The following is a 72,089-nucleotide window of genomic DNA, read 5'->3' as shown; positions in this document are numbered from 1 at the left end:
AATTATTCTTCACATAAATTTCTAGACAATGCCAACTAATCTATAGTGACAGAAAGATTATCATTGACTGCCTAGGGCATGTAAGGATTGGGATGATGTTAAGGGGAAAGATGGTTTTTGAACTTCTCAGAGTGATAGATAATTGCTTATCTTGATTATGATGATAGTTTCAATTTGTTTACCTATTTCAAAACTCATCAAGTCGTATTCTTTAAATGCGTGCTGTATATTGTAGGTCAATTATACCTCAGTAAAGCTGTAAAATTTTATTTCTAATTTTCTTTTATTCTGATAAAATAGTGTGTGAAACTCTAGTAGTTAAAACAAGCATTCTACTTACTTATAGAGACAAAACCCACAAATACAAGAACTTAAATAAAACCACAAGTGTTAAAGTGAAATTTGAGTTAATATTCACAAATATTAAGCCAGTGTATTTTAACTTCCCCTATAATTCATGTTCCTTTGCAGTCTTCTCTCTCATAGAGAGCCCTGAAGCTTATAACCAGAAGGTAGAAGAAAGCCAGAGTATTTGGTTTCACATTAACAGAATAATGGACTAGCAAATTAAGCCTGGTAAGGGATCAGTTTCCTACAGTCTTTAGTATATCAAGGGATAGGTTTGGAAGACTAGTTCATAGATTTTTTCTATCAGTAGTGTACAGACAGTATCTCTTCCATTTGTGACAAATACATGCTATGGTTGAAAGAATATAATAAAGTAAGGAAGACAAAAATCCACTCTTTCCAGCCCAAAGAGTGGTGGGGAAAAAAAAGAACAGAAAAATAGGGTCTGGAGGAGGAAGACAGATGCCACAGTTCTCCTTTTTTATATCCTCTCCAGTCTCGAGGGGGATTCCTATGTGACTAAGTTGTAAAGAATCTGCCTGCAATGCAGGAGATACAGTTTCAATCCCTGGGTCAGGAAGATTCCCTGGAGAAAGAAATGGAAGCCCACTCTGGTATTCTAGCCTGGGAAATCCCAAGGACAGAGGAGCATGGTGGGTTACAGTCCATGGGGTCACATAAGAGTCAGACACGACTTAACAAGTTCCCAGGAGGACTGACCCTCAAACTTAAACACAGGAGAGTCCTAGAGCCTAGAAAGATCTGTTCTGCTTCTGTTGGAAAGCACCATGACCCCCTGCCCGTAGCTGGGGCACAACCAGTGCCTGTTTGCTGCAGCCAATGGGGAGGAGCCTGAGTTTGGCTTCTCTGAGTCTTGCCAGCTTTCTGTGTGGTTAGGTGTCCAGAAACTTTTACGTTCTCAAGGGGGACATGTGGAAAGTCACTGAGGGTGCTGACTGTCAGGACTCTAGCAAGCGCTGCAGCTGTGGAAATCTTTAACACCAATGAGAGCCAGAAGTGAAGCCCATTAATAAGAAGATGTTGGAGGGGATGTCTGGAAGCAATGCTTAAGACAAGGGAGGAGACCACAAGTTTACTGAAGCAGGTGTTAACTTCAGAGCTTGGCCCAATGACTAGACGGTGTGAAGACCTCTTACATATTACCACAAGCATCTCACTGTGAAAGGAAAATCAAAATAGAGTTAGTGTTGCTAAAAGAGCTCTCTAAAATGGCACTAGGAGGTTATTAAGGAAGTGTGACTTAGGCACATCAGCCTGGATGAAATCTAACATTTTGACCTGATGAAGTAACCCAGAAAAACTGCCAGAAACTCAAGATGCTTATCACATCTTTACCCTAAGGTAACTCATGACAGTCACCATGTTTCAGACCCCTACCCTAAAACAATTTGTGATTCCCTAAGGCAAATATTTTCAGACCCAGGTACAGAGTCAGTCACAGTTCATACTAGGCAACTTTTAAAAACTTCGTGGCCTTTCATTTTTCTAAGTCCCTCTTTCTCATCCTCAGAAGACTCCTTCAGGTTCCTCAAATCTGGGTCTCCTAAATTTTAATTCTTAAGGCCCTAAATAAGCTCTTCTTATTTGCAGTCTCCTGAATTATTTTTGACACCACAAATTCCAACACTGATACCGTCTTCCAGAGGAATAATGTGTATGTGGGTCGGGGAAGGGAGACTCTGAGAGAGTAGGCAATTTGCCTAAATAAACTAAACTACCTAATGGCACAATGTTAGTTTATTTCACTGGAGTAAATAGTTTTCTGACCCTACTTCTCTAACCACCCATACCAATACCCGAAGGACCTACAGTCAAAAGGAAATCTAGGTTACAGATGAAGTGAAAAATTTATATCCAAAGCACATGAATGTAGTAAATTTGTAAACCATTACCAAGATAAGACAAGAGATGTTTCCAGGCATTCAGTGCTCAAGGGCAATAGTGGTAGCCCATAAATGAAAGATAGACTCAGAGGTGGGGCTGACTCATGCAGGATGGGCAGAATTGGGGTCAAGCAGATAGGATGGGACACATCAGATGAGAGGGATCTCATGAACAAGGGCCCGGAGGTGAGGGTGGGCAATGGAACAGAGAGCTGTCCCTGTGGGTTAGCACCACCTAAGAACTCAGCAGTGAGTAAGCTCAGGTGAGGCAGGCCCTGAACTTGCAAGTCCAAGCCTGGACTTGCCTTCTGGAGGCTTTGCAAAGAGAAAACCAGAGAAGACTTCCCTCGTGGTCCAGTGATTAATGCATGGGGCACAGCGGTTCTATCTGGTCGGGAAGCTAAGATCCCACATGCTGCTTGGTGTGACCAAAAAAAAAAAACAAAAACAAAAAACAAACCCCAAAATACAGAGAATGTTAGTTGGCTCCTCAATAGGCAAAGAAACTCAAAGTGGCTACCTGATGGCTCTTGGTGTTTGCAGAGCAGCAAAGGGCTTTAGCACATTACTTAGACCAAAATGATTCTTAGAGGCACTAAAGACAAGGAAACCAAAGCCTAGCTGGCCCTGGCTGGCTGCACACTGTAAGGAGAGCCCTTATTTTTTAGTTTCTATTCTCTCCACAAAGAAAATGTACTGGGTTGGTCTTTGGGAACCAGCCGATCTCACATGTCATGCCATCTCCTGTGGCCGAGTCCCTTAGCTTGACAGGACTCCTTGCTGAGAGGTCACAGAACAGAAAAGGGCATTGGTCCCACTCTCATCCATTGCTGGCAGGAATGCACAATGGTTCACCAGTTAGGAAGACAGTGTGGCAGTTTCTTACAAAATTAAACATAGTTTTAACATGTAATCCAGCCGTGGCACTCCTTCGTATTTAGCCAAATGAACTGAAAACTTCTGTCCACACAAAAACTTGCATACAAATATTTAATACAACTTTTTTCATAATTGCCCAAACTTGGAAACAACAAAGATGCCCTTTAGTAAGTAAATGGATAAACTATGGTCCATCCAGATAATGGAATATTATTCAGAGCTAAAAAGAAAGAAGTTAGAAAGCCATGAGCAGATATGAAAGAAACTTGAATGCATATTACTAAGTGAAAGAAACCCATCTGGAAAGGCTACATACTGTATGATTCCAACTCATGGCATTCTGGAAAAGGCAAAACTAGGGAGACAGTAAAAAGATCAGAGAGGCGTAGGGAGAGATGAATAGGGGAAGCACAGAGGATTTTAGGGTAGTGAAAACCCTCTGAATGATGCTGATAACGTAATGATGGGTACATGTCATTATGCATTTGCCAGAATTTATCAGATGTACAACACAAGGATTAAACCATAATGAAAACTATGGACTTTTGGTGATTATGATGTGCCAGTATAGGTTGGTTAGTTATAACAAATGTACACTTCTGGTGGGAGATGTTGATAACAGGAAAGGCTATGAATGTGTGGGATTCTGGAAGTATATGGGCAATTTCCGTACCTTTCCTAAAATTCTGCTGTGAACCTGAAACTGATCTAAAAAAATAAAGTCTTAATAATTTATTTTAAAGATAACAGAGATCAGTAACTGTTTTAAATGGATAATGTTAACATTTGAAGAAGAGACACAAATGTAAGAAAAACAGTACTCATTACGACTTCAGGGCCTTCCTAGGTGACAGTGGTGGTAAAAAACCTGTCTGCCTACAGGAGACAGAAGAGATTCAGGTTCAAACCCTGGGTCAGGAAGATCCCCTGGAGGAAGAAATGGCAACCCTCTCCAGTATTCTTACCTGGAGAGGAGCCTGGTGGGCTACAGTCCATAGGGTCACAAAGAGTTGGACACAACTGAAGCGACTTAGCATAAACATGAACAAGACTTTAAAAATTACGGTAATTCCAAGAGTCCTTATAATAATTTCATCCCCAAAATGATGTCCCCTAGTGCTCACAGGTGTGCAAATGCCCAGAGCAAAGACACCTGGCCTGAACTACTTGCTATGTAGCCCTGAGCAACCAGCAGGCCATTTGGGCCCACGTTATTGGTCTAAGCGTCATCTCATCTCTGAGCTGTCTTCAGGGTCTGATGTAAAATGATTGCGCTCCCCACCCCACCCCCGCCCACACAATGATGGTTAGATGGCATCACCGATTCGACGGACATGAGTTTGAGCAAGCTCTGGGAGTTGGTGATGGACAGGGAAGCCTAGCACGCTGCAGTCTATGCGGTCGCAAAGAGTCGGACACGACTGAGTGACCCAACTGAACTGAACTGAACTAAACATTGGGCCCAGAGACTTCTGACTTCTCTCTTTTTCATTCCAGCTGCTCCATAATCCAACTCAGGTTTCCTCTCTTCCAGGAAGTAGAAAAGAATCAACATTTCTTGGCTACCTACCACTCACCTGGTATTTTCCATGTATTATTTCTATAAGTAGGATCTCATAGTCAAAAGATACTCCCTCTCTCAAGAAGCCATTTGTAGACTAGTGTTTGCATGGAACCTGGAATATCTTCTGGGAACAAATCTTGACATGCTGTTGATGCCTGTGACTTGGACACGCCTAATAGACTTGAGGACTATGGGTGGGGAAGCCCTTACAGAAGTCAGAAGGGAAATTGACTCTAATAACCCAGACTGGGCAACAGGCCCTCAGGGCTGCTGGGGAAAACTAGACTGGGTTAACAGATAATCTCTGCTCAGCCCTGACATTCTAGGAATATCTCACATTTGAAAGAGCTGTCTCACCAAATTCTGACTCTCTGGGGCCCTAGCAGGCTGTGGAGTTCACTAATGGAGTGTAAGTGAGGGAGAGAGTGTTTTTGATCCTCATTCTCCCTATCAGAGCCATGACCCTAAGTCATGCATCCAGCTTAAAGTGCTGCTGATACACATCACTCTGTACTCTATAGCTGTTTGTTAAGTAAACGAACCAAGCCATCCTGCATCATGAAGCTCAGATCCTCTGCTGTTTTTTGATGAGTCTCCATGACAGTTTCACCAAATGACCAGTCTGAGCGAGTAAATAATGAGGAACGTGAGTTTTAAGTGGTACCCTTGTACAATTGTGGGGGTCAGAGGCTGTTGAGTGAAGGGTCACACCCCAATACTAAGGAACACCAGGACTACTTACAGACCTGTTTTCAGGAAGTAAATGTCCTCATGAGCGGGTCAGATATCAAAATTATCATGACCTCAGTTGTATCCTCAGGATGAGACCTTAAGTTCATATTTCACTTAATTCTCATGATACCACTGCAATTGGAGGAGGGCATGGCAACCTACTCCAGTATTCCTGCCTGGAGAATCCCATTGACAGAGGAACCTGGTGGGATATCGTACACAGGGTCACATAGAGTTGGACACAGCTAAAGCAACTTAGCACACACCACTGCAAATAACATACACATTTCCCCCATTTCACTGATTAATAAACTATTACAATCATATCGAGATTATAATATGATTGTATTACATATCTCATCTATCCATTAGATTTTCTCAGTGGCACATGGCCATAAGCATTTATTTCTCACTCAGGCACCTGTGGGTTGGCTGTAGTTCAGCTCATCTAGGCTGGGCTTCATTCTAGACTGTAGGGGATCAAAGCATGCCTTGTGTATCTTTTTGTCTTCTGGGGTCAGCAGGCAGCTGGGGCATGTTGAATGGGATTAGAATATGCAACCCCAAAATATGCTGCTTTGACATAAGGGTTATTGAGAATCTGCAGATGTAGGAAAAGTCCCCTGCCCTTCTGTTTTCTGCCAAAAGCAGGCCACAAATTTCCCTTTGTAGTGATGTCCCCTCCTCTCCCATACCAGGAAGAAGAGAGCAACTCTTATCACTAGAGATGGAGAGTCAGCACTGAGATGCTGCTGCTGCTGCTAAGTCACTTCAGTCGTGTCTGACTCTGTGCGACCCCATAGACGGCACCCACCAGGCTCCCCCGTCCCTGGGATTCTCCAGGCAAGAACACTGGAGTGGGTTGCCATTTCCTTCTCCAATGCATGAAAGTGAAAAGTGAAAGTGAAGTCTCTCAGTTGTGTCTGACTCTTAGCGACCCCATGGACTGTAGCCCACCAGGCTCCTCCATCCATGGGATTTTCCAGGCAAGAATACTAGAGTGGGGTGCCATTGCCTTCTCTGCAGCTCTGAGATGAGTCTGCATTAAAGAATCTTTCTAAAATAACCCTTGTGTTCCTTTAGTTTCCCTATATATTTCCTAGTTATTTCCCACAATATATCATCCCTCAAATCCCAAACCCCCTTTCCTTTGTTAAAATGGTATATAAACTCCTGGGTCTAGCCATTTCTTTGTGTTTCTCTTTTTCTGTAAATTCTCACGTGCATAAAATATTAATTTAATAAGTTGTCATTTATTGTTTTAATCTGCAGGTCCCCATTGAAAGAACTGAAGAGGGTATAGGTGAAGTTTATCTTCACCAAAAATTTCATGACAAAAAGTTCAAAACCCAATCAGGCAACCATCTTAATGCCTTCATTCACATTAGCTCCACTAAGGTCCTTTTGGCTAAAGCAAGTCATATGGGTAACCACGTGGATCAGAAGAGTGTGCCTCCTGTAGACGTGGGAGGGGGCTTGCTTTCAACTTTCATTTGTCTGATACAAAACTGGAGCTTCTTTTTTGCAGCCTTCATTGACTGCTCCCTTCTATAGGTTCCCCCAGGCTTGTTGTCTTTACCACTCAATGAAGCTTGTTTTCACCACTCAATGAAGCTTGTTTTTACCGCTCAATTACACACTTTTGTCACATTGCTCAGGCCTTTGTTCTTTGGTATTTGCTCTGTTTCCCCTGTGGGATCATTTAGTTATTAAAGCAGGGGCTTCAGGGTCACGCTAGGCACCTGTACAATGATGGTATAGAGAAGGAGAATGGTAAAGAATTGTTGAAGGACAAGTTGGGTTTGTTTTTCCTATTTTCCTACCAAGAAGCCTGAAATAAGTGCCACTGTGGGTATCCTGCCAGATTACATGAGAACAAGCCCTGAACTGAACATATAAACTACGGCTGCACAGTGCTGAAAGAATTCGACAGCTCTTCATTATTTCAGAGGATCTTCCACGGCAAGTACAGCTGATTTAATCAGCACCGTGTCCTCCTTGCAGACTTAATTAGCAGCTCTTGTCAAAACTTAGCTTCCTCTTAAAAACAGACTTAAAAGAACTATTCCAAGCTTATCTCCTTATTTTCAGTTACATTTCATCCAGACAAGACACCAAAATCTCACTTTCTTTTTTAAAGTTGAGCTATAATGGACATATTACATTGTGAAGTCTAAGGTGTGCAATATGTTGATTTGATACAATTATGTATTGCTATATTATTACTAGCAGAGCGTTAGCTAACACTTCCATCACACCATATAATTTTTATCTCCTTTTTTTCTGGTGAAAACATTGAAGCTCTACTTTCTTACTAACTTTCACATACAATATTGTTAAAAATTAAAAATAGAACTACCACGTGATCCAGAAATCCCACTTCTGCTTATACAGCAAAAGGAAATGAAAATAAGGGCTTGAAAAGATGTCTGCAACTCCTATGTTTATTGTTGCATTATTCACAATAGCCAAGGTATGGAAATAACCCGTGTCCATTGATGGATGAATAAAGAAGACATAGCATAAATATATAATGGAATATTATTCAGCCATGAGAAAGAAGGAAATCTGTCCATGCCAATTTGGATGGAACTTGAGGGCATTATGCTAAACAAGTCAGACAGACAGAAACCAATACTGTATGATCTCACTTCTACGTGGAATCTGAAAGAACCAAACAAATAGAAAGAAGAGTGGTGGTTACCCAGGATGCAGGTGGGGGAACTGGGAGATATGGGTCAAAGAGTGCAAACTGGCAGTTAGAAGAGGAATAAGTTCGGGAGATACAGTGCACAGAATCTCACTTTCTAGAGTTAAGAAATGGAGATTCAGAGTGATTCAAGAATGCCCTTCCCCCAGTCAATCAGAGATGATGATAATACTGGTTAACATTTACTAAGCAGGATTACGTACCAGGATAATGCGTTCATAACCTTATTCAATCTTTATCTTACCCCATCTTATAACTGTTAAAATTATTCCCATTTTGCAGCTGGGGAAAATGAGAGTTAAAGAGATTATGAGACTTTCCTGGGGTCATCGTGTTTAGGAATGATTGAGATGGGATATCAACCCTAACCAAAGAAAAATCTGTGCTCTTTAGTGCTCTAAATCTCTACTGTGTTCTTTTTTATATTTTATTTTAATGAACTATTTCAAACATTATAGAAAATAATGGTCAGGTACTCACCAACCACTTTTATAAAATGCTTGGTGAAGAATCTGTACTCCTACTGCGGAGGGCCCAGGTTCCATCCCTGGCTAGGGAGCTAAGGCCCAACTGAAGATCCTGCATGCAGGGATAAAAAGTTTTTGAATAAATAAAACAATATGCAGATGCAGAAACCTTCCCACAGGTATCCCTCCTTCCACCTGTGCCCTCCCTGTATGCCTAGTATTAAATTGCTTCAGTCATGTCTGACTCTTTGCTACGCCATAGACTGTAGCCCGCCAGGCTCCTCTGTCCATGGGATTCTCCAGGCAAAAATACTGGAGTGGGTTGTCATGCCCTCCTCCAGGGGATCTTCCTGACCCAGGGATGGAATCTGCATCTTCTGTATTGGCAGGCGAATTCTTTACCACTAGTGCCTCCTGGGAAGCCCTCTATGCCCAGTGAATTCTAAATTCACTATTTGAATTTAGAATTTCTAATTTCAGTGTACTTTTAAGACTTCTGCTGTGTACGTAAATAAGGACAAACATTATATAGAATCATTTTGAACGTTTTAAAATTGTATTTGAATAGTATCCTTCCAAAATTTGCTTTTCATTCCACCCTGTGTGTTTGATATATATGTTGATTTATACAGGAACATTAAAACAGGACTACTGGTATGTAATATTTCATTTTACAACTATACTATTAGTTACCCATTTTCCTGTTTTTTTTTTTTTTTTGTACTAACAATATGTCAATGGCTGTTTTCTGAACATATTTCTTCATGCACATGTGCTAGAAGTTTTTGATAATACATAACAAAAAGTTCAATTACTATGTCAAAAGATATGCATATTTTCTACTTTATAGCTATGTAGCTGGCTAATGTGTTAATACCCATTTACACTTCCCACCAGCAGACCTGAGAGTTCTGCATATCTTGTATCCTTACCAACATTTGGAATGGTCAAAATTTTTAATATTTTCCAATCACATGATAGTCAATGGTAGTTTATTTTAGATACTCTGAAACCTCTAAGAAAGGCCAGGAGGGAAGGAGCCATCTACAGAACACATGCTTTGTGACACAGATTGCGTCACATATTTTCGATCTTACTCAGGGCTCACAGCAATCCTGCACAGCGGGAATTATTATTTTTGTTTTCAAAATGCAGAATCCGAGACTCAGATAGATGAGTAGTTTGCCCACGATGACCTTGCAGGCTGGATGCGGCCTGTGATGTCAGTGTGCGCCTGCCCACCTCTAGACCCCGTGTTGTGTGGTTGCTGTGCTCTTGTATTCCAGAGCCAGTAGAGTCACTCTCTTGCATGACTTTTCAGGAGTGCCAGGCTTAGTAACCCCCTATCAACACCAGTCCTATACTGCCAAGTATGAGTACTAATAGCATAAATGAGAAAATGTCTCATCTTTATTTTTTATTGCTGTTGTACTTGTCTTCCAATTTTTTTTCATGATTTGGTATTAGTGTGTATGGCAAAATGATCACCATAATGAGTATAATTAACAATCATCTCCATACATAATTACAAAAACGTTTTTCCTTGTGACAAGGACTTTTAAGATTTACTCAGCAGTTTTCAAAAATACAATACGATATTACTGTCGTCACCGCTACAGTATATTCCTTTAACTTATTTATCACTGTAATTTTGTACCTTTCAACCTCCTTAATGCATTTCACGGTACTCCCATTTCCTGATTCTGAAACCGTCTGTTCTCTTTATCTACGAACTTGGTTTTTGTTTGTTTCTGAAGTTCCACAGATTAAGTGAGATCACATGGTATTTTGTCTTTCTCTGTCTGGCTAATTTCACTTATTTCAGCATAGTGCCCTCAAGGTCAATCCATGTTGTTATAAATGACCAGATTTCAGTCTTTTTTCTGGGTGAATAACATTCCATATATATACCACAATTTCTTCTCTTCATCCATTAAAATCAAGGTTTGTGGTGTCTCCAGCTTTGTTCTTTATTCTCAAGATGGCTTTGACTATTCAGGGTCTATTATAGTTCTGTACACATTTTAGGACTATTTGCTCTAGCCCTGTGAAAAATGCCATGGGAATCTTGATAGTAATTGCATCGACTCTGCAGATTGCTTTGAATAGTATGGACATTTTAACAGTATTAATTCTTCCAATTGCAGAGCATGGAATATCTTTCCATTTACTTGTGTCTTCTTCAATTTCTTTCATCAATGAGTTATAGTTTTCACGAGAAGAAACATTTGCCTGAGGAGACAGATCCAACAAACATTGCTAACACTAATGTCAAAGATCTCACTGCTTGTGTTTCCTACTGCCGCTAAGTCGCTTCTGTCGTGTCCAACTCTGTGCGACCCCATAGACGGCAGCCCACCAGGCTCCCCCGTCCCTGGGATTCTCCAGGCAAGAACACTGGAGTGGGTTGCCATTTCCTTCTCCAATGCAGGAAAGTGAAAAGTGAAAGTGAAGTCGCTCAGTCGTGTCAGACTCCCAGCGACCCCATGGACTTCACAACCTACCAGGCTCCTCTGTCTGTGGGATTCTCCAGGCAAGAGTACTGGAGTGGGGTGCCATTGCCTTGTTTCCTACTAAGCGTTTTATGGTTTCAGGCCTTAATTTAAGTCTTTAGTCCATTTTAAGCTTGTTTTTGTATAATAGATAGTATAAGAAATTGGTCTAGTTTCATTCTTTTACATATGGTTGTCTAGTTTTCATAGTACCATTTATTGAAGAGACTGTTTATTTCTGTGTAAATGTCCTAGATATTTTGATAGGGATTATACTCAATCTGTAGATTGCTTTGGGTAATATAAACATTTTAATATCAGTGTGGAATATCTTTCCATTTATTTGGGCTGTCTTCAATTCCTTTCACCGACGTCTTATAGTTTTTGAGGAGTACAGATCTTTCACCTCCTTGGATAAATGTATTCTTTGGTATTTTATTCTTTTTGAAACAACTGTAAAACATATTTCCTTAATTTTTCTTTCTAATTATTAGTGTATAGAAACAAAATGGATTTTTTTTCTACAATGTTATTGAACATTTGCTAGTTCTAAGTGTTTTTTGATGAAGTTATTAGAGTTTTCTATATGTAATACCATGCCACCTGCAAATAGTGACAGTTTTACATCTTCCTTTCCAATGTGCATGCTTTCCCCACCCCCACTTATTCTTGTCTGACTGTTGTGGCTACGTCTTTCAACACTATGTTGAATAAAATTGGTGACAGTGGGCATCCTTGTCTTGTTTCTGACCTTAGAGGAAAAGGTTTCAGCTTTTCACCATTCGGTATGAATGCTAGCTCTGGGCTTGTCATATATCACCTTTATTACATTGAGCTATATTCCCACTATACCAACTTTGTCAATTGTTTTTTCATAAATAGATGTTGAATTTTGTCAAATGCTTATCCTGCATCTATTACAATGCATTGTTTGAATAAATGAATGAGAAGTGGGGAGGTTATAGTTAGACCTCCCTCCTGACTCTTGGGAAGACCTCTGAAGGAGTCAAGGAGCTCTGTCAATTAACTAACAAACATGTAATGAATTGGAATTGTGTGCAAGGCAGTAAGTCCTTCCCACCCTTCTTAGGCTAGTCAGTACCTGCTCTGTAGCTCCTCAGGGATCTGCCAATCACAGGGGCCTGCCTGATCACAGAGGAGCCAGGGGTCTGAGATAAAGAGGAAAGAGAATCCCCAAAAGATCACAACCATGACACACTCTGCTCTCAACTACTCAGGTTGGTCAGTGAGAGGGACTAAATATATGTTTAAAATTGCAAATCTCATTTTCTGGAAAGCAAATTCTATTGAAGCACTCAAATTTTATGTTCTTCTCCAAACACAGCTGAGATTCTGGTGCTATTTTAATTTTTGTCTAAATAATATTTTTTACCAATTACAGAAGTTACAAGTAAATTATAGAAAAATCTGGAGAATATGGAAAAGCCCCCATATCTTCACAATTCCTACAGCAAGGTCTCCTGTTGCTAGTAGGGTTTACATTTTCAGGTTTGGGATCTAGATATAATAGATTGACAGTACTGCTTTGTAATCTTTTTGACTTATAGCTTGTAATCTTGTAATCTTTTAGCTCTTGTTTTCACTTAACAACTTTCTATGTCAAAAAATTAGTTGGCCTCTGGGGGTGAAAGTATATTTGAGGGCTCAGCTGCTGGCTTGCCCAGCTGGCCTTCCGCTCTGCAACCCTTGGTAACCAGACACTCCTGCACATGTTGCTCTTGCCCTGTAAATTCTAGAGATTCAGAACCTAGAACTAGCTAGAATCTAGAACCTGGCTAACCTTCAGGAGGAACTGATAGGTTCAGGATAGCACCAGCTCTGAAGATCTCTTGGGGACCTCTGTGAGGGAAAAAGGAAGATGAAACTGTCTCTTGAAGTTGTCAACTTTAGATAAAGGAATCAAATGATTCTCATACAGGTGCTTTGTTTGATCAGCTTTATTGTGCTCAGTCATGTCCAACTCTTTCTGATTCCATGGACCGTAGCCCACCAGGCACTTTTGTCCATAGAATTTTCCAAGTGAGAATACTGGCGGCTTCCTTGGTGGCTCAGATGGTAAAGATTCTGCCTGCAACGCAGGACACTCAGGATCAGTCCCTGTGTCAGGAAGACCCTGTGGAGAAGGAAATGGCTAACCACTCCAGTATTCTCGCCTGGAGAATCCCATGGACAGAGGAGCCTGGCAGGCTACAGTCTTAAGGGTCACAAACAGTTGGACACCAGACCACCTGACCTGCCTCCTGAGAAATTTGTATGCAGGTCAAGAAGCAACAGTTAGAACTGGACATGGAACAACAGACTGGTTCCAAATAGGAAAAAGGGTATGTCAAGGCTGTATATCGTCACCCTGCTTATTTAACTTCTATGCAGAGTACATCATGAGAAACGCTGGACTGGAAGAAGCACAAGCTGGAATCAAGATTGCCAGGAGAAATATCAACAACCTCAGATATGCAGATGACACCACCCTTATGGCATAAAGTGAAGAGGAACTCAAGAGCCTCTTCATGAAAGTGAAAGTGGAGAGTGAAAAATTTGGCTTAAAGCTCAACATTCAGAAAACTAAGATCATGGCATCCAGTCCCATCACTTCATTGGAAATAGATGGGGAAACAGTGGAAACAGTGTCAGACTTTATTTTTTGAGGCTCCAAAATCACTGCAGATGGTGACTGCAGCCATGAAATTAAAAGATGCTTACTCCTTGGAAAGAAAGTTATGACCAACCTAGATAGCATATTGAAAAGCAGAGACATTACTTTGCCAACAAAGGTCCGTCTAGTCAAGGCTATGGTTTTTCCTGTGGTCACGTATGGATGTGAGAGTTGGACTGTGAAGAAGGCTGAGCGCCAAAGAATTGATGCTTTTGAACTGTGGTGTTGGAGAAGACTCTTGAGAGTCCCTTGGACTGCAAGGAGATCCAACCAGTCCATTCTGAAGGAGATCAGCCCTGGGATTTCTTTGGAAGGAATGATGCTAAAGCTGAAACTCCAGTACTTTGGCCACCTCATGCGATGAGTTGACTTATTGGAAAAGACTCTGATGCTGGGAGGGATTGGGGGCAGGAGGAGAAGGGGACGACAGAGGATGAAATGGCTGGATGGCATCACTGACTTAATGGACGTGAGTCTGAGTGAACTCTGGGAGTTGGTGATGGACAGGGAGGCCTGGCGTGCTGTGATTCATGGGGTCGCAAAGAGTTGGACACAACTGAGCGACTGAACTGAACTGAACTGAACTGAGTGACTAACACACACAATTCTGGAGTGGGTTGCCAGTATTGACTGGCAAGGCGGATTCTTTACCACTGCACCACCAGAGAAACCCTTGAGCAGTTCAAATGTACATAGATAAGAGAAGCTAGATTAGATTAGATTAATTGGGTTTGGTTTTTTTTGGGGGGGGGGGCTTTTTATTTTTTCACTCTTTAAAATTACAATTGACCTTTGTTTTCAATATTTCAGTCTTTAAAAGACAGCGTGTGGACTTTGAGATCATGTGATCTGAGCTAAAATCCTGGCTTTAACACTTCTTAGAGATCTGCCTGGGTCAAGAGACTTAACTTCTTTGTGCCTCAGTTTTCACATCTGTAAAATGAGACTCAGAATATCTGCTTCTCAGCCTAAGTCAAACATTAAATGAGAAAATAAAGGTTGTACATTTGTGTGTCTAGTGTGTGGTAAATACTTAGGAAACAGTAATCTTCTTTTCCTGTTCTCTTAGTTCAAAGCAAGTCCATTGTAGTTTCTGTACTATAAATGTGGAGTCCTTCCTAAGTGTTTTATTTACAATTTCAAGCTCACTGACTCTCTCAGATTAGCATGAGATCTTATTTCAGTTAATAATTCACTGCAATAGAATGTGAATACTTCTTGAAAACTGTAAAATACTGTATTATAATTACCAGTTTGAATAATGTTGGGAATATTAGAGAAACAAGTAGGGGAAATAAATGACTCAAGGGATGGAAATCACGTAGCCTCCCTTGTACAAAGGTGAGCCTGGCCTGTTGGTATGTCAGTTGCACTGATTTCTAAATTGGGGATCTGGATATAACCATTTGGATGGTTTGCATCATTCATTCTTTCCATTGCATTGGAGAAATCAAATCAGTTTGGAAAGGTAACTCAACTCATACTTGATGAATTCATAAATGTCGAGCAGCCCCTTACTGACACGCAGAGCTGCTGCTCTAGAAATGTCTTTCCCAGTTCTATTTTGACATGTTAAGCAACCTGTCCCGATAGCTCCTCTGGTCTCATTCCCCCACCAGGGCTTGAGATCCTACTCTTCTTAACTATCTTCATGCCTGTTCCACAGAGATTCAAATCACAAGGGGAAAAAAATAATTCAATGGGGGAAAGAAACATCTCTTCAACAATTGGTACTGGGACAACTGAATTTCCACATGCAAAAGAATTAATTTCAACACCTACCTCACATTATATGGACAAACTAACTCAAAATGGATAATGATCTAAATGTAACAGCTAAAACTGTAAAACTCTGAGTAGAGATCTGGAGTAAATTTTCATAAATATAAATTTGGCAATTGATTTTTAGGTGTGATGACAAGCCAAGAACAACAACAACGAAAGTAGATAAATTGGACTTCATCAAAATTAAAAACTTTTGTGTGTCTAACATCATCAGTGTTAAGTGATGTGTGAAAAGACATCTTATGAATGGGAGAAAGTATTTGCAACTCATACATCTAATAACGGTTTGGTATTCATTTTATATAAATAATAACTCAATAAAAAGACAAACAACTCAATTTAAAAGATGTGCAAAGTACTTGAACAGACTTTCTTTTTCCCAAAGAAGATATACAAAGAGCCTACAAAGCACATGAAAAGGCATCAACATCCTTCTTCATAAGGGAAATGCAAGTCAAAGCCACAATGAGTTACCACTTTACTTACACTCACTGGAAGTATTTTTAAAAATGAAAAGTAGCAAAAAGAGACAGCAAGTATGTGGAAGAATTGGAACCCTCATACACTGTTTATGGGAATGTAAGATAGCATAGTGCTGTAGATAACAGTTTGATAGTTCCTCCAAATTTAAATGTAGAATCACCACATGATCCCACAATTCCACCCCTTAGCATATAACTAAAAAATTAAAAGCAGGGATTCAAATGAATAAATGTACAAGCATGTTCATAGCAACAGGACTTACAATAACCAAGAGGTGGAACCAGTCCAAATGTCCATCAAGGATTGAATGAATAAGCAAATCATGGTACCCAAAATGAAGAATTGTTAAGCCATAAAAAGTCATTGATCCATGCTACGATGTCCATGAACCTTGAAAACATGATGCTTTATGAAAAAAGCCAGAAACAACAATGTCTCATATTATAGGATCTATTTATATAAATATTCAGAATAGATAAATCCATAGAGAGAGAACACAGCTAGGCGGTAGCCAGGGTCTACAGGAGAATGAAAATATTTTGGAATGTACTAAATGCAACTGAATTGTTCATTTTAAAATGCTTAATTTTGTGTTATAGGAATTTGTCCTCAACAAATTATTATTTTAAATCGTGAGAGGTCCAAAGCCATTCTTTAACAAACAATTCAGCAGGAGTAGATAGGGGAGCCTGCTCTCTAGGGGATGACAGTATTTCTCTTCATTTGTAAAATAAGGATGACAGTAGTTCCTGCTTCACAGATCTGATGGGGGAATAAATGAGCTAGTCCTTGTAAAGTACAGAGAACAGAGCTGGGCTCATGGAAAATACCCCATACATTTTTTTTTATCACTATTATTAATAATTCTTGCTCAAGGGACCCACTAGAAAGCTTCCTCGAAAGTCTTAACTCAACCATTCCTTCCCTCATTTATGTTAAAGTTGTAAAAAAATCAACCATTCTGCATTTGAAAAAAAGGTGGGACAGAACTAACCTGAGTAACCTGGGTAACTAGCATCAGTGGAAACTCTGGGCAGGTGCTCGGCAAACACTACATTTGTTCTTCCACCTTCTGGGCAGATACACAGTTTCCATCCTGCAGCGGGGGAAAGTGGGACTCAAAGAGATTGGGAAACTTGGCCAATACCTCAGCGATGGTCAGTTGGAGATGCAGAGTTCAAAGCCACCTGGCATTGACCTAAATATACAGTCTTCTGGATGAGAGGTGAAGGAAGAGATGAGAGGAAGAATGAACCTTGGGGCAAAGGGAAAGCCTTCCTGGGGTCGGGGGTGCACACCCTGCCGACTGGTATTCCCAACACCACTGACTTTCTAATTGGCCTCAGCAACATCCTCAGTTTCTTTCATGATACGTTAATCACAAGCTCCAGACTGGAACCAGCCTGATGTGGTCTCACCTCGCTACATTAACTTGCTGATTTGAAAGGAGTTCTAAAATATTGGGCAGGACAGATGCGCAGAAAATTTGAGACCTCTCCCTGTCCTCTGCTTCCACTTCACCCCTGCCCCACTCCCATCACCTCAACCAGGGTGTGAGGGGTCAAGACTGACATGTCTGCCCGGGTCTCCTCTTCATAGGATGATACCTGATCCCTGACCTCAGCCACCGGCCAAAACCCCAATGGATCCAGAGTTGCCCAATCAATCAGCAATATAAAGCTGGTCAGGGCATGGAAGAATGACCTCAGCTAATCAGCACACACTTTAGTTGCTTGGGACCAGTGTCAACCAAAAGGGAGGCAGGGGCATTGCTCCCTTGATGGAAGACTGAGCTGGGGGTGGGAGAAACTACAGATCCACATTTTGATATTGAAACATACTAGGCAGCCTGTGATGACTCAGGGTTGGTGGCGGCAGACCCTTACCGTGGGCGGTCTGGATGCCTGGGACACCGACACTCATCTCATCCTTGGCAGTCCCCTCCCCTGGGTCACGGTAACCCTAGACCTCCCCTGGGCTCCCCCTCTTCCTTTTACTCCCTTCCGTTGCAGGGTACCTGGAAGGCTGCACTGGAGCTTGCTTGCATTTTACCCACGGCTGGAGAGTTTGGTCCTCTGCATAGAGGATCACTCAACTAGAGGAAAACACAGTAGGGTGTAAACCCACATTTGGAACTAGGGCACAGGACTTGAGGGAGCACTTGCATGACACTGAGAGGCAGCGCCTCCTTCAATTTTGTGCCCCTGGTGCCTCTCTCACCGCATCCCAGCCTTGTCCCGGTTGATTCCTCATTCCAGAGATTGAACCCAGGTCTCCCACGTTGCAGGCAAATACTTTACCATCTGAGGTATTCCTTGGTAGCTCAGTTGGTAAAAAATTTGCCTACAGTGCAAGAGACCTGTTTTCAATTCCTGAGTTGGGAAGATCCCCTGGAGAAGGGAATGGCAAGCCACTCCAGTATTCTTGCCTGGAGAATTCCACAGACAGAAGAGCTTGGTGGGCTACAGTCCATGGGGTCGCAAAGAGTGAGACATGACTGAGCGACTAACACGTTCATGTTTCACTTTACCATCTGAGCCACCAAGGGAACCCTACAGAATGGAAGGGGGATATAACGCTAATGCCAAATCCTCACTGAACTTCTACTTTGTACCAAGCAATATAGGAAATGCTTAATACTCAGTAGCTCGCATAATCCCCAAAGCAATCCTATGAGACAGAGAAATATATAAACACATCATCCCCATTTGATAGATGAAGAAACTGGGACCCTGAAGATGAAGGGATTTGCTTAGGATCTTACAACCAGGATTGAGATGGTTTGGAGACCATGACAAAGCACAGAAGTGAGAGATGAAGAGGGTATAAACTGCAGGGACAGTGGGAGGCAGACAGGGCACAGGATTTGATCAGTTATCAGAAAGTGGAAATTGACAAGCTGCTCAGCCTGATTATGGCGGGCGAAGCAGAGGAAGGAAACAAAGATAGCTCTGACAATTCCAACAGTCATGGCTTTTTGGGACAGTAGAAGCTGACATCACAAAAAAGGCTCATTTCTGCTGAAATAAATAGTTCTATGTGATTTATGTGGAAGCCCCAGTTAGTGAATGAAGGGGTGAGAACCAGGAAGTATACGAGCTGCTTTTACAGATGTGTCAGGCAGCCTTGTGCACCTCCCATCTTGAACTACTCTAAATAATTCTGACATCTTCTTAGGCTGTAAATGGAAACATATGACTCCTCAGGGCTTCATTCGGACTGCCAGGATCAAGTCCAAATTCCTCAAAGAGCATGCACTCCCTTCTTTATCTGTATCTGAGTTGGCTTATCCACCCTTTCAAGCTCATCTCTCACAAGCTTCCATTTACAGCCCAACCTGCCTACCCTGTAGGCAATTCCTCGAAAATGTTCGAATGTCCCATTCTACTCTTAGCCTTTGTCCCCCTTTTCTTGGAAAGTGCCTCCCTTAGCCAGCACCCCCCCAAGTTTTTTCACACCTGTCTGATGACCCACCATAGGTCAAGCTTCAGTGTTGGGTTCATATGCCCCCCACCCCAGCCCTAAGGCATCAGGTCCTCGTACTTACTCTGTGCTTATTTCTCAGAATCAACAAAATTGTGTGTATTTAAGTCTCATCTGAAACAATATAATTAAGAATATTAAAAAAAATCCGTATTTCCCTGCTTAAGTATTGTATTTATGTCCTGGGCAGGGGGGGTACATGAAGTGTTTCTAGGGGAACTTGAATGTTTACAGCTATGCATTTGTTTTAATGTTCATTAGAAGAAAAGATAGGATTCATGCATCAAAACCAGGATTTCACGAATATTGCTGCTTAGGAAGGAAAGACCCCTGGGGAGACTCCCTGGAGAAGTAAATGGCAACCCACTCCAGTTTTCTTGCCTGGAGAATTCTATAGACAGAGAAGCCTGGCAGGCTACAGATCATGGGGTTGCAAACTGAAGCAGCTTAGTTTTCTTACTCAAGAAGCAAAAGTGGGGGATGGTATTAATGAAATAATTGTAGAGGTTACAGGGAGGTGGAGAAAACATTTTAAAGGAGAGATGATAATAATTCCTGAGGTTTGGGGCAATCTCTTTTCAGTCCTTACAACCACCTGTGAAATAGCTATCTTCACATTTCTGAGATAACAGCCCCCAAAGGTAACTTGCCTCAGGTCACTGAAGGACTAGAATTTGCTCCAGATTGGCTTGATTCCTCCTGCCCTAGCAAAACTCAACACTGGCTTTGTCTAAGTGTCAGTTTCTTTCTCTGGATGGCTGAAGTGCCTTGAAAGCAGGAAAGTGCCTTCACTTAGGGTATAGCCCATGCCTACTGCACCCTGAAGCACAGTAGAACTTCCTAAGGTTTTGTGGAAAGCACTGAAGGCTGCAGGAATGACTGCTGGGCTCAGTTTGCAAAGCACTTTCACAAGCATCTGCACTTGATTCTCCCAAGCCTCTTGTGGTGTGAGGCAGAGGAGAGGATGGGGTGGGGAGAGGAGAGGCACCCTGCAGGAGCGCAGCAGGCCCAGGCCAAAGGAACTTCCTGCTGGGAAGCCCACATTTGCAGTCACAGGAACAACCCCCTGGTTCCCTCAGTTCAGTTCAGTTCAGCTCAGCTCAGTTGCTCAGTCGTGTCTGACTCTTTGTGACCCCATGGACTGCAGCATGCCAGGCTTTTTTGTCTATTACCAACTCCCGGAGTTTACTCAAACTCATGTCCATCAAGTCAGTGATGCCATTCAACTATCTCATCCTGTCGTCCCTGTCTTCTCCCACCTTCAATCTTTCCCAGCATCAGGGTCTTTTTCAGTGAGTCAGTTCTTCACATCAGATATTGGAGTTTCAGCTTCAGCATCAGTCCTTCCAATGAATATTCAGGACTGATTTCCTTTAGGATGGACTGGTTGGATCTCCTTGCAGTCCAAGGGACTCACTCTCAAGAGTCTTCTCCAACACCACAGTTCACAACCATCAATTCTTCAGTGCTCAGCTTTCTTTATAGTCCAACTCTCACATCCATACATGACTACTGGAAAACCATAGTTTTGACTAGACAGACCTTTGTTGGCAAAGTAATGTCTCTGCTTTTTAATATGCTGTCTAGGTTGGTCATAGCTTTTCTTTCAAGGAGCAAGCATCTTTTAATTTTATGGCTGGAGTCATCATCTGCAGTGATTTTGGAATCCAAAAAAATTGTCTCTCACTGATATTAGGAGACGAAGACTTGTTCTGGAGCAAGGAGACATTCTGGTCAAATCTAGTTTCCCAATTGACATACTTACTAAAAGTTGTTCAAGTTTTTATTTTCTTTATTTTTTTTTTCCTAGTGACAAATTCAAAAAATTGGAGGGCCAAAAGACATAAATACAAGCATTTCTATCTTTTTATATATCCATATATAACGAATATATTGCTGCTGTTGTTTAGTCACTAAGTTGTGTCTGACTGTTTTGCGACTCTAGGGACTGTAGCCCATCAGACTCCTCTGTTCGTGGGATTCTCCAGGTAAGAATACTGGAGTGGGTTGCCATTTCCTTCTCCAGGGGATCTTTCTAACCCAGGGATTGAACCTGAGTCTCCTGCATTGACAGGTGGATTCTTCATCACTGAACCACCAGAGAAGTCCAATGGATATGGAGATACATATATATATATATATACATCTCCATTCCACCCAGGAATAACTGTGAACATTTTTGCAAGTATAGGAAGAATGGAGGAGGAGGAAGGAAGGAAGAATGGAGAGACAGAGGGAGAAAAGGAGAGAAAAAGAAAAGGCTTTGGCAAACTATATGAAAAAGCATTATCATTTTTGCCCTTTGCTGAGGACAGAGTCTCGCCAGGTATGATTTGAAGATTAGCAGCATCAGGATTACTTGAGAAATGAACATTCCTGGGCCTCCACCTACTGAGTCTGAGATGGGGCTTGGGGTTCTGCATTTTAACAGGTTCTGTGAAGTTGCAACACTCCAGTAACAAGGGACCCGCAGAAGTCATCCTGGAGACAGGTGATGGAGGAACTGCTTTAGGTGGAGGAAAACCACGCCAGTGGCTCATCCCAGGGCCTAACCAGGACACTTGCGGTTTAGAAGGAACAGCCCCACCATTCCACAGAGCCCAGGATCAGGGTGCCTGCCTTGCTTACCAGAATGCTCACTGACTTGGGGATTCCTCTGTGGACACCTGGGATACAGGGAGGGAGTTTGGAAGACCCTGGGCGTGGGCCAAGGAAAAATTGAAAGGCGGCTGTGATTTGAGAGGAAGGAGCTTGCCGAGCACAGGGAGCTAGGCCAGGGAACAGACCGGCCAGGTGAGCACAGGAAGCTGACAGGTGGAGTTGAGATGGAAACTTTGCTTCTTGCCTTGTCTGCCCCATGACATTTTCAAGGTTTTAGGAAAGCCTGTGCCTTTAACGCAGTTTTGGTGCTTTGGGAGTAGAATGGAAAGGGTGAAGAAACAGCAAGTGAGTAAGTAGCAACCAATGAGTCCAGCTAGGAGCAGGAGATACAATGCAGCTTGGAACCAAAGGTGACAGTCAAAACCAAAGGTGTGAGCACTCCTCACAAGCCTCAGAAGCTACCAGCAATGAACCAGAATTCCTGTTATCCTAGACTGAGGGTGATTTTTAAAGGAAATGTCGAGAATATCGCGGCTAGACTGAGGGTGACATCCACACACACATCCCTTACTTCTGCCTCTCTCCAGGTGGGCCCTTGGAGCCTGGAAGTGAAAAATAAAGTTGGCTTCCAAAGACTCAATCCTGCCCCAGGCTGGGGCCTTTCACTCATTTGGGAAGAGGTGGGCCCTCAGGAGGCCAACTGCCCCAGGGGCCCAGTCTGCACACTATCTGGGATTAGAGGACTTTAGCCAGATGGAAAAATTTTATCACACGGCCTGCTTGCCCTCTTGTGACTTTTACAGCCATCTAATTATTGGCAAGTTTCAGCTTTGACTCACTGAGGAATTTGAACCCCAGTGGTTCATCCCTGAATGTCACACTCAGCTTTGGAAGAACAGAGACATATTCCAGGAAGTGGTATCTCCTAAGGTGTCCTGGGGAAAGGAGGGCAAGCACCTGGCTTCCCAGGTGATCCCTTCCCACCTTCCCTCTCCTGATGCTTCAAACTCATCACTTTGTCAACTCCAACTCTCTCTTTCTCTGGATTTTTTTATTTTGTTCTTGCTGTTTATCTTTTAATGATCATACAATTTATGCTTATGTTAATGGAAAGTTTAGGAAGGTATAATAAAAAATTGCCTATTAATTATGCACTTTTTTTCTTTAATAAATATTACATTGCATATGTAATTTTGATTCCTCCTTTTTCCACATTTCTTTCTAGGCTTATTTCTGGGTAGCTAATGGCATTATTACTATTGTGAGTGATATTTCTTTGCACTTTATTTTAGAAATGATAAGACTTTTGGAATCATAGTATTTAGTTGTGATGGTAATATGAATCTTTGTATTGTTCCTAATTTTAATGAGAATCCTTTTGGTGTTTACCTTTTAAGCGTGATGCTATTTTTTTTTTTCAAGATTTATTTTATTTTTTGGCTATAGTGGGTCTGTACTGCACGAGGGCTTTCTCTAGTTGTGGCAAGTAGGGGCTACTCTCTATTGTAGTGCTCGGGCTTCTCACTGCAGTAGCTTCTCTTGTTGCAGAGCACGGGGTCTAGGTGCCCCAGCTTCAGTAGTGGTGGTGCCTGAGCTTAGTTGCTCCATGGCATGAAGGATCTCTCAGGCTAGGAATCGAATGGTGTCTCTTGCATTGCAAGGCAGATTCTTAACCACTGGACCACTAGGGAAGCCCTGATACTAATTCTTATTTATACATGTTAGAGATTGGATGTTGAGATGGATGTTCTATATCATGAAGAGAAAGCATTTTTTTTAATCAAAGTTTACTTTTTAGATAAATCGGAAGTGGATATTTGAGTTTATTAATTTTTTTCAAAACTTTTTGGCAGAGAATTGATGTGATTTTTATGAGTAGAAGTTTTATAATAAACCTTCTTTAAATTTCTGCCATAACACAATTTGTTATTTTATGTGCTGTTTGATTTATTTACTGGAGTTTTGTTTAAAATTCTTGTCTCTGTATAAGTAAACAACATGTACATCATTTATCTTTTTTTTTAAACTTTGTATCTGCATTAGCTTTAAAACTGAGTTGTGACACAAACCATAGTTTCTTCTATCCCTTGTCCTGCAACAATTTCTTTATTATGGGAATTATTTATTCCTCAAAGTTCTTTCATAAATTCCAAGATGTGTTTTACCTTTACAGTGTATCTCAATTCAGATGCTAAATTGTCATCAATTATTGCTTAATATTTAGATTCCATAAAATTTACAGTTTCAAAAGTAGATTCACATATCCAAATTGTTCTAAACATTCTTTAAAAATCAATACTGAATCAAATATTATTTTAAAAATTATATTAAAATTAATTAAAATAAAAATTTAATTTCCCAGTTACAGTAAGCACAAGTACTCAACACTTGTGACTACAACATATTGTCTTGGACAGTGAAGAACTATATCCTTTATTTTACTTATTTTTTACTGCAAGATCCACTAAATAGATGTATATTAAAATGTCCAACTACTTTAAATAAATTATTGTTAATTTTTAATATATGCTAATGTATTGTATTTTTTAAGATTTTTATTGAGCTATAATTGACATATAACATTCTATTAGTTTCAGGTACACAACACAATGATTCATTGTATTTATATATTATAAAACAATCACCACAATGTCTAGTTAACATCCATCATTGTGTGACAATTTTGTTTAAAGCATTCTTATCTTTTAGAAATGCATGTTGAAATGTTTATGAATGAAATTATATGATCTTTGAGCTTGGTTCTGAAACAACGTGGGAAGGGAGAAAATGGATTGGGGTATAGGTCGCAAAGAGTCGGACACAACTGAGCGACTGAACTAAACTGAACTGATAGGTGAAAAAGTACTGACTCTGAGTTGATAATTACTGAAGCTTAGTGAAAGGTGCGTAGGAATTCATTATACTTTTCTGTTTAGTTTTTTATGTGACTGAAAAAAGAAAGCGTTAAAAAAGCATTTTGGAGTAAACCAAACATTTTTCCTTTAGGAATCATTTTCTATTAAATGTTCCCTGCATTTTATGTATTTCAGTGCTGTATTTTTGATCTTTAAAAGTTGTTTAATAGAAAGTTCTTTCTTTGCTTCCTCATAAATCACTACAATTTTTCTAGTCCTTGTTAGGTTAAGAGAAAGTCTTAACTTGGAAACAACCTGATGTTCATCAATGGATGAATGGATAAAGAAGACGTAATATATATATATATATATATATACACACACACACATACACACACAATGAACATTAGCCATAAAAAAGATGAAACAATGCCATTTGCAGCAACATGGATGGATCTAGAGATTATTGTACTAAGTGAAGTAAGTCAGAAAGAAAAGACAAATGCTGTATGATATCACTTAGTTTGGAATCTAAAATATAACACAAATGAAGGACTTCCCTGGCTGAGACTCTGCACTTCCAGTGCAGGGGGCACGAGTTCAACCCCTGGTTGGGGAACCAAGATCCCACATGCCATGGGGCGTGACCAAAAAGTAATAAAATTAAATATGACACAAATGAACTTATCTATGAAACAGAAACAGACTCACAGATAAAGAAAGCAGACTTATGGTTGTCAAGGAGGGAGGGCTCTGGGGCAGGGATAGATTGAAGATCTGGGACCAGGAGATGCAAACTATTACATATAGAGTGAATAAACAGCAAGGTCCTACTGTATAGCACAGAGAGCTATATTCAACATTCTGTGATATAAATGATAACAGAAAATAATATGAAAAAGGACACATATAACTGAATTGCTTTGCTGTACACCAGAAACTAACACAGAATTATAAATCAACAATACTTCAATTTTTTAAAAAAATCTTAGCTTTGAAAATTAACTTATGGTTATCAGGAGGGACGAGTGAGAGGGAGGGATAGATTGGGAATTTGGGATTGACGTGTACACACTGCTGTATTTAAAATAGATAAACAACAAGGACCTAGTGTAAAAGAAAAAATTAATTAAAAAAATAAGAAATTTAAATTAATCACTAAATGTTAAAAGAAAACAAAGCAGAAAGCAAAACTATATGTGAATAAACATGTTTTTGATAGGTTTGAGCATCAGAAAAGAAAAAAACCTGAAAGAATACTTCAAAATATTGGTAGCAATTATCTTGGAGGGGGCAAGCATGAGTTCTCATCTTCAGTTTCTCCTTTAATGTCTCTATGTTATTTGCTTGGGAGTACTGACTCTATGCTGTTTTTGTAGGTAAATAGAAAATTCAGTAAGATATTTCTTATCAAAAGCATGCAAAAGATTTCAAAATGTTCCAAAAATTTTTGTAAGAAAAAACTCCTGATTTTTTCCTCCCTATTAAGTGAGCTGTGCGGACTTGTCAACCATGAAACAAAGGAGAACTCGGGGCATCCTTGAGCAAACTTCATTGTTCTCAGGTACTGAACGTTCTCCCCTGCAATACTGTTGAAATGATTAACCTGCATTAGGAAGGAGGGACTTTCTAACAAAGGTGAACTTCACTGCTGCCTAAATTATATCCAAAAAATTGCTTGCAGTGTTTGAATATTGAGATTAGAAAAATCAGGGACTTCCCTAATGGCTCTACACTTCCAAGAGGGCAGAGGGCATGGGTTTGATTCCTGGTCAGGAAATTCAGATTCTATATGTCACACAGTGCAGGAAAACAGAAAAACTCCAAACAAAAGATTCCCTTCAGAGCAATTTCAATATGTAACTGATCTACCAATGAGCATTTCTGTGAGTCCCAGAAGGTCTCTAGATGTTTATCATGAAGATGAAAAGTCTAAATACACATAAAAATTAGAGAATGTAGTGGGACAAAAAGTAAAAGTGGGCACTGTCTACGCAGTGTCCACTTTTAGTGCTGTAGTTATTCAAAGAGTGAAGAAATGAATAAAGGCTTCCAGATTTGATAAATGATACAGTGAAGATATCTGCATAACTAGAAATAAAATACTAAGTAAATAGCCTTAGGATCACTTAACTCACAGATCTAATGGGGGTGGGTTAAAAATGGCTGCAAATTCTTTGCCATTCTTCCTATGGAATGGTGGAGTCTCTTCCCCTTTATCTGGGACTGTCATTGCTTTGAACAATAAAATGTGGTAAGAGTGATGCTATATAACTTCTGAGGAAAGTCCATATGTAAGAGGTCCAGAGCTGCTCCTTCCCCAGTCTTGGTCCAATTGCCAGTCACCACACTTTGTGAAGCCCAAGCCACAAAGAGAGATCACATGAAAGAGACCCATGCACTCTGGTTGACAGCCTCAGTTGGGCTCCCAGCCAGCTTGAATTTGTGACTTAAGTGATCCTAAGACTGTTTATTTATTATATATTTTATTTCTAGTTATGTTGCTGCTGCTGCTAAGTCACTTCAGTCGTGTCCAACTCTGTGTGACCCCATAGATGGCAGCCCACCAGGCTCCCCCGTCCCTGGGATTCTCCAGGCAAGAACACTGGAGTGGGTTGCCATTTCCTTCTCCAATGCATGAAAGTGAAAAGTGAAAGTGAAGTTGCTCCATCATGTCTGACTCTTAGCGACCCCATGGATTGCAGCTCACCAGGCTCCTCCATCTATGGGATTTTCCAGGCAAGAGTACTGGAGTGGGGTGCCATTGCCTTCTCTGATTTCCATTGTAGTGTTTATCCAAATGTGGCAGCCTTTATTCATTTCTTCATTCCTTGAATATCCACAGCCCTAAAAGTAGGCACTGTGTAGAGAGATTATTTTTTGTCTCATTACATTCTCTAATTTTTATGTGTATTGGTATGAGTGAGCCACACTGGACATCATTCAACTGTCTGTCAGATAGGACTGCAGCTATTTCTCAGACACAGCCCTTTTTTCTGACATAAGATGGGTCCCCAGTTGTGGGACACTCCTTCCTCACTCTCTGAGGGTTCCACTGAAGTCATCTCACCAGATTTGAGTGCGAGGCAGCATGCCTGTCTGGACTGGCATTCATACAGAAACATGTGAAGGAGTCGGGAGCAAGAGTTAATGATCACAGCTACCAACTACCAGACCTGTTTCTACCCTAACTTCTTGCTCTATCTAAAATAAGTCTCCTTATTATTATATAATATCTTTTCACTACCACACTTAAATTCTTAATGCCTTCCTTCCTTGAGGAAGTTTTCTTGTGGAGCAAAAATGACTGTTAAGAGGAACAAAGAAGGAATATGACTCCTTGATTGTTTTCATAAAGAATGAGGAGAGCTAGGAGCAGGATAAGGTCAAGGGATGTTCACTTCCCTGAGCAAAGTTTGCCTGTTGTCTTACTTGGGACTAAAACTCCAGGGCGAAGAAAAATTCCCCCGTTCTCACCTCAACTGTGGGTGTTTGGGAAGTGACTTGCCTTGACTCAAGACATGCCCCACACATACTTCACTCGAGGACCAGGGCACCTGTGAGGCCAGGGAGCTGGCCTTGGGGGGTTGATGATGCCCCATGGGGGACGCCTGTAGCATTCACATCTGCCTGTAGCTGGGTTAGTAAGCTGGTTTCATTTCAAGGTGGAATGTTAGCAAGTGTTTCCCCTCTCTGCAGAGCTAAAAGAAAGCCATGTCTTATCAGCTTCCTTCGTAATACAATGGATATTTTCATCTCCATAAGTCTATATTCTGCTTATTTTTCACTTGATTCCAAATTCTATAAGGCAAAAAAGTGACATTATTTTTGGACTTCTAAGATTCCAGTGGAAAATGTAAATACTCAGCACTAACAGGCAGACCCTAGAACCCCTCTGCAGCCTTTGTAATGAACTTGGGCCAAGTGAGGAAGCACTGTTCTATTCTATTTATGTTTTTGCCAAAATTGTGGGATCTTAGTTTCTCCACCAGGGATTGAACCTGGGTCCAACCTGGGTCCAACTTGGGCCCTGGCAGTGGGAGCACCAGGTCCTTAACACTGGATGAGGCAAATGATGATGCTGACAGTTGCAAACTCTCTCCAACTATTGGATTTTTAACCTTGACACAAATAATGTAAAAATCCTGTAAAACAATGCCACATCCTAGACTGGGGCTAGAAAGTAAGTCACTTGTTAGAGGACAACGCCAGTCTGTTTCCTCGTGATTCTTTGCATGCTGTTCCCCACTTGCTCCTCACCCTGTCCCTCAGCTGACTCCAGATCCACTTGGAGCTGTGCCACGTGACACTAGACCAGCTCATCCTAATAACGAGTCCAAGGCTAGTTCTGACCTCTGTGGCTTGAGTTTTGATAGTAGCTTTCTTGACTTGGTACTTCACTTTAGAAATACTCAAGGAAACAAAAATGCAAAGAAGTGTGGGAAGTGTATCATGTACCACGTATGTCAGTCCAATATATTTTGAGGCATAACTGTACGCCAAGCACTTGGAGTAAACCAGTTCTGGGACTAAATGCTTACATACATTGTTGTTGTTTAGTCGCTAAGTCGTGTCCGACTCTGTGACCCAATAGATTGTAGCCTGCCAGGCTCCTCTGTCCATGGGATTTTCCAAGCAAGAATACTGGAGTAAGTAGCCATTTCCTTCTCCAGGCGATCTTCCCGACCCAGGGATCAAAACTGCATCTCTTATGTCTCCTGTTTCGCAGGCAGATTCGTTCCCAGGTTTTCCCAAACCTGGGAAACTTACATACATTACTTAGTTTTAATAACCATAGGAAGCCAAGTGTTTCTGTCTCATATTCCAGATGAGAAAATTGACACTGAGAAAGTTACTAGGCTTGTTAGTAAATGACAGAGTCAGGGATGGAACCCAACTCTTCAAATGATCCCAACCCCCATTCTTGGGCCTCATTCTTTAGCTGAAATGCTCTGTTGTCAGGGTCCTGAAATTCTTAACCATTTTTTATTTTAACTTAGCTTTGTAAGTGCAATGGGGCAATGTAGCAGAAGTAGATGCGCAGTGTGCATGCGTGCAGTTCTCTGCCACCCCAATTCACACAGAGCATGTGCAATGCCCTGGTGGGTCAGATAGTAAAGAATCCACCTGCAATGCAATGGAGAATCCCACGGACAGAGAAGCCTGGTGGCCTCAGTCCTTAGGGTCCCACAAAGAATCGGTCAGGACTAAATCAACTTAGCACACACACATGAATACAAAACTCCAGCAGATCACACACAAGTGGGAGTACAGCAAGACTCAAAGTATAGGTGTGCTACATCTATAACTGATCAAGCAAGGGCCCCCAAGAGGCCATGCTTCCCATTCAGACCAGAGCTTTGTCCAAATACAACACAAGAAATAACTAAGAAGCCATATCATCTCTTTCCTCATCACTGTTACTTTCCTGTGTTAGCAATCCACTCAAGGCTGAAAATGCTGACACAGAAGGAAAGGGTAGCCTCGAGTTCTCCCTTTCATTGCCTCCTTACTCATCAGTAAGGTAGGGAACGTCAGCAGAATGTGCACAAACAAGAAGAGAAATTAAAACAATTGAGTGAATTCTGTGTGGTGTCCCTGCTGTTCTGGTGGACACAAAATACGTGCCCAAGCTAACAGACATGAATTGTGTACTTCTAGGAATACTGCATTTGAGTTAAAAAGTTCTTGCTTGTATTTGAAGTGAAGTGAAGTGAAAGTCACTCAGCCATGTCCGACTCTTTGGTCTGTGCATGGAATTTTCCAGGCAAGAATCCTGGAGTGGGTTGCCATTCCCTTCTCCAGGGGATCTTCTCAACTCAAGAATCGAACCTGGGTCTCCTGCACTGCAGATGGATTCTTTACCCTCTGGGCCACCAAGGAAGCCCTGCTTGCATTTAAAGCTGGCATCACAATATAAAGAGGAACCATAAAATTCACATTAATAATTTTAAAATTTCAACTTAGCATTAGTCATTTTTAAAAAGTCAAAAAGAGGGACCATGGTCAAGAGGAAAACTTGATATTTTTAGTACCTCTTATGGCATTTTCCCCTGCATTTCAAATGAAGGACTGCACAAATTACCTAGCTGGTGCTGTTGGTGAGTAGTGACATTAAATGAGGGAATGACCTCAAATTTTTAGGAAATAGATCTAGGAGGTCCTTATTTCCCTATGATTGAAAACAACTCACTCCTTTGGGGTTTTGATTATTTTTTATTTCTCTCACTTCCCACAACCAGTAAAAAAAAAAAAAAAAGATACCATCAACACAGGTACAAGGATCCAATTTTTAAAAATCAGAGTACAAAGAGGACCACGGCCCTGCCCAGGTTTAACGTACATATTTACATATTTGGAGAGGTGTGTGGTGTGGGTGTGGCTGCGGAAGCACGTTTAAAAGGCAGTATTACAAAATATACAAAGGTGGTCTTTCTTAGTAGAACCTGGCCTGGTTTCCAAACGAGAGCGCTAGGTAACACAAATCACAGTACTACTTACTATATAACTTACAAAAAATGCTGTACAGTTGCAGGAGTATAAATATAGAGTATAAATGGCTCTGTTTGGGAATCTGTATCTACACAGGGAAGGTCAGGGGAAGGCTCAGTTTGGTATCCCAACCTGCTAAAGTGATTGAGAAGCTAGAATGGGGAAGGACAGGGTCTGGGAGCACACGGCTGCATCGATCCCCTTTCCCAGGCTTAGTTGAAGCTCACTTACTCTCCAGGGAGAACTAGGTTTGTTGAGGGTAAGAAGCAAGGGCAAGAAGAGGTGTAAATAATAATACAACGGGGGCTCTCAAAGGCACAGAGAAGGCATCTGGGCCAAGAAGGAGCACACTTCTTGGATCCACAGACATGCACGCACTCCACTGCCACTTGATGATCATGCTTCTGTGGGCAGTCCAGCCATGCCCTGGTTTCTACCCTCTGAAAAGTTTGAAGCTTTGCAGACGTGGAGAGAGGGCAGATGAACCAAAGTTCATTTATGATGGGGCTATGGGACAATGTCTGGGGACAATGTCTGGAAAGAGGTTCTGGCTTTGAGGGACGGACGGGTGGGTGCAAGTATGGGCGGAAGCTGACCACTGAAACTGACCCTTATAGTCATTTTGTACAAGGAGCCAAGGGGCAGAGAGAGGTGTAGAGCTGTCCTACGCTCAGGTGCTTTATGATTCAGGGGGCAGAGTGGAGGGGACTCAGAACCGGCGTATCTTACTTCAGAAGACTCAGCAGGGGTGATTTTTATCAGCACTAGGCTTTAGCCAGAACATATGCCGATTTGGTTTTTAAATTAGCTGGGTTAAGAAGCACCCAAGGCTCTTGTGGCAGAGATGAACCATCTCCCTCAAATGTTCCCCAATTCCCACACTCATCCTCCACCTGCCAGCTCAGGGACAGGACTGCTCTCTTACGAAAACCCTGCCAGGGGATATGAGGAGCACCGAGAAGGGAAAAAGGCCACACCAAATCTTCTCCAAATCCCAGACAATTACACCATTTCCCCTGAATTGGGCTGCGTTGGACTGTATGGGAGCAGCTGCTCTTGGTTGAAGCAGGTCTTTTGTAAAAGAGAGAAGCCTGAGCTGGATCATAATAAAGAAAAGTGTACGTGAATATGCACCTCTGAGAACCTTCCTTAAATTCCTCCCTTGGGGCTTTTCCTTTGGAAGAGGATGGTGGGGGTGAGGGGGCGGGGGGGGGGGGGGGGTAGTCCTATTGACCAACCCAGCTGTGTGCTGGGGCAATTGTGATCATCTCTCTGGCCAGGTTTCACTAATTCTCTTTCAGTGTTGTTTTGTGCCTTCCCGAGCCTCGAAGGCCCAGGGAGCGTGGGGCTGAGATAGAACTACTGTGTGGGCTTGATACACTGGGCCAAGGGAATGAGAGCTGGGATGGATGTCATTTCTCAGTGGGGAAGGAATTCCCCTGAAATGCAGGAAGAACCAGGAGGGAGCAAGAGCGTGTGGACTATAGGGCCCTCCTCCCCGCTCCGGGCAGCCCCTACCTACAAGGCTGTGACGCTGGAAACGATTTTGGTGCCTGAGGCATCCACTTCAGACTTAGTGACCCCATCCTGGGCCTCTTTGTCCATGGCCAAGTTATTGAATGCCTCAGGGGACTTGACCGGCTCGTCCTTCCCCTCCTCCAGGTCTTCGCAGCACTTGCTGCAACGGCAGCACTTGGAGCAGCCACACAGCCCACAGCAGAGGCGGCAGCAGACCCGGCAGCAGCAGCAGCAGCGCATCCGGAAGCAGCTGGTGAGGGAGGTGATGAGCTTGTCCCAGGGCTCCAGGGAGCGCATCCAAAAGGGCAGGAAGTCCCAGCTTCGGAGCTTCTGTGGCAAGGAGCCAGGGCAGAAGGACTGCAGGATCTTGAGGACCACCACCAGTAAGATCACAAGGACGATGGGCGACGCCACGCCCACCAGCACTGGCCAGCCAATCAGGGAGAGGCCAAACACCGCCAGAGGGATCAGGAAGAAGAAGACGATCAAGTAGACGATGGCGAACCAGCGGTACTTAGATGAGATGTTGCCCAGCCCTTTGGCCAGGCGGATGGGCAGGCGAGTGAACGGGATTGGGTACCACAGGATGATGCCTGAGATGTTGAAGAAAAAGTGGCACAAGGCAATCTGAAAAGCAAGGGGTTGGAGAGGTGAACGGGTCTGCCGCACGGCGGGGTCGGAGAGAAGAGGGCGTCATCTAGAAGTGGAGTCATGGGTCTTCCTCACCTTCGTAGCTCAGCCCAGAGTGGGAGGGACTACATTAGCTGAGGGCCTAATACATTTGTGTGTCGCGGGGGGCGGGGGTGGGGGGGGGGTGGGGGCGGGGGTGGGGGGGGTGGGGGGGGTGGGGGCGGTGGGTTGGGCGAGGTGGGGAGAGGGGAAGGCAAGGGAAGTGACCACCTGAATCACAGTTTAGTTTTCAGGGTCTGAAGTTTCCATTAGGCAAAATCTAACAATGAACGTCGAGAAATTGAGGCACTATGAGGTTAAGCTATTATCCTCAAGTCACACGATGGGAGATGGGATTCAAACCCAGATAGCCTGGCCCCAGAGGCCACACACTTTGTACTTTCCTGTTGGACTCTGATGCTGGGAGGGATTGGGGGCAGGAGGAGAAGGGGACAACCGAAGACGAGATGGCTGGGTGGCATCACTGACTCGATGGACGTGAGTCTGAGTGAACTCCGGGAGTTGGTGATGGACAGGGAGGCCTGGCCTGCTGCGATTCATGGGGTCGCAAAGAGTCAGACACGACTGAGCGACTGAACTAAACTGAACTGATATGTTCCCACCAGGCACAGAGCATGATGTTAGGGGCTTTGGACCAGCCCTATCCGATGCATTAGTCACTATCCACTGAGATGTGGCATAAGTGTAAAATTCCTGCTGGATTTCCAAGACTTAGCCCAAAACAATTGTAAATGACTTTGCTGGTAGTCCAGTGGTTAAGAGTCCACCGGCCAATGCAGGGGACACGGTTTCGATCCCTGGTCCAGGAAGATTCCACATGCTATGGAGTGACTAAGCAAGCCTGTGCACAACAATTCCTGAGGCTGCGCTCCACAACAAGGGAAGCTACGACAATGAGAAGCCCACTCAAGGCAACAACGATAGCTCCCACTCACTGCAACGAGATAAAGCCCATGTGCAGTAACAAGACCCAGTGCAGCCAAAAGCAAATTAATAAATGGGTTAATAAATTAATTTTTTATAAAGAAATATAAAATCTCATCACTTTAAATATCAATTACACATTGAAATGATAATGGTTCAATCAAACACATTATTAAAATTAATCTCCCTGTTCCTTTTTGACTTTTAAAACTGCAGTACTAAAAGTTTCAGATTTCATGAGTGATTCACATATTCTATACTCATTCTATACTTCTATCGACAGCATGGCTTTAGACAGAGCCTCATCAGATCTTTAAAATAATCCCACTGAGCTAGAGATTATGGTTCCTGTTCTTCAGATGAGGGAATTGATGCTCAAAGGTTAGGTCACCTGTCCAAGGGCATTGGGTGTGTAAATGGGGGACAGTGATTCAGACATCAAAGGTCATCTTGCCCAAGGTCACCTAGCTGATCCAGGCAAGGCAGATACCCCTGATTCTTCTCAATGCCAGGCTTAGGACACAAGTGACCTCCCATTGTCCAAGACGAGGGCAAGGAGACAGAAAGTGGTATCTATGTTTACGGAATACCCTTTCCTCCTCCAGCAAAACAGCCACCTCACCTTTGTTTAAACAACCTCTGGTGATGGGAGTCTGACTACCACTCTAGGGAGTGGTTGTTCCACCACTCTAGGGAGTGTCCTTTGGTTGTTCTCAAATCTGTCTCCCTGAGGCATCTCCACATCACGGTTTTGGACATAACAGAGAAAAGCTTAACTTGGCTTCTTGTTTAGAAACCATGTGCTTACAAGACCATGGGTAGGTTTGGATCCCTCCCAGAGCCCCTGTCCCATGAAGCATTTCCTTACCTGGAGTGAGCTTTTCAAAGTACTGCCTGGGCTGGCTAAGGCGGCCAAGATGGCGGTGGTGGTGGTGCCAATGTTGGCACCTAGCGTTAGTGGATATGCTCTTTGAATGGATATCACACCGATACCTGGGGGGATGAAAATACAAAGCCCGTGGCATCAGCCCCAGGGCATGGCAGGAGATGGTAACAGAAGACAGAGGGAGACCCAGGCGAGAAACTCACCGATCAGTGGGGTCATAGCAGACGTGAACACAGAGCTGCTCTGAACAATGAAGGTCATGCCTGCCCCCACAAGGATGGCCAGGTAGCCAGTCACCCAGCTAAAGGGGTAAGGGAAATCTGGAAGACAGAGGATAAGAGATGCATCACAATCCTTCTGGAAGAGGCATGGATTGGGAGGCCCAGCTGGCATCTCCCTAGGATCCAGGCAGCACAACTGGGCCAGAGGTTTGGGTTGTGTAAACTCCTCTGCACACCCACACAGAAGTCTGAAGCTGCAAATTGGATTTTTTAGCATTCTTTCACCTTGCATATTCAAATGGTGGAAGCAAGGATGTGTTGCCAAGACAAAAACACATATTCATTGGAGTTCTGAATGCTGAACCCATCTGTTATGCATGGAATGTTTGTGTCATTTCCCCCACCCCAAATCCAAGTGTTGAAACCCTAACCCCTAATGTAATTGTATTAGGAAGTGAGGCCTTTGAGAGATGACTAGGTCATGAGGTTGGAGTCCTCAAGAGTGGATTAGTGCCCTTATAGAAGGGAGAGCTTGTCCACGTGAGGTTTTGGTGAAAAGGCAGCCATCTATAAACCAGGAAGTGGGTCCTCACCAGAACCCGACTGTGCTGGCGCCCTGATCTTGGACCTCCCAGTCTCCAAGACAGTGTGAAATAAATTGCTGTTGTTTAAACCATCCAGTCTATGAGAATTTGTTACAGTGGTTAGACTAAGTGAAATTGCTCAGTTGTGTCCGACTCTTTGTGACCCCATGGACTTTAGCCTACCAGGCTCCTCTGTCCGTGTGATTCTCCAGGCAAGAGTACTGGAGTGGGTTGCCATTTCCTTCTCCAGGGGATCTTCCCAACCCAGGGATCAAACCCAGGTCTCCGCATTGCAGGCGGACACTTTACCCTCTGAGCCACACTAAGATGCCACCCAAATACCAACAAAGCACTCTGAGCATTCAGGCTCTAGCTTTCCTCCTGTCTTGGTCTCCCAGTGCTTCATACCCTCCACTTTTGTTTCCACTTAAAAGAGCACTGAGTATGTGAAGCAGCTTGGAAGCCCCAGAGACCCTGTTCTTGGCACCACCAGTCCAGGACCATGCCCCGCATAGCCAGCAAGCACCCAGAGAAGAGTCGCTCAGCTCACCCTCATGACAACCTCGGGAGGTAGACATCCTCAGCCCCATTTCACAGGCAGAGTTCATGGGGTGTGTTTTCATTGGCCAGGATGCCATTCTCAGCAATAGAGTCTCCCTGGCTGTTTCAAAATGCTGATGTATTTATCCAGAACCACATTTTCTTCCCAAGAGCTGAAGGGAAATAAGGGTCGCAGTGGACTTCTGCAACCCTTTATTACCTAAGGGATCCTGACAGACTCAGTAAAGTCCTGGGCAAACAGGGAACCTGGTAGGAAGGAAGGTCTAACTCATAGCAATTTGAACTTAAGCTGGCTCTTTCTCAAGACCTTGCAAACAAGTGCTCCCCAGGCTCCACTCAAAACACTAAGGAGGATTTCGAAGGCAAGTGGCATTGTAACTTTCACAGCTTCTCAGAGCCAAGACAGAAACTCCATGTAGAAGCTGTTGCTAGAAGAGAATCAACAGGAGCTTCCCTATGGGGGAGGGGCACAGTGATGCCACCCCTAAAAGGTCCAGAATGAGAGGCAGCAAGCTTACCAGTGTTGATTGTCTTCTTGATGACAGCAGCCACCTGCCCCCTGAGCACAGAGCCCAGGAGCTTGACAATTAGGATCAGGCAGGTACAGAGGATCAGCAGGGAGGTGATCAGCAGGATGGTGCCAACAATAGCATCTGAGAGGTTGAAATTCACGAAGATGTGCTGGCCTGGAAAGACCATAGACAGCCCTTGTTAGGAGGGCATGGAGCCCCTGGAGGCCACAGATTGTTATTTATTCCCCAACATCCTTCTGTCTCAAAGTAACAGAATCTTGGTTGTCAGCTTGATGCAGGGCAGTCCAGAATAAAGACCACTCTTTCAAGCCTCCCTTGCAGCTAAGTATAACCCTGAAGTTATGTTTAGGCCAATGGGATCTCATGAGGGTGAAGATGTAGTAAAATCCAGGGGCAGGCCTCCAACTCCATTCTTCTGCCTCTAAATCCCATTCCGTGTTTTACTCATGATAATGACGATACCTACAAGTATTCAAGGAGCCAAGTTGGGGCAGGAAGGGCAAGTCAGAGTGGGAGCAACTGTTAATTATAAAACTGCTTGTGTTTTTTTCTTTTTTAAGATCCCTGTGTGTCTCCGTGATGATTCCAGAAAAAACATGGTTATTTTAATGGATGTACAACAGCTACAATACAAGAGGTGATACATTCACATGATTCTGTGAGGTAAACCACAACTGGAGTAGTAAGGTATACGGCTCAGAATTAATGTGGGGATGCCTGGAGAGGAGGAGAGGCAGAGATATGCAAATGGGCACATAAGGAATAAATAATTAGAAGAACTAGCATCAGGGCCATAAAAGAATCCAGAGGCAACAGTATAGCTTCTTAAAGAATTGGAGCATCAGTGCTCCAACTGGAGTAGTAAGCTCACTGCTTTGTTCAGTGCTATAGCCCCAGTGCCTCAAATGGGGCCTACTGTACAATAGGGACTCCTGACTCAAGGGCGATGGTATCTGTTCTGTATATGCCCCCTAACCTTCAAATCAGGCTGTCATCTCCCTACAGTTACTGCCAAAGAGATACCAAAGCCCGTGGAGGGAGTGCTCTGGAATCTGTTGATGAGTTCTGAGTTGGTCTGGAATGACCAGAAGAACTGAGTTTCAGGTCCTAGCTCTTCCCCTTACAGGGGGACCTTGAGCCTGCCCCCCTGTCCCCAAGCCTTAGTTTCTTCTGACGTGAAAGCTCACAGCTCATTGTCCCATGTAGGATTGGTGTTCAGTGAATCTCACTGCCCTTCTTTCCTTCATTTACTGGGGCTCCACACAGATAGGAAATAACCATCATCACCCCAGACAGCCTGTCGCAATGGCTGATGCTCTGTGAGTTCCACTCACACTTGGCAATGTTCTCCTTGTAGGTCACGTTCTTGATGGTCCAGGTGTACAAACCATCCGTCCAACAGAGAGAAGGGGAGGTGCAGTTCTCAGGCGAGGGGACGGTGACATTTCTCTCAGTCTGGGTGGCAAACATGAGAAATACTATGCATTGTCTACAACCCTCACTTCTGGTGGGGAATGGAGAGAAATTCGGGGCATCACGGGAGACTCCATAGGTGTGGGGCACTGCTTTCACAAGTCCCTCTATAAATGGAAGCAAGGTGGCAGCCAGAGATAAGCCAGGAGACATGAACATAATTAGCCAGGAATAACATGTCCATGATGTGGGCTGGTCCTGTCTGTCCTACAGCATGTTTGTCCATCTAGAAATCAACGACTTAAGGATTCTCACTGGCTAGTTTTGACTTTTCAGGAATCCTCGATTTTTCTTTCTCCCAACCTTTTATATGCCCAATCTGAAGGCAAGATCTTGCTTTATCCAGTACAGACAAAAGAGCTAACCCAGCCAGCAATATTCTTAGAAACTTACCACGTTGGTAAAAGTTTTGCACCAAATCTTGATCATACTTTTGTTTTGGACCGACTCATCATTCATTGCAATTTGGTTGAGAATACTTTTATCCAGCTGAGGAAAGCAATAGACAGAACAGAGTCAGCCCACTGTCAAAACCGATGTGGGACAGATGTTAAGCTATTAACAGGGGCTTTGAGGACATGAACCAGATTGCATCGGTGAGCTGGGACTCACCCTATCTGCACTCTCAGGGCAGAGCATAGCACCTCCATGTAAGTGGGTGCTCAATAAATGAAGGACTGGTATGAACAACGGACCTGTATCTAGGAAGCGTGCAGTAGAATATTCATTGGATAATCAAATAAGAGGAAAAAAAATGAAGGTAAAAGTGAATGAGCAGGGTCCAAGCTGGCCCCTTCTCCCCAAGACAACATCTACAAAGCCTTCTTTCATTTATTTCAACAATATGGACAGACTCTAGTGACCAGAGGGATAAGATGGGAGGAAAGGCAGTAAACTCTTCCTCTCTGGCTGTGAGTAGGATGTGACTTTAATCAGTGAGCCCAGGGGTGCCAAGGTCAGAGGTAGGAACGAAGTGTCCAATGGAGAGTTCTCGAGTCTCAAGAAGCACTCACTACCACCCACCACTCCCACACTAATAAAGATGATACACGTGTGCTGAAGTCATGGAGATAATAAATGACAATTACTCAGCTTCCCTGGTGGCTCAGAGGTTAAACCATCTGCCTGCAATGTGGGAGACCCGGATTCGATCCCTGGGTTGGGAAGATCCCCTGGAGAAGGAAATGGCAACCCACTCCAGTATTCTTGCCTGGAGAATCCCATGGACGGAGGAGCCTAGTGGGCTACAGTCCACAGGGTTGCAAAGAGTCAGACATGACTGAGCTATCACTTCATTTCACTCCCAGAGAAGAGGATGGCAGAGGATGAGATAGTTAGATAATATCACAAACTCAACAAACATGAATTTGAGCAAACTCCAGGAGATAGTGAAGGACAGGGGAGCCTGGTGTGCTGCAGTCCATGGGGTCACAAAAAGTCTGACACGACTGAGCAACTGAACAACAAGAACTCCATCCCATCTGGTGTTCCTGAAGTTCTGCCTCCCTTGGTTTTTTTCAGAGGCAGCTAAAGGGCAGTAATTACAGACCCTTATCCATCTCTTCCATCCCATTTACCTCTCTGCAGGAAGCCAGGTTACCTGGATAATGAGCTTTGTGAAGGGATCTGTGATAACTTTCAGAAGTTCTGGGGCTTCCTCTCCATTCTTGAAGTGGAAGCTCTCCACTACTAAGTTGGTCAGGCGCTCCAGGTAACCGGTGGCGGCCTCCAGAGGCAAGAGCACCAGCACGGAGAGCCAGTTGAAGAAGTCATGGACGGTGGCCCCCGCAAAGGCCCTGCAGGAGGAGAACCCCACCCCGAGTCAGACCGGTCATCAAGTGGCTGGGTACCATCTAGGCAGGTCATCACTTGTATTATCTGCCAGGTGTCACCTACCTATATGCATATAGGTATACAATCTCACTTTTCTTCTTATAGCAACCCCCAAAGTGAGTGGTATTAATACTACCCTGCCCCCGCCCCACCACCAATCATCAGATGAAGAAATTGAGGACCAGCAAACAGAGGAACTGAAGATCACTGTAGCAGTACTGGGTCCAGGAATCTCATCTCCTACTGCCTGACAGAACATTTCCCACCAGATTAGACAGTAGACAGTTTGCTCTCTGTGGGGGAAAGGGAACTATCAATAGAGGTTATTTTGGCTGCAATTATTAATTCAGCAAGGGGCTGTTTGAAAAAACGTCATCAAGACTACTTCTGAATCATGCATACTGAACACAGTCTTCCTTTAGAAATTTGCTATTTGTTTGCAAGTACAAATTTTTACTTATGCTTCCTGGAGAGGGTGATTTAAGACATTTTCATACACTGCTGACTCAAAGTGTTACAAATATTTCTTTGTAGTTTGGAAAACTGTTAAAAAAGCTTTATAGGTGTTTGATATAGTTGTTGTTGTTGTTTCAGGAATCTATCCAGGAAAAAATGACCAGAAAAGAATAATACACATCTCCAAAGATGTTATTGAAAGCAATCTATTTAAATATCTCAGAAGGGGGTGAGCTAGATCAATTATATTCTATGTGTACGCACTTTCATCTTTATATATCCAGAGGTAAAAATTAGTGTAACAGTGAAAGAAACCCAGAATTTCTAATAAGAAAACCTGGATTGAGTCCCAGCTATGCCCCTCAGCGAAGTTACTTAACCTCTTTGTGCTTCTATATTTAATAAAATAGTGCATAGAAAAGTCTACTCAGTTTCTTAAGATCAAATTAGCAAACACCCTGGGTGATACGTATTATAATTTAGACCTCAGAGCATTTTATCATGGACCAGGAGTTCAGCTATGGTTGACAGAAACTGAACGGCTGAGGACATCCGGTGCCCGCCAGTGCACCGCGGACGACGGATGGTGTTTACTGACCACCCCCCCAGCCTGTTTAATGTCACCTTCCTGATGTGACAGTTGCAGTATAGCTGGTGTACAATATTATATAAGCCGCAGGTGTTCAATACAGTGACTCACAATTTTAAAAGGTTTTATTCCATTTATAGTTATTAGAAAATATTGGCTCTATGTCCTACAGCATATTTTATACCTAATAGTTTGTACCTCTTATTTCCCTACTCCTGTCTTGCTCATCCCCCTCTCGTCTCTCGAATGGTAACCACTAGTTTGTTCTCATATCTGTGAGTCTGCTTCTTTCTTGTTTTATTCATTAGTTTGTTGTATTTTTTAGATTATACATATCAGTGATATCATGCAATTTTTGTCTTTCCCTGTATGACTTATTTCACTTAGCATAATGCCCTCCAAGTTCATCCATATTGCTTCAAATGACAAAAATCTGTTCTTTTTTGTGGCTGAGTAGTAGTATTCCATTGTATGTGTACGTGTGTGTGTGTGTGTAGATGGATCACGTCTTTCATTCGTCTGTTGATGGACACTTAGGTTGCTTCCATATCCTGGCAATTCTAAATAATGCTGCTATGATCACTGGGGGTGCATTGTACCTTTTCAAATTGGTGTTTTTGGCTTTGTTGGATGGGGACTATTTCACTATTGTAACAAGCTCCGGAAAAACCCATAACCAGTCAGAAGAGAGGCTGGGAATTGTGTTTAATGGAAGCTTTAGGAAGTTATAATTATTTCCAAGTGAGATAGTAAATGCTATTCTACCTGGCCTTGTTTTAACTATGCCACAGGTCAAGCTTCTGGCTAACACTTGTATTCAGGCAGCCCTGACTAGGTGCCAGGCACCTTGCTAAGTATTTATCTATATGAATGTGTTAATTTCTTTAGGCAACATGGAGGTTGATAGATTCTGTTATCCAAGCTCTGCAAGTCAGGGAGCTGAGTTACCAACTGATAAGTATGTGATCCCAGCCTCCAGCCCTACTTCATTGTAGCTACTTCTAAGAGGCCCAGGGATAACAAACATGCTCTCTTGTCAACGACAGTTAGGAAAACTTGGCCAACCCCCATATGGGCCTGGTGGTGGCCAAGGATGACTCCAAGCCTCCTACCTTCTGAACTCTTTCCGATCTCCTGCCTGCATGAGCGCCACGATGGTGTTGGTAATTGAAGTCCCAATGTTGGCTCCCATGATAATGGGGATGGCAGCATGCACGGGCAGCACTGGAGGGTGGAAAAGAGTAAGTTAGCAAGTTAGTAAAGTTGAGGAAGGCATCTTGGCCGTGTTCCTGATGTGGCCCAAGGCAAACTGACCTCATGCAGGCTGGTAATCCCCTAAAGCACCAGGTCTTAATCTCTTTAGGGTCTGCACCCCACTGTGAATCTGAACAAAACTTGGGCATCTCACTATAGAAATAGGCACGTATGCCAAAGAAGGAAATAAAAAATTTCAGCACTTAATTGCAGGGAATTTAGAGACTCCACAAAACCCTCCTGTTTAAAAGTTTCAGTTTAAAAGTTTAAAAGTTCCATTCTAAATCCCTCTGTCCCCCCATTCCAGATGGCAGGGTAGCATAAAGGAGACCAGGAAACAATGTATAAGGACTTATGTATTTATTATGGAAAGTTTATGGCAATATCTTTTTCTCACAAAATTAATACATTGTCATACATTCTAATGTATAAAAGTATAAAAGTACATATAAAAGTATATGTTATAAAAGTATTAAGAAGTATAAAAAAATATAAGTTATAAAAGTATAAAAATACTTTGCAGAAGTAAAGAATATTCTTCTAATTTGGTCCTTGAAAAGTTGTTCTACTAAATTTTAGATAAAAATACTGGTTTGGGTTGAAAATTAATCAGTTCAAACTGGCTCCCCTCAGAGGGTCTGTCTCAACATAGCCAGGGCAAACGTTGAGTGGGTTCAAGTTTGTAACGTCAGGTGCCCAAGCTCAGATGCCTCAAGGCCAACACGTGATGTGATTACATGAAGCCCTGAGAGCAATGATGGACACGTTCTAAATTTATGTGGTTCAATATGACAGCCATTAACCACATGTGATCCCTTGAAATACACCTTGCCACTGAGCAGCTGAATTTAAGGTTAAATGAAACAGCCACATGTAGCTAGTGGCTACTAGACTAGACAACACATTTCAAGAGAATTCGGAACTGAGTCTTCAAGCACTGGGGCTCAGCCCTGGGAAGGGAAACAGGAGGCTGCCCACAATCTAAGCAGAGCACATCATAATTGGACAAGTTAGGAAGGTAATGGCAACAAGCCTGGACATACTCAGAGTAAATCCCAGCCTCCCCAGCTGAACAGGGAAATGCCTGAAATGTATCTGGGCTCACAGGTGCCTGGACTCACGTGAGGAGGCCACCATGCTGACGACGATGGACGTGGAGGTGCTGGAACTCTGCACCAGGACCGTCACCAGCACCCCAATCACCATCCCCGCCACGGGATTAGACATGATGGAGTTGTTGTTGAAGAATTTCCCAGCTACCTTTCCTGAAAAACAAACCCATAACCATATGATGGATGTTAGGTGGGCACTGAGTGACCAGCCTCAAGTTACTGGCCAGTGGCTGTAGGTGCCAGCCAGCAGACTTGCTGGTGGTATCTCAGGCATCTTGCTTCTTCAGGCTTCTCCCCAGTGCTGCTCTAATCTCATCCACCCCTGTTCCTCTTGTCCCTTCACCCTGCACCTTCCTATCTACTTCAACCACTTTCATCAGCAAGCCCTCCTCTAGTCCTCTATGATCGTGAATCTGGCCTCAGCTCTGTACTTCGTTTGATGAATGCCAGTGCATCTCCTGATGGCCTTGTTCTGGTCAGGGATGTATTCCCAACTTACAAGATTTATCCACGTAGATCTTCTCATTCTTCTCTATCCAACCCCTTCGATTCAAGCCCCTAGCCCCAGCCCATAACCGAACACTAGGAGCATCACTTGAGAGTGTGCTCTGAGACCATCAATCCATCCCCCCAATTAATGTTTAAAAGAAGACTGAGAGTGGGGAGTGGAATGCCTTGTCTGAGAGACAGCAAGGCCCCTTGCTGATGCTGTGTGGGATAGAGGCAGACCAGAGTGGCATTCAGCAAGTCAGCCTGCCCCTCAAACTCCCACAGTTCTGCTAGACTACAAAGATGAGTTCTCAAGAACAGAACCAAGGGATACAGAAACCTACGGTCTTCCATGTCACCAGATCTCAGTTTGAATCCCACTATGCCAATTACGGGCTGTGAAACTCAGTGCTGGGTGACAACCTTCTAGAGCCTTGGCCCATTCCTCTGTAGGTAGGAAAGACTTTGGGAGGTAATGTTTAAGACAATGCCCCTACGTCAGTAGGCACTTAAAGGGCTGGCTCTTACTACTGTTGCCCATCGGGGACAGGCAGGTGACCAAGCATACAGTAATTTCACTTCTGGGTCCCCTCACCCCTCATTTCCATGCTCAGTCCTGGGATGTGTTTAGGCAACTGCAGTGAAAGCAGATCCCCCAACAAGGGACCCCTGTCCTTCTCCAGCAAAGGACCAACTTTGATTTTTAGTAGTTGCTTTAGCCTAAGAACACTCAGTCAATAGTCCTCTCCAGTGGGGAGGCCCCAAGACAGCCAGAAACCCTCACGTAAGCCTTTAGGTCAAACAGCTTCCTGTCCGGGGATCACAGACAAACACGAGGAGCTGACGGCTTGCCCTTGGCATTGGCTCTGGCCTGGCCTAAGCCACTTCAGCCAGCCTATTAGAACCCTCTCATGGGTATCGGTTTTCTCTTCTATAAAATGGGGGAATGACTTCAGATGATCTCAGGTAACTTCCATTTCTAGAACACTCGGGTAGACTGCAACTGCATGGGGCTTGCTGAGTTGTGACTTTCTGAAATAAATTCACCGAAAACACCACCCCCACCCCAGACCTTTGACCTCTTCCATCCATACCTCCAACCAGCTGGAAGGCACTGCTCAGGACATCCAAGGAGCACACGAAGAAGTAGAGAAACACCAGAAGTAAAATAAATTTCCCAATCCCTTGGAAGACGCAGAGAATCTTCCCTTTGGTGTCTCTCTCTGGAAGAGGGGAAAAGGCATGGCTGAAACACTGAGAAGTTTGATGATGAGCTCAGAACTCCCCCAACTCCCCTCCTAGCCAGGCAGCTATAGTCTTAAATCTAGCAAGACCTAGCAATGGGATGCATTCATGGCTGGCTGTAGTTTTCAAAGTAATTACCACTGGAGTCTATTCAGTTGAAACCTGTGGTGAAATGTCTAAAGGATTGGGCTCTTGGGAGGAGGGGGTTGGTGAGGTCTGGGGCACACACAGGCAAGAGCAAGTGTCACTGATGAGCCACTTAAGAGCACTTGCCCCTGCTAAGTGCGAGGTCAGAGCTAAAGGCTTTTCTAAGCACCTTCAGAACCACAAAGAATATTTTCAACAAAGTGGCTGCAAGGTAGCAATCACAGCCTCCATCTGGGGAGGGTCTGGGCCCTCGTATGTCCTGGAAGGCTACATCCTGGGCTGTCGCTTTCTCCACTCACTTTTAAAGTGGTTCTCACATCCTCCCTCCCAGCTCTCCTCCCCTTCTACCTGACCTGCAGACTGACCTTACTGCCTGGACCAGAAGTGCGGCATCTGCTTGCATTCCTGCTGTTTTGTCTATGTAGACTGCCTTCTATAATCTCTCTCTGATGCCCACGTTGAGGTCTGGGGACCCCTCTTCCCCAGCCCACCAGGGTCTCAGAGATGGGGCCTCGTCTATTTCCTGCTGCATCCGCGGCACTGGGCAGTGCCTGGGACCTGGTTCGGCACACAGTGGAGCTGCACAGGGTCTGGTCTGGTTATAACCTTGGTTCATTTGTTGAATGAATGAACGAAAGGATGAAAGATCCCCCAGTCATCACAGGAGGCTTGACTCTTAAAGCCAGGACCTTTGCTTGAACAATCGAAGGGAAACGATGACACCAAGGTGACAGTGTAAAGACCTGCCTCAGCTGCCCTCATTTACCTGACCACTTGAGCCCCGTGTCCTTAAGCTCGGGCAGGTCCCAGGGGTCTTCCACTTCGGTGGGCTCCTCAATCAGTGTCGCAGTGGAATGAGACGGCACAAGTTCTATCTTGGTGATAGGGGTACCGGTGTCATCTGCCCAAACAAGCAGAGAGGCCGTGAGGAATGAGGAACCAGGCCTGGGTCTCCTGGGGCCTTCCCAAGGGGGCCAGCCCAGGGCTGGAGGTGGGGCTCTTACCTTTTTCAGTCTCCTTAGCTTTCTCAGGCTTGGCAGACTGCTCACCATCGGCCTTTACAGTGTATTTCTCTGAGGTAGGCTGGCTATTTTCCAACTCAGGCCAAGGAGCCATGGTCTGTGATAGAAAAACAGCTTAAAGAAGCAGCCACTGAAAGGAAGCCCACTCAGTTTCCACAAGAAGAGACAGTGGTTGCAAAGACTCATGCTTATAAGTCCTAAGTGTAGACCCTTAAGCACTGTATTTCATGCCTCTGGAGGCCTCCCTCCCTCACTCACCCAGGCTGTCACTAAACCAAACCACTGTTTTCTATGTTTCCATCCTAGCCTCAAATCTGTACACCAGCCGAGCCTCCTTTGGTTGCTCTGTCTGTCTTGGTCTGTCATGACTCTCTCCTTTAGTCAGAAAGGGAACACGAACCCATTCATCTTCATCAACTCGTGGTACCACTAAGCCCTTGTGATCATCCAATGGACTTCCCATCTGCTTCTCATGAAAGGACAAGCTCAACCTGCAGATCTGCAACAGACCTCACCTAGTGGACTTGTGGTCTGTGTTAATGCTCATATACACTCTACCTGCTTTACCTGCCGCTGGGTCCTCTATGAGAAGCATGATATATTAGACCTGGTTCAAAGCCCACAGGTGCCACTTATCAATGGGTGTATGTTTAGGAGAATCCCTTTAGGCCTCTGAGCCATCTATAAAATGGGGACAATGCTTCCTGCTTTGTAGGGTTATGAGATTAATGGTTGTGTCCAGAAAGTGCCTGGTAAATAGTAGCAATGATTACTAGGCTATGCTGCCTTTAACAACCCTTTGTCGGAACCACATTCTTCCCATCCTCTGATAGAGCCTTCCTCACAACCCATTTTCTCAACAAAGCCTTTCTCAGCTCCGTGGAGAGGAAACCTGACTCCCTACGTACCAGGACATCCTCTACTTGCAGTTCTTGTCCTGACACACGTCAGACAACGCAACCCAAATGACTGGAATAAACAATTCACAGAAGAGGAAGTACAAGTGGCTCAGACACTTATTACAAAGTAAGAGTTCGGCCTCATTAATGACCCAAGATATGCAAAACAGTGAGGTAAGTTTCAACTATCAAATTAGCAAAAAATAAAAATTTAAGTATAATGTACCATTCTGGAGACGATCCAGTGAAAAGAGCACTGCCAAAGTTCTGGAAAGAACTTGGCAAATGTCTAAACCCCATACATATTTCATACATCTCTGACCCAGTAATTTCACCTGTAGGAATTAAAATCTAGGGACAGTTTTTTTTTTTTTTTTTTTTTCCTCAGAAAATCAAAAGTACTGCCTTGCTCTGATCACCTCTTTGGAGAGGGTATCCCAGAACCTGGGTCTGTTTCCTTTCCCATTTTTCTTCAGTGGAAATCATTCCTGCCTGTCAGAATGGAAGCTCTACCAAAAAGGGGGCCTTTGTCTTGCTCATAACTGCATCCTCAAGGTCTACAGCTCTGCCTGGGACGTTGACGAGGCCCAGTAAACATTGACTGATGGATGAATGTGATGCAAACCAAAATGCACTCTTATTTACAGGGTCAAAAATAAAAACCGGGAAACTATTGTATTAACTATGGGACATGCACGCAGCAAAGAGCATGCCATTATAAAGAACGAGCAAAACAAAGTAAATACAACCTCAGGAAAATGTTCTAGATAAATTGTGAATAGAAGGCATTATGTCTTCTATTTACAGCATGATCGCGATAAGGACCCTGAAATGTTCCATGGGGTACACAAGGGGTGGCAGGATTGTCTGCGATCTTTATTTTCTTCAAGAGATGCAGCCCCATCCCCAAACTCACAGAAGTTAGGTGATTCAGGAGCACTTGTATGGTTCCTGTCACTCATACTGATAAAGCCAGGAGTTAAAAGAAGCTGATTCTGTGAATTCCCATCATGAGAGGATTTCATGCATTTGTTTGGCCCAAGGAACTTTCCCTGTGTGACTGTAGAGCATGGCACATACTCCTGTGATCAAAGCCAACATCCTGCAGTCACTGGCTTCCACGAAGGCACAGACCAGGTCTCTCATTTCAGCTTCATAAGCACCCAGGCTTCGTGTGCTTTCTGAACAGGATGCTGGGACCTGCCTAGCCAGCAAGAGCCAATAGCTGTGCTCAACCTCACCACTGCCCATTCGGAGAAGTGTTGTTATTATTCTGCCATCATATGGCATCCCAAGATGAAAAACCTGCTTTATAGCACAGGGAGCTCAGCTCAGTGCTCTGTGGTGACCTAGAGAGGTGGGATGGGGTGGGGAAGGAGGTCCAAGACGGAGGGGACAAATGTGTACAAATAGTTGATTCACTTGTTGTACAGCAGAAACTAACACAACATGGTAAAACAATCGCATGTGCATTTCTGCTCAGTCGTGTCTGACTCCTTGTGACCCCATGGATTGTAGCCTGCAAGGCTCCTCTGTCGATGGAATTTTCCAGGCGAGAACACTGGAGTCAGCTGCCATTTCCTCCTCCAGGAGATCTTCTCAACCCAGGGATCGAACTCATATCTCCTGAATCTCTTGCATTGGCAGGCAGATTCTTTACTACTAAGCCATCAGAGAAGCCCCAAAAGCAATTATACCCAATTAAAAAAAAGAAAAAGAAAAACTCAGGTACACGGAGACCTATGACTTGCCTAAGGTCCTACATGGCAGAGCCTTGAACCCAGGTGAGTTTCCATCCAGTCTCCTGCAGTACAGCTGACCACCCTAGGTGGGGCAAAGCCCACTTCTCTCCAGGCCTGCTGATGGGGCACCTTCTGGGGTATGCTGAGAGGCAGCTACAAGGCTGGACCTGGGCAGGGGAAGTGGGGTGAAGCTGGGTGGCTGGGGAGGAGAGACCAAGGCTGATCTGGGAGAACTTCAACCTCAGCTCAAGGCTGCCACATCTGAAATGTGGGTTTGAAATGGCTCTGAGATTAAAAAGAAAATACAGGGCTGGCTCTAGGCTAGGTATTATACAGCACAGAGGTTTAGAACCAAACCCCAGCTCTGCCCCAGATACACTGCGACTTTGGGCAAGTCACTCGACTGCCCTGTGCCTCTGTTTCCCATACATAGAAATGTGGTTTATGTTTATAAACCACTGGGTTACTAGGCAGCTTCAATGAGTTAATTTCTGTACAGTAATCTGTTCAATAAATTGATCCTCTTAACTCCTCTTATCAGCTCTACAAGGGGTTTGTGTTGTTCCCATTTTACAGATGAGAAAACCAAAGCACCCAGACAGATGAAGTCACTTGGCCCAAGGTCACAGGCATGATTTGAGAGTTTCTCTGACTCTAGAGTCCACTTGCTTGCCTCTCAATGACTATATGACCTGGAACTCTCCTGGAAGGAGTGAGTCATGCATTAATAGCATCAGAAGTGATATCTATCTGATTAAAAGCCCAAATCTAGACAAATGGAAAAGATGCTTCCATGCTCTAGTGGAAGTCAGCATCCCACTTACTGCACACAGAATCCAGGGAGGGGGCCTTCTCTGGTGGCTCAAAGGTAAAGAATCCACCTGCCAGTGTGAGAGACTGAGTTCAATCCCTGGTCCAGGGAGATCCCACATGCCTTAGACCAATGAAGCCTGTGTACCACAACTGCTGAGCCTGTGCTCTAGAGCCTGGGACCCACAACTACTGAAGTCTGGGCACCTAGAACCCATGCTCCACAAAGAGAAGCCACTGCAATGAGAAGCCTGCACACCACAGCTAGAGAGTAACACCAGCTCACCACAACTAGAGAAAAGCCCATGCAGCAACAGAGACCCCACACGGCCAAAAATAAACGAAAAAAAAAAAAAAAAGATTCCAAGGAGGAAGTGAGTCTCCCACAGTCTCCAAGCATCTCCCACCCCATATATCTGCACAAAAGCACGTAGCCTGCATCCGAACCACCTATCTCCACTGTTCATGGACCATTTACGTGTGTCAGCACTTAGACATCACCTTAACTTAAATCCAACTCATTTCCCCATCATTCCCAAAGTTCCCCTTCGTGGAACTTTGCTGTTTATGTGACTCCTGCCATCATCAGCCGAGAATCTCCAAGTCATCTCTGACAGCTCCCAAATCCAGCCAGCACCAGGACGGTGCATTTTACCTGGGAGCAACTTGGTTCCTGGCGTCTGGTTCCTTGGGGCCACCTCCTCATGCTGAGCCTCTGTATCTCCTGCCTAGAGGAACACAGCAGCCTGTTGAGCTGATTTGGGCCCCAGCCTCTCTCTACAGCTTCTTTCCCAACACACAGCTGTGATCGTGTGCACTCATCTCTTTATGGCTTGCTGCTCTCCAAATGATCCCTGGCCTTGGTCACACCAGCCTAAAACTGGGACCCTGAACCCTCTCCTCTGCTTCTGCCCAGGCATCCCCCTGCCAAATAGAAGACCCTCCCCCTATCTTTCTCTCCACCTCTTTAGGCTCAACCCAAGCCCTCTCTCTCCCTTCTCTGCCTGAGTTCCCTAGGCCTCTCTAGTCTTGCCCTTCTCTAAGCGTGTCCTACCCATGTGACTCATCTGGCACTCCATCACACACCACTGTGATATCTTTACTTGATTTCTGATAATAACAACTCCCATTTTAAAGAGTGACAAAGAGGTGCCAGGTGCTATGCTGGTGCTTGACACATATGTCACTCAAATCTTTAGGCAAAAAAGGCGTCATGAACGTTGTGCTGTGCTTACTTGCTTCAGTCATGTCTGACTCTGTGCGATCCTATGGACTGTAGCCCGCCAGTCTCCTCTGTCCATGGGATTCTCCAGGCAAGAATACCAGAACGGGTTGCCAATGCCCTCCTCCAGGGGATTTTCCTGATCCAGGGATCGACTGGGTCACCTGCTTTGCAGGCGGATTCTTTACCACTAAGCCAAGGTTCACATTTCATCATGAACATTGTCATTTGCAAATGGGACAAATCTGTGATTCCAAGACATCCAAGCAACTTGCTCAAAGTCACCTAGTAGGTGAGTGATGGAGCCAGTTTTTAAACACAGCTCTACCTGTCAGGGAGGGTGGGCCCTGATCAAACATATCCTTGGTTGGGACATAGACATATCTTCACAGAGCACTACTTTTACACATAAAGAGGCAAGGGAATGTTAAATGACTTACATTATTACTGCTAAATGATGTATATTTGATTAACCCTATGAAGGATTAATGTGATGATCAAGTGTGTGATAGTTAAAAAGCCCCCAGAATGGTGCCAACATATTGTAAACTTGTGTGATTATCAATGATCATGCTAAAACAAGCATGGGCATATTATAGTATAGAATGCAAAATGTATATAGGGGCATTTTGAAGGGAAAATTTGGTAATTCTATCACCTCTCCTTCTCTTATAATCTGAATTCACCCTAGAGCTGTTCTTCTCTTATGCACATTTACACTGCCTTCCCAACTGGAATTTAAGCTTTGGAGAGCTGGAACCCTGTTACACGTTTTCTCCCAGAGCTCAGCAGACCACACATAGTAGGTACTGTACATCTGTGAATGGAGACGTCAACATCCAGGGTTTACTGAAGGAACACCCTAGATCCACACTGATCATGACTTGGAAACAAATCATGCCTGAATCTTATGAGCGCTTGCTCCTCATCACCATACGCAAGCCCGTTTGGCCAAGATCTGTTGGATGGAGCAGCTGTCTCAAGAAGCTACAATCTGGATGTCATAGCAGCCCAGCTTGGGAAATTCTCATCAGCAGTAAGGTATTATTTAAACTATTCCCAGTGACTGGATTTCTGACTAGTCAGAATCATTTTCTTTTAAGGGATGTACAAGGTATCTAGCAAATTCAGAACCAGACACTTTCCATGGTCCGAAATACAAGTAATTCACAATAATAAAAGCAATGGAACGGGCAGACACTCATTTCCACTGAACTGGACAGAAGGGAGAGTAGCACATGGCCGCAAGGGATTCAACAAACTAGAGTGCCTTGAATACTTCCTCTTCGTGAGGCCTGTGCTGGCTTCATTCCTCTCTGGGTCCTCTTTTCCTATTAATCAGCATCACCAAGAAGCAAAGGCAACATTCTAATGGAAGTCTCTCCTCTTCCTTCCTAGAAATCTTGCTTCCCCTACTCTAAGTTCAGACATCTGTCCCACACCCAAATCCCCTTTCCAGACACATTCCTGATGAAGCAATCATTTTCCTACATCCAGTTCAGTAGTCCTCCTTGTCTTCGGCTTCTGAAGTTTCAACCAACCACGGATGGAAAACATTCAGGGGAAAAAATTATTCCAGGAAGTTTCAAAAAGCAAAAGCTGAATTTGCAGCACACAGGCAGCTATTTCCATAGCATTTACATTGTATTTACAACTATTAACATAGCATTTACACTGTTAGGTATTATAAAAATCTATCTAGAGATGATTTAAAGTATATGGGAGGATCGCATTGGCTATATACAATTACACTATTTTATACACGAGACTCTGCAGATCTCAAGATCTGTGGTAAGTCCTGGAACCAAACCCGGCAGACACCTGGGAACCGCTGTACTTCACTGTCCGGTACATTCATCTACTCCACCATCACTCACTGGGTGTTCACGCTGCTAGTCACTTGCAGGAAAGAAGAGAATGCGCAGGTCCACATACTGAAGCACTGCCCCCGGAGGGACAGGCAGCCAGGAGTCATCTGACCCAGCCCAGAGCATTCTGAAGCTGCTGAACAGCCCCTCCTGCTCTCCCCACCCCACAGCTCAAGATGTTCTTCTTGGCACCTGGAAAGTGGGGAAATGCAGGTCACCAGGTACCCAACCATTGCACTTGGTAGTGTGGCTGCAGAGTCCCTACATCCACGGCCTTCCCAGTCACCAAAGCCTCAGCGCTTGAGCAGCCTGACCCTGCAGATTCCAAGTAAAGGGGGTCTTGGAGCAAACGCACCATGGTTAGCCCTGAGACTAGAGCGCTGTTCAGTCTGCTGCTATCATAGTGCCTGGCACACCACCCGGAAAGAGAACCATGCGGCATGGACTGAGCCTCAGTTTCATCTTTTCAAAAATTAGGGACAATGTGTCTCCCTCCCTAAATAGCTGTTATTAGACTAACTGATTAATGAATGTAGTTGAGGGCCCGAACATCGTGCCTGGCAGAGTAAAGACTCAGCACTTTGTGAAATGAACTGCATCACAAACAACAAATAGACTCAACTCCACTTTGCCCCAGCCCATAAGTTCTTCATCTCCGTGCACAGCTGAGTGACTATTTGTGTGGCCACTGAATTCAAAGGACGTAAGTAAAAAGGATCTAATGTTTGTTTTGTGATGCGGGAGTGTTCTATGTGATTTGTGACCTCATTAAATCTTAGGATAAGGAGGTCTTCTTTCCAGTTTACAAAGAAACTGAGGCACAGAGAAATTGAGAAAGTCTCACAGTTACCCAAGGATCATGCTAAGTTGCTTCAGTCGTGTCCAACCCTTTGCGACCCCGTGGACTGTAGCACACCAGGCTCTTCTGTCCTTGGGATTCTCCAGGCATGAATAGTAGAATGGGTTGCCGTGCCCTCCTCCAGAGGATCTTCCTGACCCAGGGATCAAACCTGCATTATGTCTCCTGCCTTGGCAGGCAGGTACTTTACCACTAGTGCCACCTGGGAAGCCCAAGGATAGAGTCTGATTTGAAGCCAGGACTGCTGGTTCCAAAGCTAGATGGCCTTTCCACAGAACCCCACCAAGTGTCAAGGTGGAGGAAGGAGTTAGATATCCTCCAGGCCCCATCAGAGCAGTAAGGCACCTACCTCGGGCCCAGGCCTAGTGGGGCTCTGAAGGAGTCTGGGATAGCTAGCTGACTGACATCTCTGCAGGGGTCAGTCTTACCTAGTCATTCAGACAGCTGGAAATGTCAGTCAAGATACTCCAAGGGCTGGCTGCTGACTCCCCACAAAGGCTCAGGCATACTAAGGGCCTGGATTTGGCGTATGTCTAAATTTTAGGAGGCTCAGCTAAGCAGGACAGTAGGCACTGAATGAGCCTGACAGAAGATGTAGACTGAATCTGAGGCCACTGCTCCCGGGGGTGTGGCAGACACTAGTGCCCGATTCCCCTGGGAAGTGCTTTGGCAGTCAGAGGGGCCCTTAGAGCTTGTGGTCCCCTCCAAAGGCTTTCTCCCATCCCCCTCCCTCTGATTCAGCTGTTCCCTCTCCCCACCTTCCCCCAAGGCTGTGCTCTCCTACTACCTGCCAGAAGCAGAGAAGGATTAAGTCATCCCTTTTGGCAATTTGGTGCTAATACCCAGAAAAATGTTTTTTATTGCCCAGGCACAAGATTAGTGACTCCGACCACACATCTGCTCCCTTGCCCCAACCCTGGGCTCCTCCCTACAATTGAGCTGGCTGTATTGATAACCCTTTTGGCTCAACTTCCTGCATCCACATGTGTATATGATGCCAAGAGGAACTCTTGAGGGCCAAGGGGAAAAAAAACCACACACACAAAAAAACTGCTCAGCCCTTCTCAGACCTAGGCAGTGGGGAAATGTAAGGCACCTGGCAGTCACCCAACTCCTATGCTTGGCATTGTTTGAGCCTCTCCAACCAGGACCTGTTCTGGGGCCACCTCCGCTCAGAACAGCAGTAGCTCAAGGCCATCTGAAGAAGTGGGGAGAGGAGGAAGGAGGCAAGGGGCATCGTCCTGCTGAGAGACCGAGACACACAGGCGTTTTCCCACCAGGCTGTGACCTCCACAAGCACACGGGGGATGACCCCAATCCCCAGCATGGCGGACAGTGTCTGCCAGCCAAATACTTCCAGAGAGTTTGTGCCAGGCCCTGCAGTAAGCCCTGTTAACAAATTAATCTGTTTAGTCTCACAAGCACTTGATGTATTCCTGTCAATTTGCTTGAGGTGGCTCAGACAGTAAAGAATCTGCCTGCAATGTAGGAGACCCGGGCTTGATCCCTGGGTCAGGAAGATCCCCTGGAAAAGAAATGGCAACCCACTCCAGTATTCTTGCCTGGAGAATTTAATGGACAGAGGAGCCTGGTGGGCTATAGTCCATGGGATAGCAAAGAGTCAGACACAACTGAGTGACTAACACTTTTGACCTTAGTATCAATACTATCCCCCATTCTACAGGAAAGGAAACTGAGGCTCAAAGAAATAATCACTTTAAGTCACACCAAGCCTGTAGAGACAATTCAAACTTGAGTATTTTGACTCCCGTGGTCTCAATATGCTTGAGGTACATTTTCTCATACTTTGAAAGAATGACCAAGAATTCAAAAATTCCCGAGAATGCTGGTCACTGTCCTTCAACTTCCACTAAACATCGCAAAAATAATTCCTGGAGGACAGAATGGTGGAGGAAGGTGGGAGAGACAAAGCAGCTCAGTTTTACTTCGATGAATGGCTTTTAGACTTTTGAAGGTATGAACTAATAGGATTTTTAAAAGACTTTTACACTATCACTTTAAACTAAGACCCTTTTAACCAAACCACACTTGCCCTCATCTGCACTTCCAATTTGCATTTATTTTAAAATAAATCCTATAATTAACTTATAACCATATTATTTTTGCATTGTATGGGGGGGCGTTAAAAGAACTAATTTATAAAAGATAAACATCTTAAAATGCATTGTCATCTTTTTGCCGCCACCTTTCCACACACTTTTGCACCTTTAAATTCACTAGAATTAATTCCACTAGGATGTCCTGATTACTCCCTGCTGATACTGCCTTTCTGTTCCCAGGGTGGAGCTGGGGGGAGGGCAGGACAAAGGCGGGGTGGAAGGTGGCTAAGAATTAAGTTTATTCCAAATCACTGATCCTGAGAAGCTATTGTCTTCATTAAAGTGAATTCAAGCAGTACATATGCCCACTTAGTGTCTAACAGCAATACACCAGACGTCCATCCTCCCAAAACCGTCCATCTTCCCAAAACCAGGAACTTGTTTTAATGAAATAGTTGAGTTGACTTAGGGTGGATTTTGGTGGTGGCAGTTTAACATCGAGCCTTTACAAAGCATGCACTTCTGGCCACCAGTTCCCAAAGTTACAAAAATAGAGATCATTATCAGCTAACTGGCTGGCAGGGGCTAGAGATTCAAACATGCTCAACAATCTGAAACAATGGTCACTGCCATGAGGTACAACTTTTTTTAAGAATACCCAACGTGGAACAGATTAGAGGGTTCCAGCCCAGGAGGAGAGTGGTGTGGAGAAGAAAAAGTCCAACAGGGCTGGAGCAAGCAGAGTTAACCCAGATCTCAGGATGAACCCAAATAGGGAGGAAGAGAGGATTCTAAGTGATGAAATCCACAAGCTGCCTCCATGAAATCAAGTTTGAGAAAGCTGCCTCTTCACTAAGGGAATAGGAGAGACACTCAACCTCAGTGCCAGCTACCCAGAGAATCTTAAGACTGAATTCACTCCACTCCACATGCCTCCCTCTTCCTGATCTAGAGATGTTTGATCTCCCCAACACAACTGCACCTTGCCCACATCTCCCTAGCCCCCCACCCCAGTACCTCTATCTCCAAAAACACTGGAAAACTGGGGGCTCCATTCTCCCAAGAAGAGTGGAAGGCTGGGCCCTTTGCTGATGCTGCCTGCGCTGATGGGACTAGCAGACCAGGGCTGTGTCTTGCAGTCACTTTGGATAAATAACCCTGCAGACTAAACAGCAGCATGTGGAAGTCACACTGCAGGAGGCACTGCATCACTGGACAGCCACCCAGACCTGGAATTTTCGCAGTAAAGACAGCAGAAAAGACAGACCGTTTTGTTTCCCTTCTTGGGAAAGGGGGGGGGTGGGGTGGGAACTGAGGCCTTGGGGCTCACAGGGACCTGCCTCAGATCACACAGCTAGTTAGTGACCAAAAAGATAGCCTAGCTGTCCTGATTCCTATGTGGTAGGAATCCCCCCCCCCCATCTTTAATTTTAGAATCCCCAAGTATGCCACTACTAATAGTGTAGTCACTGGAGTTGAAATAACAGCAACAGTTATGACATTAAAAAGAAAAAGAAAAATCTGAAAATGTGGAGAAAGTTACTTTTCCCCTTCTTCTGTAGCCCAAAGACAGCCAAGTTCCTTGAAATCAGGATCGAGGGAGATCTAAAAGAAGTAAATTAAAAATGAATTAAGTTTCTTTCAAGAGGCAGGACAGAGGAAGAAGCGCCCAGATCCCAGCGGCGGTACTCACTGGCACTCTCTACGCAGGTAATGAACCGGAGCAGGCACCCAGGTGGAGCCCGGCGCTCTGGTATATATAGGGAAGGTGTTGCGCAAAAAGGCCGGCGGCGGTCATCACGCCCCTCGCACATTCCAGGACCGCCTGCTGCCGCCGCCGGGGCACTGCCTACCTGCCGGCTTAATGAGCCCATCGTGACCTAGCCGGCTATGCCGAGGAAAGAGGCGGCCGGGCTTGGGGCGAGATCTCAGACAGCGCCCCCCCGCGCCGGATCCGCGGCGAATGCCCCCGCGCCCGGTAGGCAGGCGGCCCTTGCGCCCTGAGCCCCGGCTGTGCTGCCGCGCGCCCGCCCCGCCTTATCACAGGCCCCAGGATCCCAGCCAGGGCGGCCTAGCGGGGCTCCTCGTTTTCCCCAGGTTTCTCCTACCCAAGAACCTGAATCGTCTGGTTTAGCTACTCTGAGACCGAAAAGGTCAGTGACGTTGAGACTTAAGTAGAAGCCAACTGGAAACTCAGGGACAAATCCTTCCAAAACAAAGCCAGGATTGTTTGGTCTTTTCAGGCTCGGAGATGCCTTCTGTCCTGGTAGCTTGGACAGACACTTGGCCAGCTGGAGCCTTGGATCTGCGACAGGCTGAGAAAAACGCAGGGCTGCTCACCACCAGAACCTCCCACTTGCCTGTCCGGGCTTGGGCAAAACTTGACCCTTATTTCTTTTGCTCTGCCCTGTATTCCAGGTGTGGCCACATGTTTTTCCATCCTGGCTTTGAGAAGACCTGTCCCAGGGAGACCCCATCATGAAGCTGATGGAAGTAACAGCCCAATTATGTGTGGAGCAAACGTTTCCCCCAGAAGGGCATCTCTGGTGGCTCAGACCATAGAGAATCTGACCGCAATGCAGGGGACCTGGGTTCCATCTTGGTGGGGAAGATCCCCTGGAGGAGGAAATGGCAACCCATTCCAGTATTCTTCCCTGGGGAATGCCATGGCCAGAGGAGCCTGGCAGGCTACAGTCCATTGGGGCTGCAAAAAGTTGGTCACAACTGAGCAACTAACACTTTCACTTTCTTGGGGAAAGAGCAGGGTCCCTTTCCAGTGGAGGTTAGAGAGGTTAGCGGACATAGGATTCCTTAGAGTTGCTGAGCTGGGATCAAACTTGGGTTTTATTCCAATACCCAGGCCCTTTCCCTCTGTCAAATGGCCCTGGTTTTACAGCCGAGGAAAAGGCTTAACAAGTTAATTTGTTGCTCAGCTGCCAGCAAATAGTGGAAGTGCCCCACTGAAACTAGGGTGGTTTCCTTTTCTGGCCATAAGGGGGAAAAACTCAGGAGTACTGCTTCCAGGAAACCAGAGCCAGGCTCTCTGGGGCTGAAAAGTTAGTTGGTCACTTATACTATCTCCTACGTCCAACTGCCTGACACCAGTGTCTTGTTTTGCCCCTTGCTTTTTCCCTGCCTTTGTCTGCTGTGTGTAAAATGGGAATAATGGTCTCTGTTAAAGTGAGCTAAAATATATATAACACATAGAACAGTACCTGGCACACGAGGAGTGCATGTTAACCATGAGAGCTTCACTGGAAGCCTCTGGTGTTGGGAGATGAGTGGGAAGCTTTGATTGGACTCATCTGGAACCTTGGAAGTCTGAGGTCATTACTCCACAGTCTCAAATGCTGGTCATTTTAGTCCAAGGGCTGACACATATTGCTTGAGAGTGGGCACTAGAAATCAAATCTAGTGGGCCTGTTCTTATTATTGGAGAGAGAAGGATTTTGCCAGTGGGTGCTGGTCTTAAAATCCAGCCCTTGGAGACAGTGAGCAAGCAGCACCTCTCCTGGGAGCGACTTCTACAGCAGAGTCCACCAGTGATAGGGATCTGCTGGCATGTGTTCACTGAGCTCAGCTCTATCTCTGGCCCTGGGCAGGAGGCAGAGTCATCTCAGGGACTCCCAGGGCAGGCCTTAGTTGCTCATTGGTCCTGCTGAGTCTCCCCCAGTAGGTATGGACTCTGTATGGGATATGGATCTAACTCTATCCACAATGCCTTCCTATCACTCCCAACAAGGATCTGACAAATGGAAATTTCAGAAAACCTGGAGAAGGTCTCAGGTCTCCCTTTTATGGTCCAATGAAAAAGGCAAAATACCGGTTCAGTCAGGAGGTTTTTTTTTTTTAATGGATTCCATTTACAGGTCAGAGATGATATCTGTTTGATTCTGGTTTTGGATTGTAGGGTTTTATATTACTTTGTGTGTGCTAAGTCACTTTAGTCGTATCCAACTCTTTGGAACCCTGTGAACTGTAGCCCGCCAGGCTCTTCTGTCCTTGGGGATTCTCCAGGCACCATGCCCTCCTCCAGGGTATCTTCCTGATCCAGGGATCGAACCTGAATCTCTTATGTCCCCTGCATTGGCAGGTGAGTTCTTCACCACTAGCAAAAGGGTGGATAGGGTGTGGGCATATAAAGTCTATAATTTGTCCCTTTAGGGGAACATACTTTCCTATCTTCATTCCAATCCTAATACAGAAGGCTATCATAACTCAGCACTATAAAGCACAGCCTGTGCTTACCCATAAACTTCTAAACTGCTTTCCTTCAGCAAACTTGATCGGCATACTGTTGTCCTACAAGGTAGAACTGACTGATTTAGATGGGCCCACCTAGAGGCCACACAGTATCTTGTCCAAAGTTACAATCTCTGTGCTAATACATGTCCACATTCCTTATTGAGTCCCTGGGGCCAGATGTAGTTCAGAATATAAAAATTTATATTTTTAGAAAGTAAGATGCAGATACTCCAATGGGACTTGGGCAGTACCCTGTGATCAAACTCATTGATATTTTTACTGTAAAAATGTATACATATTGGTATTAAGTGGAATAAATTTTATTTTATACATCAGGCTAGGGCATGGAATGAGTTTTTAAATGGCAGATTAGAGATCATGACTGCTTTTTTTTTTTTGGCCATGGCCAAGTATTTTATATTTATTTATAATATTTTACGTGTGTAGGGTATTTTACATTATATATACATGTTTTCCATTTGTCTATACTTTTACTATAAACATTTTTGTTTTTATTATTTTTTTGTTTGTTTTTGGCTGTGCAGGCTCTTAGTTCTTCGTGTGTGTGCGCGTGTGCACACTCAGTAAACCAGGGGTCAAACCCATGCCCCCTTCAGCTTGGAGTCCTTGGACCACCAGAGAATTCCCTATAAACATTTTTTAAATGCTTCATGAATTTGCATGTCATCCTTGCACAGGGACCATGTTAATCTTCTCTGTATCGTTCCAGTTTTAGTATGTGTGCTGCCGAAACAAGCACCCTATAAACATTTTTAAACATGCAGAAAAGTGGAAATATTTTTACACTACATATGTGTATACATTCTACCTAGATTTTGTAATAAACATTTTACTATACTACTTGCTTTTATTATGTATCTATCCTACCAGTTTTCTTGTTAATCCACTATTTTGCTTAATTTTTAAAAGTCAGTTCACTTCAGCTATAAATTCTTCAGCATGCATATTAGTAACCAGAGTTCAATATTTCCTTCTGGTTTATTTTCTAAGTAATATTTACAAAAGTGAATGCAAATTGTAAATGTATCTTTTGACACATTTTGACAAATATGTAAGCTTGTGAAACTCAAACTGTTTATCATGATACAGAATATTTCTATCACCCTAAGAAATTCCTTTATACCTCTTCCCAATAATTCTAAATTCACCTTCCCTCAAAGGCATGACTTTTACACAATTGTTTTGTATCAGTAGCATTTTTACTTTTTTAATTGAGTTATCGTTGACATATAATACTATATGTTTCAGGTGTACAACATAACTGTTCACTATTTGCATATACAGTTAAAAGGATCACTACAGTATGTCTAGTTAACACCTGTCCCCATACATAGTTACAAAAATGTTTTTCTTGTAATGAAGACTTTTAAGGTCCTTTATTGAGTGCTTACTGTGTACAAGTACTGTTGTAAACATGTATTAATCCTTGTAACAAAATGAGCTAAATATAAAGATTGGGAAATGGGGCCCCAGAGAAGTCAAACAATGTCCCCCAATGTTACAAGACTAGTAGATGGCAGAATTAAGATCTTAACCCAGTTACCAATTTCAACCACACAATCAGCAAAGTTTTCTGCTACTTTCTTACCTTCTTTTCCTTATGGGGATAATTGTTGCCCAGAGGACTTGTATGATGAGGAGGATGAAATGAAATGGACAACCCAGAAACACATATGGATACTCGCTTTACAACAATATCACTGCAGACAGTAGGTACAGAAAATCTGCAATAAACGGTATCCAGATGGAAACAAATGAAACTTTACTCTCTACCTATTCCCTCCCCGCCCTGAGAATTTATCTAGAGGCAAAGGGCAAAACAATAGGACTTCTAGAAGACAAAATAGACAAATATTCATGAACTCAAGGTAGGAAAGACTTCTTCAATAGGATACAAGATACATTAACCATAAAGAAAAAGATGCTTTTGACAGGGAGAAAAGGACAACCAGAATCAAGGGAAAGATCTGGAGCACGTATAATTGACTAGGAGCTTATTCCAGAATTTGTAAAGAATGTCTGTACATAAAGGAAAAATAATCCAATTGAAAAATGTTTGGTTATTCCCTTGCAGGCCAATGGTTAGGACTCTACGCTTCCACTGCAGGTGGCCCGGTTCAATCCCTGGTTGGAGAACTAGGATCCCACCTGTCATGGGGCACAGTCAAAAAAAACAAAGATGGTTGAGACTAGAATAGGGGCTTCACAAATGGAAGTAGTTAATAAACACAGTAAAAGGTTTATTTATCACAGTTGAGGGGAATGCAGTTTAAACCACAGTGAGATTTAAACCCAGTGTATGCATGTCCACTCCCATGCCACCGCCCAAGAGAAATGCACCCATATGTTCACCAAAAAGCATACACAAAAATGCCCACAAGATGGCTTGTATGTCCATTTGGATTCATAGAATGGAACGTTAACTGTGAAACACTCCTACAATGAAATACTACTATACAATTGCCATTCTTGTAGTAAAAATTTGTCAAATAGTATGCATCAATGATAATGAACAATTTATTTATTATCTCATGGAACAAAATGGATAAGTCTCATCTCACAAACATAATTTAAGTTAAAGAAGCCAGACCAAACTTTCATACTGTTTGATTCTAATACTTGTAGAAAAGTCCTAAGCCAGACAAAATGAAATTTTAGTGATCAGGAATGTATGCTTAAGTGGTAACTGAAGAAAAGTGAAGTCTGACTTCCTGGTGGTTCGGTGTTAGGACTCCGTGCTTCCACTCAGAGGGCCTGGGTTCCATTCCTGGTCCCACAAGCCATGCATTGTGGCCAAAAAAAAGGAAAAGTCTGTGCAGGTCACTTTGGTGGGAAGGAGGAAGACTGAGGGAACACGAGGAGATTTCTGAGGTGGTGGCAGTCTCCTTCTTGATTGTGATTGATTTGTGATAAATCTTTGAGTTACACTAATCCTATGTATTTTTTTTTCCTATGAATGTCTCACAATTAAAAAAATTTTTTTAAACTTCATTAGTATTAGGTAGGAATTCAAGGAAGAAGATAGGTTCTGGGTTTATTTCACTGAGTTGGAATTCTTTTAAAGCCAGTAAGTTTGAGCCACTTACTAGCCTTGTCACATGAATGTTCCATCAGTAGCAGAGCTAGTCCTTCTATATGTCTTGCTCTGTCTAGGATGCTTAATCAATTGTTGGTTCATTAATTGGCCCCACACATAGAAGGCAGGCAGAACCCTAGAAAGAGGCAACCACTTTAGATTGGAAGGTAGCAGGGTTAGTAAGCCGGGAAACTCACATATGAGGCTTGTCTTGGGCAGCTGCAAAACAAGTAGATTTGTGCACCTGCCTGCCAGAATTTTAAAAGTTTCTATGGAAGGCTTAACTGGGCTCAGTCACACATATCACCCAGATGGTCTTAACAACACCGTACTCTCCCAAGGCTGTGTCCTTGAAACAGCTGGGAGACTGTGCATTCCAAGAACAGGGGAGGGAGTGAGGAGCCTACAATTGCCTGGGTCTAGCTCCAGGGTCAGCCAGCGGTCACATCCTCTCTATTACCCCCTCCAACACCAATTATGTGATAAATTTTTAAAATAGAACACACAGACTTTCTTAGTGGGAGTAAACTGAATATAACCACCTCCTGATGGCTTATTACTTATGATCATTTTACAAAATCCAAAGACAATCCCAAAGTTCCTTAAGCACTTCAGAGCTGTTTTTAATAACCTAAATAGGTCCAGATTACTAACATACCTTTAAATTTTCCCTATTTGTATATGCTTTATCATCATCATTCGTTATTATTATTATATTGTTATTTCTAACCAGTTGTGGATTAAGAAAATTGCCCATCTCATTCATTTATCTGTTCAATTAACAGTCATTGAAACTGTGCGTCAAGCAAGAGTAAGTAAGCCTGAATCTGTTTATATGCATCTTGTGCTACCTAGACTTAAAAACATTTACTCAGGATAACCAGAAAATGTTTCCTTACTTACTGGGCTAGATTCTAAATATTTGAGGCCATTGCCACTAAACTCCTATTTTAAAAGGACATACCATAATAGGAATAAGCCTAACAAGCTGGCTTCAATGTGGACCAGTATGTATGTGTGTATATGTGTATATGTGTGTATCTGAGCCTCAGATACACAGTCTGGGTGGTAGCCAGGGGTCCAGCGTGGAGAACAGGTGGCTTCCCTGCCATCTGGTCTGCTTTCTCCTTCTGTCACTCATTCCCACGCCAGGGCCTTTGCTCTTGCCGTTCTCTGAGGGAAACATTCGCTTGGGCGTTCACAAGGATACGCCTCCTTATCATTCAGATCTCAGAGACCTTCGCTGTGCATTTTCCTGGCTCACCATTGTCACCCTATTTTTATCTCCTTCACAGATTGTTGTGTGGCTTTTTTTGTTTTGTATTTTTCAATAATAGACCTCCAAAGAGATGACTTCTTCCTGGGCTGAGGGATTGGGGTTTGAGGCCCCGATTGCACCATAAATATTTCACTTTCAACTCAAGACTTTTTTTTTGAACTTTTAATTTTGTATTAGGGTATAGCTAATTTTTTGTATTAGGGTATAGCCCCCATGGGGGCTTCCCTGCTGGCTCCAACGGTAAAGTGTCTGTCTGCAGTGCTGGAGACCCAGGTTCAATCCCTGGGTCAGGAAGATCCCTTGGATAAGGAAATGGCAACCCGCTCCAGTGCTCTTGCCTGGAAAATCCCATGGACAGAGGAGGAGCCTGGTAGGCTACAATTCATGGGCTTGCAAAGAGTCAGACACAACTCAGTGACTTTACTTCTACTACTACTACTCTAGCTAATTAACAATGTTATGACAGTTTCAGGTGGACAGTGAAGGGACTGAGCCATATATACATGTATCCATTCTCCCCTACAACACCCACCTCATCCAGGTTGCCATATAACGTGGAGCATAGTTTCCTGTGCTATACAGTGGGTCCTTGTTGATTATCCATTTAAAATATAGCAGTGTGTACATGACCATCCCAAACTTACCCCTGGCACCCAGAAGTTTGTTTTCTAATTGACTTTAGCATTTCTTAACCAAGGGGATTTAGAGTTTAGAACATACAATTTTTTATCACATTATTTTAAATTAATTCTTAATTAATTAAAATCAAAAGATTTTAATAATAATTGGAAGTTCAAGAGGCACTCACAGCTCTGAACTTCAGTGTGAAGGCCATCCGGGAGGGCTGCATCGCCCTTCTACTCTCTGGTGCCTCTGGGTCCAACAGGCCTGGTTGAGGACATCAGAGAAAGAGATATGATTCCCAAGCACCACACCCACACAGAAAGATCTCCTAACAGCCCTTTAGGCATCTCATCATGTGCAATCACACCTCCCCCCCAAATGGAAGGTTTAGAACCCAATGTGGGTGGAGTTACGGCGGGGGTGGGGGGAGGGGGGGCGGGGGGGTAGAGGGTGTGTGTATTCTCTCAGGAGGCATTGCTGACAGTGTGAGAGCAGTGCTTAACCATGATCTTCTTGGGTCCTCCCTGGCAGTCTAGTGGTTAGGACTCAGGGCTCTCACTGCCAAGGGTCTAGGTTCAATCCCTGGTAAGGAAACTAAAATCCCACAACCCGCCACCCCCCATCCCCAAATAAAAAGTCTTCTACTTTGCTTTAGCACCTACTCTGCTTCAGCTTCAGCTTCTACTCTCCCCTCCAAAGCATTATGTATTTAGATGTTCCTAAAGGTAATACTTATGGTGCCAAACAATTGGAAATCACTTAAACGAGTGTATAACAACTTCAAACCTCACAATCTTTCCCACATTGACATCTATTATACGTAATGCTATAGTATAGGCTAGACACAATGTTTACTGTTTCATATATACATAACAAAATCCTTATATCCAGACAACCATTGAGCCAATGGGGTACCACTGAAAAAGCACAGAATAGATACAGAGAGAAAAAGATTAGAAGGTATATACTAGTCTTAACAGGGATAATCTAAGGATTTAACAATTTATTCTTATATATATGTGTGTGTATCTATACATACTTATTTTGAAATTAGAAAGAGAAATTTATTTATTTATTTATTGGTCATGTCACACAGCTGTGGGATCTTAGTTCCCTGACCAGGGATCAAACCCAGATCCTCGGCAGCGAAAGCACCCTGTCCTAACTACTGGACTGCCAGGAAATTCCCAAGAAGTAAAAATTTAAATTTTATCCATTATCCATCCATTTATTGCTAAAAGCCCAGGTGGCATAGAGGTAAAGACTCTGCCTGCCAATGCAGGGGATGCAAGAGGCACAGTTCCCATCCCTGGGTTGGGAGAGTCCTCTGGAGGAGGCAATGGCAACCCATTCCGGTATTCTTGCCTGGACAATTTCACGGACAGAGGAACCTGTTGGGCTACAGTCCATGTTGGTTATGGTCCATGGGGTCACTAAGAGTCAGACACGACTGACCAAGCATTTCTGAATTCCCAACCTAGAGGCCAGCAAAATGCGAGCCCTTTGATAGAGTTCATACAGGTCTCATGGAGCAGAGAGCTTGGAAAGAAGGGTGGACAGTGGATCTGAAAAGAATAATGATTTATTCTGTCACTGACTGACATGGTTTTCTTACTTGTTATATGGGGGCAATGTTTTGATCAGCTTTACCTAACTCATCCCCTTCGTGGATCACAGCCTTGGTGTGAGGAAGGGGTTTGCATAACTCAATGAAGCTATGAGCCGTGCTGTGCAAGACCACCCAAGATGGACAGGTCATAGTGAAGAGTTCTGGCAAAACATGGTTCCCTGGAGCAAGGAATGGCAAACGACTTCAGTATTCTTTCCTTGAGAACCCCATAAACAGTATGAAAATGCAAAAATATATGGAAGATGAATCCCCCAGGTCAGAAGGTGTCCAATATGCTATTGGAGAAGTGTAGAGAAATAGCTGCAAAGAGAATGAAGAGTCTGGGCCAGAGCAGAAATGACACTCAGTTGTGGATGTATCTGGTGGAGAAAGTAAAGTCCTGTAAAGAACAATGTTGCATAGGAACCTGGAATATTAGGTCCATGAATCAAGGCAAATTGGAGGTGGTCAAGCAGGAAGAGCCAATTCATTATAAAAGACCTTGATGCTGGGAAGGATTGAGAGCAGGAGAAGAAGAGGGCAACTGGGAGGATGAAATGGTTGGATGGCATCACCGACTAACTCCATGGACATGAGTGTGAGGAAACTCTGGGAGATGGTAAAGGACAGGGAAGCCTGATGCACTGCAGTCCCTGGGATCACAAACGCTCAGAAATGACTTAGTGACTGAAAAACAACAATCTCACAGATGATGAAAATTTAGTAAGACAGCACAAGAAAAGAGCTTTGTAACTCTAAAGACTTACACAAATGTCTGATAGTTGGATTGTTTCAACAATGTATATACACATACACAAATATTGTTGTGTTCAGTAGGGAGAAACAGGGTAGTCCTTCCGCATCCCCAGTAACCTCTACCAAATGTGTACTTGTGCATTGACAAGGATGGGAATTCCATTTAGAATATTTATATCACTTATTTGTCCTTGGTTTTACCTGAAAAGCTGCTGAAATGCATAATAAATTATAACACAAACTCTAGCTCTTTGGGGACACCTACTCTCATGCATGTAACAACCCAGCCCAGGATTAGGTGAAGGGGAGGCCTGGCCTGTGTCAGGACACTCCTGTCCTATCTCTTCCTCCTGAAACGCATCCTGCTTTCACCCACCGTTATCTGTTTTACACTTTACCAGTCAACAGAGGAAGGCTTTCAGACTTTCTGTCCATACATAGTGTCCTCTCCCACTGTTCCTTCTTGAAAGCTTTGCTGCTACTGCTGCTAAGTTGTTTCCATCTCTTTGCGACCCTATGGTCCAAAGGCCATCAGGCTTCTCTGTTCATGGGCAAGAATACTGGAATGGGCTGCCATTTCCTCCTCCAGAGGCTCTTCCTAACCCAGGGATTGAACCCATGTCTCTTTTGTCTCCTGAATTGGCAGGTGGGATCTTTATCACTAGTGCCACCTGGGGAAATCCAGCAGGCTGATTCCCCAAATGCCCCTGCTTTCCAGCAAACCCCTCCCACCCCAATGTTCCTGCCTTTGGAGAAGGCAGGAGTTAGATATCTTATCTTTAAATTCATCAGCCTTAGCCGTTAAGGACACAGATAAAGTGCCTGAGCACAGATTGAGGCAGGAATTACTCCCTCAGGGGCAGGCCCCAGGCAAGAGAAGACAGGTGTGTTCTGTGCTAATCTGAACAGGCAATGCCCAGGCCGGGCTTAGCTCCAGATGTTGCAGGACAGACAGGGATGGGATGCTGCCAGATATTTGGACTTTTCTGAAGAAGTCAGTTTTTCATGTGAAATTTACCACTAGGAAAAAAAAAAAAAAGGCAGGCCAAACAAAGCAGGTCTGTATGCGTGCTCACTGGTGTCTGACTCTTTGAGACCCCCGTAGCCCACCAGGCTCCTCTTGTCCATGGGATTCTCCAGGCAAGAATACTGGATTGGGTGGCCATTTCCTCCTCCAGGGGATCTTCCCAATCCAGGGATCAAACCCGTGTCTGATCCCTGCATTGCAGGTATGTCTCCTGCATTGCAGGTGGATTCTTTACCACTGGAACACGGAGAAAGCCCCAAAGCAGGTCTGTGGACCGCCAATTCAGTGTTCATGCGATGCCAGAATCTATCCTCAGATGTTCAGACCCTGACCCTTTCCACCAGCTGTGTATTAATATATGGCTTATCCTCTGGGGCTGAATGCTTCTTCCTGCTGGTCTCCTAATCCACTTGGTGGGGCTGGCATTCTTTAAGGTGGTAGAGAGAAGCTCTCAAGAGGAGACAATGGCTCTCTTGCCTGGGAGATGGCTGTGTCCTGAGAGATGGGCACCCGGGAGCCAGACTCTTTCATTTCTCATCCTCAGCTCAATGCCCTGCCCTCCAAGTCACCAGGCCTGAGAAAACCAAGGCATTCAGACAGACAGGAGAACCAACCCCTGGCCTTGCCCAGTTCATCCCCAATTCCTCAGCAGTGGGAAACTGCCAGTGACTGAAACAAGAAAAGAAGGGAATGGCACATATTCCTGTTTGGGTCTCATCTGTGAGAACTGGGCCCAGAGAACTTGTCTACTCAGGTCTGGAGGGCAGTGGGCAAGCAGCTTGGTGCTGTCCTGCCCACAGCCCCTGCAATACAAAGGCATAACGTAGATTGTACCATAAAAGCCCGAAAAAGTGGCTCCAAAAATATCACCTGAACAAAACCGCTTAGAACCTTTTGCATCCATTAGGAGCTTCTTCAGGGCCTGTGGCAGCGTTGATAATTTTAGACTGTTCAGCCAGGCCCACTCTTCAATGCAGCCAGAATTCAGGAAATGTCAAAGAATATGCTGCATAGTTGTGAGACAGCACTAGACTTCAAAGGATCAGGTTTAGATGGGAAAAGGTTAAAGAAATGGAAGACAGACTGACATAACTATAGGCTGTTTTCAACTTTGCTTAAATATGTGTATAAATATGCAGAGAAAAATTCTGGAAAGCAATGCACAGAAAGGTTCACAGTGGCTATATCTGGAAATGTGTGAGTTTTTTTTTTTTTTTTTTTTCCTATTTCCATACTGCCACAACAGACTGGTTCCAAATAGGAAAAGGAGTACATCAAGGCTGTATATTGTCACCCTGCTAATTTAACTTATATGCAGAGTACATCATGAGAAATACTGGGCTGGAAGAAGCACAAGCTGGAATCAAGATTGCTGGGGGAAATATCAGTAACCTCAGATATGCAGAGGACACCACCCTTATAGCAGAAAGTGAAGAGGAACTAAGGGAAAGGGAAAGGGAAGTCGCTCAGTCGTGTCCGACTCTTCATGACCCCATGGACTGCAGCCCACCAGGCTCCTCCATCCATGGGATTTTCCAGGCAAGAGGACTGGAGTGGGGTGTCATTGCCTTCTCTGAAGAGGAACTAAAAAGTCTCTTAATGAAAGTGAAAGAGGAGAGTGAAAAAGTTGGCTTAAAGCTCAACATTCAGAAAACTAAGATCATGGCATCCGGTCCCACCACTTCATGGGAAATAGATGGAGAAACAGTGAAAATAGTGTCAGACTTTATTTTTTGGGGCTCCAAAATCACTGCAGATGGTGATTGCAGCCATGAAATTAAAAGACACTTACTCCTTGGAAGGAAAGTTATGACCAACCTAGATAGCATATTGAAAAGCAGAGACATTACTTTGCCAACAAAGGTCCATCTAGTCAAGACTATGGTTTTTCCAGTGGTCATGTATGGATGTGAGAGTTGAACTGTGAAGAAAGCTGAGCGCCGAAGAATTGATGCTTTTGAACTGTAGTGTTGGAGAAGACTCTTGAGAGTCCCTTGGACTGCAAGGAGATCCAACCAGTCCATTCTAAAGGAGATCAGCCCTGGGTGTTCTTTGGAAGGAATGATGCTAAAGCTGAAACTCCAGTACTTTGGCCACCTCATGGGAAGAGTTGACTCATTGGAAAAGACTCTGATGCTGGGAGGGATTGGGGGCAGGAGGAGAAGGGGACGACAGAGGATGAGATGGCAGGATGGCATCACCGATTCGATGGACGAGTCTGAGTGAACTCCAGGAGTTGGTGATGGACAGGGAGGCCTGGCGTGCTGCGATTCATGGGGTCCCAAAGAGTTGGACACGACTGAGTGACTGAACTGAGCTGAACTTCCCTTGTAGCTCAGTTAGTAAAAAATCTGCCTGCAGTGCAGCATACTTGGGTTTGATTCCTGGGTCGGGAAGATCCCTTGGAGAAGGAAATGGAAAGCCACTCCAGTATTCTTGCCTAGAGAATCCCATGGACAGAGGAACCTGGAAGCCTACAGTCCACATGGTCACAAGAGTCAGACATGACTTAGCAACTAAACCACCAAAGAGGATTTTAGGAAATCTTCAAAGACACAAAAGAAATTGATTTAAAAATAAGTGAGAAACAAGAGGCAAAGAGAAAGATGGGGAAGTAAGATTGAGGTAGGAAAGAGGCAGGTGCTATATATTAAGTGGAACCAAATGAAATTGCCATTTTTTGTAGATCAAAAATTTTCCCCCAATCTCATGTGGCCCAACTTAATATAAAATGCAGATCTAGACTCACTGGAGCTCAGGCAACTTTGGCTCTCAGTTTTCTAGTCACCAACTGGAAGGGGGAAATAACACTAGCTAAAAACCTATGGTGTCCATTAGATTAAAAAAAAAAAAAAAAACTAGATGCTTGAGACTTTCCTTCTACTAAAATATTTTTCAAGACTATATTTCCCTTTCTTAACCAGAAATTCTTAAGGTAAATGCTTTTTAAAGAAATTGGTGCTGAACCTGAGCCCTCCATCCCTGA

General features: G+C 43.9%; 1 protein-coding gene and 1 non-coding gene across 3 annotated transcripts; both read right to left on the bottom strand.

Annotated features, from left to right (window-relative positions):
* Positions 1-31,173: 31,173 nt before the first annotated feature.
* Positions 31,174-58,273, bottom strand: SLC34A2 (solute carrier family 34 member 2). 2 transcript variants are annotated; one of them, XM_019962543.2, is made up of 14 exons: positions 58,160-58,232; positions 58,010-58,071; positions 46,989-47,103; positions 46,751-46,885; positions 45,687-45,815; positions 44,113-44,256; positions 42,850-42,961; positions 40,460-40,655; positions 39,253-39,348; positions 38,721-38,841; positions 37,372-37,539; positions 35,691-35,807; positions 35,470-35,594; positions 31,174-33,614 (listed from the first exon to the last, which is right to left on the bottom strand). In XM_019962543.2, the coding sequence occupies exons 3-14, from the start codon at positions 47,098-47,100 to the stop codon at positions 32,988-32,990; spliced, it is 2,082 nt and encodes a 693-aa protein (XP_019818102.1). In that variant the 5' UTR covers positions 47,101-47,103; positions 58,010-58,071; positions 58,160-58,232; the 3' UTR covers positions 31,174-32,987. The 2 variants fall into 2 exon arrangements, with proteins under 2 accessions (XP_019818102.1, XP_019818103.2); XM_019962544.2 differs by lacking the exon at positions 58,010-58,071 and having other exon boundaries at positions 58,160-58,273.
* Positions 58,274-61,364: 3,091 nt separating this feature from the next.
* On the bottom strand, positions 61,365-61,471 carry LOC139183760 (U6 spliceosomal RNA). Its single transcript, XR_011567377.1, has one exon. It is a non-coding gene; the product is annotated as a U6 spliceosomal RNA (small nuclear RNA).
* Positions 61,472-72,089: the final 10,618 nt, after the last annotated feature.

Source organism: Bos indicus, chromosome 6 (assembly GCF_029378745.1).
Source record: "Bos indicus isolate NIAB-ARS_2022 breed Sahiwal x Tharparkar chromosome 6, NIAB-ARS_B.indTharparkar_mat_pri_1.0, whole genome shotgun sequence".
Classification (NCBI taxonomy): domain Eukaryota; kingdom Metazoa; phylum Chordata; class Mammalia; order Artiodactyla; family Bovidae; genus Bos; species Bos indicus.
Note: the sequence above shows the minus strand (reverse complement) of the source record. Positions and strands in the feature narration are given on the sequence as shown.

Excerpts from the sequence above, each read along its gene's own strand:
- SLC34A2 (XM_019962544.2), bottom strand. The coding sequence starts at position 47,100 with ATGGCTCCTTGGCCTGAGTTGGAAAATAGCCAGCCTACCTCAGAGAAA. Across the intron at positions 46,886-46,988 it reads AGCTAAGGAGACTGAAAAAG|ATGACACCGGTACCCCTATC; the intron begins GTAAGAGCCCCA and ends TTGTTTGGGCAG. Across the intron at positions 35,808-37,371 it reads CAAGAAGACAATCAACACTG|ATTTCCCTTACCCCTTTAGC; the intron begins GTAAGCTTGCTG and ends TCTGTCTTCCAG.